The 72,089-nt window shown below is 39.1% G+C and overlaps 1 protein-coding gene across 1 annotated transcript; it reads left to right on the top strand.

Moving 5' to 3' along the window:
• The first annotated feature begins 19,337 nt into the window (after positions 1 to 19,337).
• Positions 19,338 to 50,545, top strand: LOC146002564 (testis-specific serine/threonine-protein kinase 3-like). The gene is given in 5 exon segments (XM_083140536.1): positions 19,338 to 19,469; positions 49,624 to 49,832; positions 49,834 to 49,996; positions 49,998 to 50,151; positions 50,154 to 50,545. Coding segments are annotated over 5 exon segments (1,050 nt in total).
• The last annotated feature ends 21,544 nt before the right edge of the window (positions 50,546 to 72,089 follow it).

Genomic DNA, 72,089 nt, shown 5'->3' with positions numbered 1-72,089 from the left:
ACGGAAATCAATGCTAATTCAAGAACGGCCACGGCCTGTTTGATTTGGCTCGTTTTTCCGAGAAACCGTCGCTCGAGTGTCCGTGGCGAGGGATCAGGAAGAGATTGGGGCCAGCCACGTGGAAGCGGGAGTCACGCGAAATAGATGACCTCCTCCCCGTGTCACGAGACTCTCCCCGCTACGATGGTGAGCCTAATTAGACGCGGAATTTAATAAAGACGCTTTGCTTTTGTTATTCGGTAATCTGCCCGACCCTGTGGCCGAGTGGTTAGCACATCGCGCTGCGACGCCAAGGGTCCCGGGTTCGAATCCCGGTCGGGTATGGTTGTTTGTGAATGTCCATTTTCATCCATTTCATCATTTCATCACTCATCCCCATCTTCGCAAATTAGCCAAGAGGCACAAAACGCGAAGTAAAATAAACTAAATCAATCAATCAATCAATTATTCGGTAATCTGCGTGGCTTCCGCGTTACGGGAAATACTTGGCCATGCCTGGTAATTCGGAGGAATAGGGCTTCGAATCCCCGACCTCCGCATGAGGGGCTTCTCTTCTCTTTAATTACAGTACGTGGACGTCCACAGATTTTTTACCAGCAGGGAGGACAAATAAGGCATATTACCCACCACCCCCCACAATAGCGTTGCCCCCTCAAAAACAATCCAGTTGGAAGTTCGCAACACATTATTTGATATTAGAAATCATTAATATAACGGATACGTAATAGTAAATAATAATTTCGTGCAAGTGTGCTTTCATTTTCATACTTGTAATTATTTACTAATTTCTTTTACACATAACACTTTTCGACATGGTTGCTGTGTTATACGTGTACGTACAATTATCGAGATGAATAGTTATGAAAAATATATGTTTCATATCTCTCAATGTCTAGAGCGTTGTGCTGTAACAAGAAAAAAGTACAAGGGGAAATTGTTTGCTAAAACATGTAAACAACTCAATCGTGCTACAGTGTAAAGTTTAAGGCAACCAAATGACGGACGGAATTCTCTAAGCGTACAACTACGTTGGCACCGCCACCGGGAATACTGTATTTAGCATTGAACAGCCCCATTTAACAAACGGCTAAGGACAACTATACTCTGTCCCGGGAATGTCTGGAGCGAACGGACGAAAACAGGTATCTGCGCAAGTAGTGACTCGAGAGAGGGCTCGACAAATGAACACGTGTGAGAAACGGGATTCCGTGGAGTAGGGGAGGGCGGCTGCAGCTACAAGCTTTTGTAGTAGCGTGCACTCCTTCGCTGAGCCCACTCGCTTCCTCCCCTTCTCTACCGTAATGCGTGGCCTTGCTCCACCGATTCCCGGGATCAAGTACATAGCAACTTGAAGATATGTGTAAATTGCATCAAACCTGACATGACTAACCTTCTCACGTATGCAACTAATAGCAGAAATAACAACCTGATAGGTAGGTTAGTTCTGTTAGAATATTTTTCACATCAGACAACAAATACATGACGTCACAATCACTGCCAACAGTATATCTCCAAGATGCTCGTCCCCATTTACAAGATCTTTTGAGAGAAAATAATGTTAATTCTCACCTGGCTTTTGCGCATGCGTAACGCGCAGGACGTAATACATGTTGCTGAGCGAAGAAAAAGCGTGCTCAACACGCCGGGGTAATGGTGATTTGCTTATGACGTCACGCGGCATCGACAAAAACTGTGCAAACGACGAGGAAAAATGTAACCGTCCACAGCTAGATGGCGCCGCGACACCTGTTGATCACGTAGCAATCGAAAACTCCAGGTCTATTTTTTGGGCTGGCGACGGTGTGGTGTACTGACAGTTGCGCCTTTTGCATGCGCTCTATCTCAGATCTGGGTCACACAATCTTCTTGCTAGGAAGATACCGATTGCATGAATGTATCGTAAAAAGCAGTAAACTTTCGGTTGGAGTTTTCAGTGAATCAGGCTTCAAATTTCAATCATTCTTAGATGTGAAGAAAATCTCTCAATTCAGATTGCACGTATTTCAACCTCTTATTATGTACCCTGTACTCAAAGCGTTCCAGTTTCGATTCGCGACCAACCATCTAAATTGCATTTCAACACTACCCAGTAAAGATTACCTTCGGCATGTAAAGCGTACAGGGTGATTCAAAAGTCCCTTAACGACCCCTATAAAATGGAAAGGAGTTAGGCTGGGTACAAATTGTCATGATAGAAACAGGTTAGCCCTAGAGGGAACCATATTAATGTGTTTCAAGCGGACATCCGCCATATTGGTGGTCGACATATTGAATTCAACTCTTAAATTTTAAAATGGGAAGGGGGTGTAATGTATATGAAATCAGGCTAGAATTTCACGAGAAATACAATCGTGAAGGTTTTTTCGACGGATCTTTAACCAGTAAAAGTTATTAATGAACGCATGTACCCTACGTTATGAACATGTTTACTAAGCATTCATGCTTTCTCATCCGCCCCCTATTCTAACCACCTGTCATGAAACTGTATTAACACTTCAAATTTTGTATATCAGCATATTTATCCGTCATTTTAGGCGAAACGGGAAAATATTTAAAAATTTGGACAATTTTGTAAACGGCAGGAGAATATGACAGACGCACATATTGAAAACGTGCGTTGCCATGTGGTGTTTACGAGTCTGACAGAAAGAAAGAGAAACGAAGAAGCGATAGAGGAAGACAGAAAAGGAACATAAATAAACCAACGAGAGAGAGATATGACTTTGGCAACTCGTTCTACCTGCCAATCGTCTTCAAGAGTGTGTGCGGTGTAGTAGGTAGCAATCTCAGTTGGAAAGTGGACGTTCTGGTCCTGTGTCAACGTTGATAAACGCAATCTTCTCCTTCCTTGTTGCCAAAATCCTTAGACCGCCATTTTCTCATGCGCTCATGACGATTCACTCAGTAACAGGGCTGTTCAGTAATCCTCGTAATTACAATTACGTGAGGGAGAAAATTATGAGTTTACGATAGGTTCAACAAGGCGTATATCCAACTCGAGCTTGTTTTAGAACCGCAAGCGGCGTTCGGCACTTTGGGACACGAAAGTAAACTATGTCAGCCGAACACAATGGAACCAAAAGCTGGTTCGGTTCAGAAGACGCCTGTTATTAAATTTGCATCAAGAGAGGCAAAAGCTTGATACAAGTCCACTATATGTTTGCATAGGCTAATTACGAAACCTACTGTTTTAAGATACATCGACCTACGTGGTGGAGTGATTAGTGCAGTGTGCTACGACGCCACTTCGAATCCTATCCTAGGCATAGGTGATCTTTGTAAGTGTCCCTTCGTCAATTGCATCATATCAACACTCATCCTCGTCTTCGCGATTAGCCAAAAGTGGAAGAAAAGCGAAGTAAAATTCACCAAATCAAGAAACTAAAGTCAGATACATGCGCCATGTGCCTTCGACGGTAATCGAACTTGAATCTCCTTGATTACAAGGCAACTATTGGCGGGGAAGCCTGCAGCCACGCAGAGGGAGATTCCCCGGTCACTCCTTGTAAACGTTACTCTATCGGCCAGACATTGTGCACTTAGTGTTGGTTCCAAAATGGAAGGACATTCTTAACAACCTCTCCTCTTGGACAAATTGGCGTTATAAAAGTCAAAGACCGTGCGATGCAGGAGGCATACTCATTACGATGCAGAAAATGGCATCTCTTGCAAACAAGCTCATTTGCGAAGGGAAGGCAAAAAAGCATGTAATTAACTCATTGGAAACTATTTGCGCATCGTCTCTGTGCACAAGTCGGGCATGCATCACGTGTGGAAGGATAGGGATTTTTTTTCCACGTATCCTTCGCGTGATGCGTGCAAGTACACGTCAGGATGCACACATCTCGAAGTGCAAGGACTGCTAAGAGTGCTAACAAGATCATTGACAGGCGAATACATACGTAATGACGGGAATTTCCAAGGTTTACCTCCATATATATAACGACAGTTACGACTCACTTCCAGAGATGTGGCAAAAGGTTAAAATAGGAATAATAGGACTCTAATAAAAGAAAAAATCGTAACATTGAAACATCTACTAACGGAAAGTTGGCGCCAGTATGAAGAGTAACCGAGAAAAGTTTCAAAAACAAAACAATGCGCTGTGGCACGGTGCACGTGCGCAAGAGCGTTACTTATAATATAATCATCATGTGCAGCGTGTTACTGCACGAACTTTCACTGCTCACACAAAGAAATTAAGCTTAATTTACTCACTTCAAATGTATCAATTGATTATATTTTTGCTATTTCGAGTCGCTTTTCTGCCATTCTAGCTAATCGTGACGATAAGGATGATATGATTAAATTGAAGAAGGGACACTCCCAAAGAACACCCATTTCCATGCCAGGATTCGAACCCGGATGTTTATCAATCAAACTGCGAACTCACATTCTGGTAGAAAAGCATCAAACTTCAGCGTGTTCCTTTTTTTTCTTACTGAACATTCTTTGCAAGAAAATTTATGCAACGCTAGTCAAAAATCCATACTCGCCTTCCAAATAAAATTCGTTAAAACTTAGGCCAACCTAACCATCGACGTAACTGCATCGACGCACACACACAACGCATTAATTGACCAAAAGCAAAATTCATTTTCACACCCCCACTTCAATAAGGCTACCAAGAGCGTTGAACACCGGATCTATTTTTATGCACGCAGGGTTTGTTTCGTTACACGCTTGCTTTTGTTTGGCGGACCTTCTGTTGTTCCGCCCATTTCCCCATAATGCCCCATAGCGCCGCTGACGTTAAATTCAATATCATCCATTGACACCACTGTATGAGAATCGCATCTGTTGGATTCAAATCCAGTCCAGACTAGGGATGGCCAAATTCGGATATCGGATATCTATCCAGATTTTAAATATCCATATGTCGGATATGAGGATGGACGAATTATTCAGATATTCGGATTATCCATATATCCTATCCGAATACGTGCAATAGCCAGACAATTTTATCATTTATCCGTTTCACGGGCTATCCACATATTATTTTTATTCGTCATTTTTGTATTTCACTGTATGGATTTTTCACAAATCATTCATCAAATCTGTTCTATCCGGATAATGCGTTGCATCCAAAACGGATATCGGATAATGTGAAATCCGGATATCCGTTATCCGGATCTTGTGGCAATCCCCAGTCCATACTCCCTGAGCCAATGGCATCTATCAAAGACTGCCGGTGCGTTCCGCTCCCACCGAGAGACCGAACCCTCGAATCAGTTCTCTTTCTCGCCCAGGAGCTTTAATTGCTCGAGTCATTAGGGAGCAAGCAATCGCTAATTTCTGCGCCGCATGTGATCAGCACCAACTGGCGATGCACGGAAGCCTAATTAAGTTACTGCATGTTCCTCTTTTTTTTTTCTTTTTTTTTGGACGACCGTGGTTGGCTGCTTTCAATTTGCATTCGGACACCGGCTCGCCGATTGTGGCAGCATAATTACATAATTGCAATATTCTGGCATAAGCATGTCGAGGTGGGGAGATGGGATGGACGTTCTGCGCTAGGAAGGTGAGATTGGATCAGTACGAAATATCTTCAGTTCGGCTCCGCTTCTAGGGATTGTACCGGGACGAGAACGCAGAAGCCGTCTGAAAAATCTGACTTCTAGTCCCAAACTAATGGAGTGCATGACCCAGAAGAAAGCCTTCACGTAGTAACTGCAATGTAGCAGGACAACGAGGTCCCAATGTCTGGAGCCACAGATCCTCTGTGGGGTTGTGCTGCACATACGTATGTGTATGTCGTTGCCCCGTCATCCATTTCGTCTCCATCGTAGCGATTAGCCAACAGTGCAGAAAAGCGACTTGAAATCAATCAACAACAACAAAAGAAGACTTTTCACAATCAGAATTGCTTTAATACGTGACTTGCACAGACACATCAAACTGATATCTGCCTCTCTTCTTTCTAGTATCTTGGTTATGGTAATGTGCGCGTGGTTGCATACGTTCCGGATAAAATTAAGATTTTCCGAGGGTGAAAAAGTGTTATCAAGAACGGTCGTTTCCCTAAATGATCTCTATAGACCGAGACGATTGATTGAGTTGGAGTTTTAAGTCCACTTATGCAGAGGAAGGACCTACAGTTTAAAGTGAGATCCGAACCACTATGTATCTCCACCGGGAATCGAACCCGGGACCCTTTGATTACAAGGCGACGACGCAACCACCTCGCCATCTGGAAGGCCCCTAGACCGAGACGAGATTGTGAATAAGGTTCGTATCTACATATCGAGGCGAGACCGAAAACGGGAGAGGAGATGAAATCTTCCGTGTCTCGTCTGGTCTCCACACGATGTCCAGATGCTTAGACAGATTGAAAATCCATTCGGAGACTGGCCTCTTTACTTAGGCCTGTGTCGGAAACATAGTTCTATTTTTGTTATATCTTTCACTTTGAAGAATCCGGCAACTATTTCCAATCCTCATAAACTACATCTGTTTTGAATTTCTTGCATGGAAGTGAGAAAAATTGTGTTGTGTGTGGTGTTGTTGCTTGTAAAATGGGCATTGATTTATCAAACGTTTAACAATACCCATAATTGATTGAAACACAACGATAACGAACCGCCTCGGTGGCTTAGCCCGTTGATTGGTCGAGTCATAAGCTTGCCAAAAAAAAAGGTTCCGGGTTCGACTCCCAGACACGTCTCTTCATTAGTGTCTTTATCAAGCTCATCTAATTATAATTTATGTCCATGGCCGCGATCAAGCCAAAGTGTCAGAAAAGCGAAGAAAATATGAGTTCGAGTTAGTATTTAAGTATATTTTATGCACAGAGAGGCTAATCGGGACTGGAACTACAGTTTAAAAGCCGAACCACTATGTAGTACAGTCACCGGCAATAAAAATGGGGCAGCTTCATCATGAAACAGTCGCTTCCCTGCAAGGCGTTGTAAGGGCTTCCTAAGTCAACAGCTATGAGTGGATTTTAATAGCAAATTTTCAATGGCAACTTCTATCACCGCCATAGAGTTAGGCAACACACATGACGCATTGCGGGGAAGCCAGTATTTCAGGATTAAGCTGTCCAATTTTTATTGCCGGTGACTGTACCTCTACCGGGTATCAAATCCGTGACCCCTTGATTTCAAGGCGACGTCGCTACTACTACGCCAACGATAGGGTCTGAAGCACAATAACAAAAGCACAACTCGAACCTGGAACCTTTGGTCCTTTTTGCCAGACGATACCGAGACAGCGTTTAGTTTAACTTCCCCCTCCCCTCTCCCCATCCCGCTGTTCCGGAACTGCCAGTTGAATTGCACTCCACGACAGGCTATAAAACAATTAGAGGTAGAACAAATGACTGTAGTCGTTTTTTTTCGTATGGTACACGTTTCCCCCCACTCGTTCAGCTGCACTCCTGCATCGCGTGAGTTCTCCATAAACCCTTTAACCTCAAAATTCTTGTTTCCCGGCGAAAGAGCAGGAAACCGTTGACCGCTAAACACAGCGTAGGTTCCCGCTGCTCGAACACAACCTAGTGTAATTTCTTTATTGAAGAGTTTTTGCACTAATGGCTTGTTCTGGATGTTTGGATTTGCGGTCTGTGGGTTCGGGACTTGTTGCGCGCGAGAGTTCCCTGCTTTGGAACATCGGGGCGGTCCGCTCTATCAATAAGCTAATGGTTGGTCGTCTGAAATCAGTAAAACTGTTTGAATCGGTCACCTGGTCATATAGGTTCGGGTTTTGCGTCTCTGATTCCTGCACAGAAGCGTCACCAGTAATATATTGTAGCGATATGGTGATTCAACCAATATATATCCTTCCGCTGTAAATTAGTCATAAAGGCCTAAGTTTTGGTTATTCTTGGTCAAAATTAACATTCATACCCCCTAAATATGAATTCACACACGCCGGATGGAAAATTATGGATAAAACTCTGTATGAAATATGGGCGCTACTTCAGTTGTCATTCCTACCAAGTATCTCTTTCTCTCTTTCTTTGTCTCTCTCTCTCTCTCTCTCTCTCTCTGTTACACACACAGACACATACTCTCACACCCTCTCTCTCTTTCTATTACACCCATCCCTTCCTCGATCTTCATCCGTTTATCTTTCAATTTCTTTCTTTCTATCTATTTCTTAATTTCTCTCACACTCTCTCTCCCTCATTATCTGTTTCTCTCTTCTTTTCGTTCTTTCTTAATTTCCTTCCCTCTCTACTTTTCCCCATACCGTTCTCTTTTTCATTTTATTCCTCTTTTTCCTTTCTCTTAATATTTCTCTGTCTTTCTTTAGTACACTCAATCTCTCTTTTGTCCATTCATCCGTTTATCTTTCTTTCTCTTTCTTCCTTAATTTCTTTCTCTCCTTATTTATCTGAATATCCCTTCCATTCGTTCTTTCTTATCAGTTTCTCTATTCTCCACCTGTTTCCTTATCTCTCTGAATTTCTTCCTTGGCTCGTAACTTTTCTCTCTACATGCGTATTTCTTCCTCAAAATTTCTACTGTTTTGTCTATTCTTGTCTGTCTTCCCGTTTATCAATCTCTCTCATTCTCCCATCTGTTTGCTAAGGACACCCTTAGCAAAATACATAAAAAATCATAGAAATAATAATGGGAGATCTTAATGCTAAGGTAGGCGACGATAATTCAGGATTGGAAAATGTAATGGGAAGACATGGATTAGGTAAAATGAATGAGAAAGGGAAATTACTAGCAGATTTTTGTGAAAACCACGACTTAATAATTGGTGGAACAATCTTCCCACATAAGAATTGTCATAAGGTTATGTGGCTTTCTCCAGATTCAAAAACAGAAAATTAAATAGATCATATCATAATAAGTAGAAGATGGCAAAGAAGTCTACAAGACGTAAGAAATAAGCGGAGCGCTGATATTTACAGTGACCATCACATGCTAATAGGACAAGCAAAACTCAAAATAAAAGCAGAACGTAATAAAATTCAGCACAAAACACGGAAATATGATATAGATAAACTTAAAATACCACAAGTAAAACAACAGTTTACAATAGAACTCAGAAACCGATATGAATTACTACAAGCAGATCAAATTCAAGGCCCAGAGGATCCTTGGAAGAAAACTATTAAAAACAACAACTGAAGAACTAATTGGTTACAAAAATCCTCAAAGGAAGGAATGGATTTCAGCCAATACATGGAAGAAAATAGAAGAAAGAAGAGGATTTAAACAAGGACTTAACAACGCCAGAACAAGATAACAAAAACAAGAAATAGCAAACTTATACCAACAAAAAGATCAAGATATTAAAAGAAGTGTTCGACAGGATAAAAGGAAATGGGTAGATGAACTAGCAGATCAAGCAGAAGAGGCTGGAAACAGAAATAACTTAAAAGATAAGATACGATACGATATAACAAGACAATTAGCAGAACAAACCAATTAAAGATCTTAATGGAAAGTTACTTACATCAGACAAAGATCAAATTGAAAGATGGAAACATTACTTCCAAGAATTATTAAACAGAGAGCATCAAGAAGGAATTCAAAATGTAAAAGCATCAGCAACTGGTGAGAAGTATGATATTAAAGGCTTGAAGAAAGTAAACACAAATACTCCTAACTTAGATGAGATTAAACTAGCATTTAAACAATTGAAGAAAGGTAAAGCTGCAGGTAAAGATGGAATACCACCGGATATTTTGTTGGCGGATATAGAAACTTCAGCAGCACTCTTATATCCCTTAATATCCCAAATTTGGACAACAGAGAGGTATCGAGAAGAATTGAAAACAGGATTGATTATGAAATTGCCAAAGAAAGGAGATCTTACAAAATGCAGTAACTGGAGAGGAATAACATTGTTATCAATACCAAGTAAAGTTGCAAGAATATTATTAAATAGAATAAAGAAACCAATAGAAGCATCTATAAGGAAGGAACAGGCAGGATTTCGTTCCAATAGATCATGTGTGGATCATATAAATACTCTCCGAGTTATACTAGAACAGTCAACAGAATGGAGAACAACACTATATACAGTCTTCATCGACTACGAAAAAGCTTTTGATTCAGTAAATAGGAGCAAAATGTGGAAGATTCGTAACGAAACAGATATGCCTAGTAAAATACTAAATCTGATAAGAAACATGTATGAAGGAAGCAAATGTCAAGTTATACACAACAACCAGCTATCGGAACCAACAACAAATAAAACTGGAGTAAGACAAGGATGTATGTTAGCACCAACTTTGTTCCTATTAGTGTTGGACCATATAATGAGGAGAGCTTTGGACAAAAATAGAAGAGGGATACTGGAAAATGATGGATAGACTCGAAGACATCGAATTTGCCGATGATGTTTGCCTCCTTTCGCAGTCCTTCAAGGATATAGAAAACAAATTGAAAGACATTGAAACTGAATCAAAAGTAGTCGGATTAAAAATAAATGGAGAAGAAACAAAAGAAATGAGAACAAATGCCACAAAAAAGCAGAAATTGGAAATAGGTAACACAATTGTCGAAGAAGTGGAAAAATTTCAATATGTTGGAGCAATAATAACCAAAAATGGAGGAGCAGAAGAAGATGTCAAAAACAGAATAAGCAAAACCAATATAGCTTTCATTCAACTGTATCCAATATGGAAAAGTAAACAAATTGGATTAAGAACAAAGCTCAGGATATTTCAAATAAAGGTTAAGTCAGTTTTACTATATGGCTGTGAAACTTGGAAACAAACAAATAAAATAAGACACAAACTACAAACATTTGTGAATAGGTGTTTGAGGAGGATCGTGAATATAGAGTGACCTGATAGAATTACATATGAGAAACTTTGGGGTATCACAATCAGAAACCAATCATACAACAAATAAAGAAGAGGAAGTGACAATGGATCGGGTACACCCTGAGAAAACCGGATGGCTCAATAGAAAAGGATGCTTTGGATTGGAACCCCCAGGAAGCACGAAGAAGAGGACGTCCCAGATGTACATGAAGAAAGACAATCGAGCAGGAACTACTGCAACAAGAGCAGACGTGGTTGGAGGTCAAGAGTTTGGTGAAGAATCGGAAAATATGGAAATGCTTCACGGAGGCCCTATGCTCCATTAGGAGCGACAGAAAATAAGTCAAGTAAGTCAAGTCCTTTTTACTTATTCCCTTCATTATTTTCTCTCAATCTCTCTCTATGCGTCTGTTTGTGTGTGATTCCTTGCTCAACTAAAATTAAGCTGCATTTGTGCTTTTCTATCACTCTTCTCTAATTGCGACGATGATGATGAGTGGTGGTAGGATGGAACTGATGACGGGGCACTGACAAAACACCCATGTCCAGGCTGAGACTCGAACCGGGCAACTTGGGTGGCGAGAAAATGTGATTGTGAAAATTTACTTGTGTTTGCAGAGATTATTTCACGGTGGGCTTGACACCTCCGCCCCTCAGTATCAACACTTATTATTAATTGAACCTAAGTTCTATACTTAAGTTTTGTGGCTTTCCTTCTTCAGTTCGACTGTTCCAGATAGCGGAAATAATTATTCAGCCTAACGGTTTTCATTTAAGAGGGGGAGTTTTGTGAAAGAACGGAACGACAGATGTTTCCAAAATGACATCCCGTCAGCGTCAGTCAAAAGTTTGTCTCCACTTTCTCATTTAATAAGCCAATTGGGACTGGACGGACTCCGAATCCCTGTACAATGTGGCTCAGCCGGAGATCAAACCCTGGACTCCTGGATTACAATACGACAGCTTGCCTCCGTGTGACGGAGTGGTTAGAGCAGATCGTCAAGAGGTCAGCAGTAGAGTAAAGCTCGCTCCGTACAAGTGAGAACATATTTTAAGTTTAGAGGACAGCTAATTGCGTGGTCAGAGATACACGCCCGAAACAGATAGAGGCAGAGAGAGACAGAGAGAGATGAAGATAGAAGGATAGAAATAGGAAGAGAGAGAGAAAGGGGAAGATAAAGAGGAAAACAGAGAGACAAAGGACAAGAGAGAGACAAAGAGGAAAAGAGTGAAAATATGAAAATAAAGAAAGTGGAAGTGAGTGAAAATAAAGTGGAAGAGAGTGAAAATAAAGTGGAAGAGAGTGAAAATAAAGTGGAAGAAAGAGACAAAGATAAAAAGAGAGAGAAAGGAAAAGGGAGAGAGAGAAAGGGGAAAGAGAGAGATAAAGAGGAAAAGAGACACAGTGGAAAGGAGAGGGGAGAGACAATGTACTCGTAGAAGAAAGAGACAAAGAGTAAGGGGAAGCGAGACAAATATGTAATGAAAGAGACAATGAGATAGAGAGAGGGACAAAGAGGAAGAGAAACCGAGAAGGAGACAGAGAGATAAAGATTTGGTTTCTATTTTTTTGTTATTTATCGTCGCTCTTCTGCCACGTTTGGTTAATCGTGGTTATAATTAAACTGATTCCGGGATTCAAACCTGGAACCCCCACCCTAACGTCGTTGAGCGCTGTGCTAACCACTTCGCCCGCCGCGTAGGCAAAAGAAAGAGAGAGAGAGAGAAAGAGAGAGAGAGAGAGGGGGGCAAATACCTCTATAGGAAGAGAGAGGAGAAGGATGGGAGTAAAATACATTTCTGATTCGCACGTTTACATTTCTTACAATTCGATCACTGTTTGTTTCATTTCAGTTACTTAAAAATTCAGCCACGACTATCGACGACATTACACAATGTCCGCTAGCTATTAACACGGGTTGAAAAATCAATCCATAGGGAAAAGGATAGAAACCTGTTTACGGCTTGGGTATCTGTCGGATCATCCATCTCCTTCAATTGACGTTAAAATGTCTGAGACGTGCTATTAGAAAGACAAGCCCAGCGCTGGGGCAGAGCGTGGAATTATTTATGCGACGACTCCTACGGGCATTTATTTTTTTCTTTATATTCGGACACCACCTGTTTTCGGTTCATTCCTTCTTTCCTTTAAGTTTTCTCTCTCTCTCTCTCTCTTTCTATCGTTCCCTCTCACATTCACCCTCTCATCCCCCTATCTTTCACTCTTAATCTTTCTTGCACATTCTCCCCTTTCTCCCTCTCCCATTTATATCAATATTTCTCTCTCCATGTCACTCGCTTTCTCTCACCATCTCAATCTCTTCGTGCTTTTTTTCCCTTTCTCTTTCTCTCTCTCTCTCTCTGTGTCTTGCTTCACCTTTCTTTCTTTCTTTCTCTCTCTCTCTCTCTCTCTCTCTCTCTCTCTCTCGCATTAACACTCCCCTTCCCCTCTTTCCCCCTCTCTCCCTGTATCTTAAATTCTTTATTATTCTCTCTCCTTCTCTCTCAATTTTTCTCTCTTCCTACCCATGTTCCTTCATCTCACTCTTTTTGCCTTTTCCTCTCCATATCTATATTTTATTTATTTATCTCCCTTTCTATTTCTCTATTTCTCTCACTCCCTTTCTCTTCCCCCTCTCTCCATTTAACATCCTCTCTATCTCTGTCTCTCTCTTCTTATCTCTTTCATTCGCTTTCTTTCTTCTCTCTCTTATCCCCTTCTCTATCTCTGTTTCTCTTTCCTTATCTCTCTCTCTTTCAATCTCTCTCTCCCTCTCTAACTCTCTTTCTATTACGCTTTCTCTCTCACTTGCATTTTCTTTCCCCTTTTCTCCGCCTATATTTCGTTCTTTATTTAAATCTTTATCTTCGTTTCCAGCAGAAACTAACTGTAAAAGTAACTTACACTTACTTTTCAAATAGAAGTAACTGTAACCGAGTTACTTTTCAAATAGAAGTAACTATAACCGAGTTACTTTTCAAATAGAAGTAACTGTAACCGAGTTACTTTTCAAATAGAAGTAACTGTAACCGAGTTACTTTTCAAATAGAAGTAACTATAACCGAGTTACTTTTCAAATAGAAGTAACTGTAACCGAGTTACTTTTCAAATAGAAGTAACTGTAACCGAGTAACTTTTTTAAATCACAGTTACTTTTAAAAGACTGCCCCCGTGGCGGAGTGGTTAGCACAGCGCGCTACGACGCCAGGGGTTCCGGGTTCGAATCCCGGCCTGGGCGTGGATGTTTGTGAGTGTCCATTCATCAATTTCATCATGTCATCACTCATCTCCATTTCTGCAAATTATCAAATTAAAATAAAAAATGAAAAGTTACTTTTAAAAGATAGACTAACTTTCCGAACGCTGATTTTAGCTACTAAAAAGGAAAAGACGGAATAACTCCTTTGTGAAAATCTGAACATGCTCCAAATGTTTCAGTTGATGTACTGTAGAGCGGAATTAAGAAACTATCTTTCTTCAACACGAATTCAACACCTCCGAAAAGTCCCTCGCACGCAAGAAAGGAATCCTCACTTTGCTGCGACAAGGATTTCACTTTTGAAACAAAAGAAACCTGTCGACGCTAATCCGACCGTCTTACGCTTGATTAGTGACAATTTTTTGTAACGTTACATTCCTCTCCCCACTTCACTCTGACTTTAAAGTTTCCGCTAATCAATTTAAGTCCTCGGCTAATCCACGCACTCGTCTTGATCACCGAAAAAACCTTTACGCGATGCTTGTAAAACACGCATAATTACAATTGTAAATCCCACAAAGGGGCTTGGAGGATAGGTGTGTATTCGTGGCATCTGACTTGAGTACGTTGCTTTTTTCTTCTTCTTCGTTTCTTTTTGGAGAACCCATCGAATTCCACCTGTCCCAACCGAGTAACAAATGATCACGGCGGTGGCCACTGGCTACAAAATCATTACGGCTTCAGAAGGCGATCACACAGGAATTTGCATGTCTGTGAGCACGGAGTTAGCGATTATTATCTACACTTGCAAACTGCCACAAAAAATATATATATTTCAAGCTATGGACGCGCCTCGCGACGAGAATGAGGCGTTTCCTCTTTCATCTTTTTTGGCGAACGATTTAATTTAATAAAATATGGCACATATGTACATGTTATAATTTATGTGGACGTTTACTGTTGCATGTAATTTACTTCGGTGTCCGTTACGGTGAATTTAGAGCGATTGTTCTTCTCTGTTTGTTTGTCGTTAAATTCCTTTCATGCTGATCTTTGTTCATTAGCACATCTTTCACATCTTTCTATCAGATTTCTGGAAGTAATGAGTTCCAAGTAAGTAACAGTTACTTGGAGGTAATTAGTTGCAAGTAACAGTTGCTTCGAAGTAATGGGTCAAGAGTAACAGTTACTTGAAGGAAATGAGTAACAAGTAACAGTTACTTGGAAGTAATAGGGCCTCCACGAGGTGCAGTGGTAGCGTCGTCGCCTTGTAATAAAGGGGTCCCGGGTTCGATACCCGGTGGAGGCACATAGCGGTTCGGATCCCACTTTAAACTGTAGGTCCAGTTCCAATTAGCCTTTCTGTGCATAAAGTGGACTTAAAACACCAACTCAACTCAATTGGAAGCAGAGGCCTGCACAAGACCCGGAGAAAACCCGTCTGCGAGGAGGCGCGCCTGCAATAATATGCAACACGCACATCAAGCCCAGGTGTTCGACATCGCGCAAGCGAGCTTCACGTCACAATGTTACACAGGCTTCGATGCCTGCCAGGTTTTTCTATTACCCGGGTCTTAAGAAGACCCGTGAGACTCGATGTAGTTCTTGCAGGTAGACGGCGAGCACTACTGTCAGTGTTGCCAACGGCCATTATATTTCACTACGCATGGAAATATTTGAATTTCTGCTAGGCGCAGGTGCCTTGAGGTTGTAGAATCATTGGCGTAGCAAGGGGTGAGCGAAGTGGGCGACCAACCTGGGCCTCGCGCATATAGGGGCCTCGCGTCCTATGAGGTTGATACGAAAAACGTAATAAATGGAAGTGAGAAAGATAGAAAAGGCTAATTTTTGTGGGCAATAAAATTAAGACATTTTTAACTGGCTTTATATTCTAGTTTAACGTTATAATTTGAATGAATACGTTAAATCAGAGGCGGGCGGGAGCTCTAAGCCTAAGGGGCCCCGAAAAAGTCAAAATAATTCTAATTTCTCATGTGAAACATCAACGCAAAAATTGCTTGGACAATTTTATCCATTTTTCTTCTGTGTCGTGACCTTGCATAGCCTACCCGATTTTAATATGTTAATGGTAAAGCACCTCAAACTGCCACGGAGCAAAGTATGGGGCATTTAAATGCTTCTGGTATTTTAAACTCAAGAAAGGTATGGATAATATTAGCAGTTCTTCCTTCGTTCCTACAACTTCCTGTAACGGGCACGAAGATGATTTATCTTCCGAATTTCCTGATCAAGTTCTATGTTTCAGGAATGTGCTTAAATCTGAAATCAAGTGATTTAGGAAAGTTTCTTCTCCTTGATACCTCTACACTAACTTCCAGTGTTCTCTGTATCCTGTACCGCCTTCTGTTTGGGGGAAGGGATAAGTAAGTATTTGTATTTTCTTCTTTTGAATACATAAATGTCAAAGAAAGATATGTTGTAATATGTGAAAATTCAGAGTTAGAGCATCGATTTGTATAGTTATTAATGTAAGTGCAGCCACAACCAGCCATTCTAAGTAATTACGTAAATTTCCTGGAAGAAGCTGACTGTACTTGAGGGACCCAAGTTTATTTCTTGCGGACGCGTACTTTACGATTTTATTACGCCACTGCGTCAAATATTTAATATTACAAGAACATTAAGACGTAACAACAAAATGAGATTCACAGTTATTATTATCATCTAAGTCCTAAAATTCAAAGTTAACTGGTACAATTTATGTGCAACAAAGTCAAAATTGCTAATTAAAAAAAGTCAAAATTGCTAATTTAAAAAAAGTCAAATTAGCTGTATCAGTTGATTACACCAAACATTTCACATTTATTGTGCAAATGACTATCGTTTTAAGATTTGCTGATGTTGAAACCGATTGTGTAGAAGAGCTTGTAGGTAGATACATTGGGCCCCTAGACAGGATTGTGATTTAGCGCACTCCCTTCCCCCCGCTCTATCAAGCACTGACATTTTATGTGCGTCCTTCCATATTTTCTACTTAAGCCATGGTTTGTGACATTTACATCCTACAAACTTCGAAATGAGGAAACAAAGAACGACTCATTAAATAATATATAGGTTATATTTCAAGATTCTTACTTTGTATTTCTGATTTTTTTTAAAAAAAGTTTAGCACACTTAAGGATATTTCAGTTATCTTACTGCCTAAAGAACATCTTAAAAAACGTACTATTACTACTACTTTGGTTAATGAAAATTCCAGCAGCGTGTTACTGTAGCTTTGCCAAGTGTAAATTTCTCTGTCGCGTACTATTAAATATAATTTTCGTCAGAAATTAATTATTATTGTAGGCTATTATATAAATATGATAATTTGCTGACGTTTCCTTGATACTGTGTATCGATTTACATTGATATTTCAAACTTAAAGAACGATGGAGCCTTGCATTCAAATCTCGCCCAGGACCTCGCGATATGTTGCTAAGCCACTGCACCTAAGATTTTGTAACTTCTCAAATTAGTGTCATTATTATGTCAAACCAACTACCACATATTTTCTAAATTTGTTTCGATGGTCTTGAAATAGCTTTGTGTGTCTTGTTCATTTTATGTCACCTTTCTGGTCTTGAAATCGTAAATCTTCTGTCGGTTTCATTTTTACGTTGTTTGTTTGTTGAAATGTGTAAATAGCATTGCCTGTTATTTGCACCCGTGTGAAAATACAAGCTAACAATTATATTTTGTATCGTATTACTATCAATGCGATCTGAGAACAAGATAACTAGCAACAACACTAGCGAACGACGATTTGTTGAAAGAGATGACAATATTCAAAAACCTTTTATAATGCAAATTCTGATTTCATGTTCCATTTTATGGACCATCGTGCCTTAGTGTTCAGGGGGGGATCTTGAGCAACTAATTCGGATATTGAATTGGCAAAATTACACCAGAGAGAAAATCTGTTTGATTGATTGATTCATTTATTTGGTCAATTTATGCACAATAAGGCTAATCGGGACTGGACCTATAGTTTAAAGTGGGATCTGAACCATCATGTGCTTCCACCGGGTATCGAACCTGGTACCCTTTGATTACAAGGCGACGACACTACCACTGCGCCATAGGGGAGCACCCCGAAAAAAGTATAATGTAGAACAACCACCAGTCACACAAAGTTCCAAAGTATTTACGATGGCACTTTTTGCGAAACTTGGTTCGTACTCCTGTACAGGTGTCAGAAGTGGCAGCAATTAGGGGCGGGGCCGAGAGAGTGCAGTTGCCCCCCCCCCCACTTTTTGCTACTTTTGCACCACGCTAACCTCATGTACCAAGGGAAATTAATTATCCTTGCCCCCCCCGTACATTTGCACTTTGGCCCTCTAGTTTTGGAACCCAATCGCCGCCACTGGGTGTGAGCGATACAAATGTTTTCTAGCAAGGAATAAATGTCTGCAATTTCAAATTGATAAAAGTGATGAACATTTTAAGTGCTCCTAGAACAGTTTAGAATCTAAAAGTTGGCAACGGTGACTGCGTGACTCATGTATGCAAAACCGGAATCAGCGTTCGCTGAAGATAAGCGAGCTTCGTCTTGCAAGGCCTTCCAGTTACCCGTGGGCTTTCGATGCTTGACGGGTCAAAACCCAGGTATATAGTTTTACTCGCCCGCCCGACCAACCAGGCGGGCCTAGTAAGCGATTCTGGCCGTTGTGCAGCCCTCTGATTGGAAGTAATAGGTTTGGCTTGGAAGCATTCCGTTAAAAGTAACAGTTACCTCGAAGTAACGAGTTACGAGTAACAGATACTTGTGGTTTTAATCGCAACAAAATTATAATTTGACGCACGCAAAACACACAACTATACTGGGTGGACCAAAAGTCGCAATACATAGGAAACATAAATATGTTGTGACAAGAAACAATGTATTCATGTAACATGCTCTACGTGGTTACCATTGGTTTGCAATACGTTTCTCCCACTCCTGATGAACACGCATTAGCACATCTGGAGATATGTGTGCAATAGCGTTGGTGATGCGGTGTATACATTTTCCTATGTATTGCGACTTTTGGTCCACCCTGTATTTTCAGATGCTGAGTGACCACTGTATCGTGCAAGGTCCACTCTGGAAGGTAAATTACTTATGCAGATAATTTGTGTGGTGTATTTTATGTAAAAAATTTTAAAACAAACATTAAACTTAATTGCTTCGGTAGTTTAAACCAATAAGCAACGAGTTTTATCGAAAAAATGCATTCCTCTCTTGTAATTTAATGAAAAACCAAGCGAAAAATATTATTAGGTCATTTTGTAAATCATTTTAAGGTCATTCTACAGGTCATTTTTAAAGATTTTCTGGCTCATCTACTTCCAAACCATAATTATTTTTATTATTTCGACTATGAATGGTCTAACACTCCTTACAAAACTTCTTGTATACGCCCATGAAACGAGAAGTTTCCCAACAAGGCATCTCAAGAGAACAAGATCCCAACATCTGGCTACGACCTAATCCCTCAGCCTCCGCCAAAGTTATGGGGAAGAGCCCCAACATCGGCACCTCGAAGAAGAGTATGGTAATTATCACGATAATAAAAGATGATAATAATTCTTTCCAGATAATACCAATAATCGACAGGATGGAAAAACAAGTTGGTATTTACATCAAAGCACCGAAAATTGACTGGAGAAAAGAAGTCCGGTGAGTTTAGAGCGGCCCCGGGGAGAAGTCAGGTTCTCAAGATGGCTGCCAGAGATAAAAGAGGCCAAGTGACGTGGATTGATCTCTGAGCCGTTGGGGGTTGGGGGATTCTAATGACTCACATCGCCAATTCCTCCTTCCCTCTCTTTTGTTCCTTTCTTCTTCTTTTTTTATTATTCCTTTTCTTCCATTCGCCATGTCTGCTGCCTCTTCAAGCAAGAGCCCTGAAAGTTGGGATAATTATAGGGTACGTGTAGGATTACTCTGAGACGCCAGAAATTATTAATCGACAACGCTTCTACCCCCATCCCCCTCTGTCTTACCATCCTTCTCTCTTGATCTCTGAACATCCAAATTCCTTTTGTAACAATATCGCTGCTTAGGTTCGTTTCTGGACTGTTTCCTCGTCGCGATTGTCCCAAAAGGACGAATAACCGCGAATGCTAAGAAACAAGGTCAATTGTTTACGAAGAACTATTGGTAGGTCGTGCACTGGTGCGCTGGTAGGAAAAATGGTGTTACAGCGACACAGGCAGTGATTCAAGGAAGTCCACACTACAGGGTGTGCGATAAGTAACTAGGCATTGAAAATTCGCTGGGCTTCGAGTGTATACCGCTCGTTTTGCCTGTTCCAGCGAAGAAGCTCTAAATTCCGTACGCTATCTAGCGCCGCCTGTGCGAAATCCTCTCACTGCAGCATTCTAGTCTACGCACAGAAAACTTGCGAAACAAACGCGTCGATTGATGCACTAAGGGTGTTTCTTACCCTTTGCCAAGAATCAGCTTTACAGTTTCATGCATTTTGTACATCCTTTGTAAAGGTAACAAGTGATGCAAGTATTCTCTTTACGTCAATCTGCATTTTAATGCATCAATTGCAACTCTATACATTTGGTCTGAGATGCAGACATTATGCATTCTTTATTTCAATTGATGTATTTTCTTTTCTCCATGTATTTTGGTAAACGTTTAACTTAAGATAATACAGATACATTATTGTACAACGCGACCCACCCCCATTTATTAGAGACACCCCGTCAAACGTGCAAACCAAAGTGGACAGTCATTTGTTTCCTCTTTCGTTTCCCCTTCGCTTGTGTCTTATAATATTTCAAGATTCGATACTTGACCGAGACAGGACTGAGGAAACAGATTAGATATCGATAAAATGATAGACACGCAGTTGCAACTTGAGACCAAGAACGAATCATGATTGCCTCATTAACGAGACTGTGCCAGGTTAATATTGTCCCGTCTCGGTACTTCCTAGGAAAAGCATAAAGGAAAATAAAGACAGATAAAAAAAATAGAAAAATGAAAGAAATTAGAGATAAAATATGACGAAAGAAGACAAAATTTGAAGTATGCAGAGATGAACATCATACAGAAATAAAAGCACTTCGATTTTCCTTCTTTCGACCAAGCTTAATCAAGTGGCCCATTGGTGTAACTATCGGGTGGGCAACCGTGAATTGTAGTCCTCCCGTCTATCCACATAGCCCACATGAGAAACTTTCAAAATCATTAATAATAGAACAACACTTACACAGAAAGAGAGATGGCGAGATAAAGAAAGGAAGAAAGAAATCGAAAGATATTGGAGAAATGAGAAGAGTGAAAGAATGAGATAAAAAGAGAGGAATCGACAGGATGAGACAAAAGAAAAAGAGAACGAGTAAGACAAGAAAGAAATAAAAGTAAAAAACGCATAGCAATAAGGAGAAAGAGATAAAAATGAATGAAACAGAAAAAGAGAAAGAAAGAGGGAAAATGTGACATACAGGAGGAGAAGAATAAGACCAGAAAGACAATAGATAGAGAGAGAGAGAGACAAAAATAAAGAGAAAGAGATAGAAAGAATGAGAATGAAACATGGATAAGGAGAAAGGATAAAACCGAAAATGAAAGAAGAAGATATAGGAAAAAAGGAAGAGGTAGAAAGAATGATATAAAAAAGATAAAGAAGGAGAGAAAGAAAGAATGAAGAGAAATGAGAAGGAGGTAGAAAGATTGAGAAACAAACAAGGAGTAAGATATGCCACATAAAATATATAATTATATATTTCAAGCTATGGACGCGCCTCGCGACGAGAATGTGGCGTTTCCTCTTTCATGTTATTTGGCGAACGATTTAATTTAATAAAATATGGCACATATGTACATGTTATAATTTATGTGGACAAGATAGAAAAAGATAGGGAGAAAGAATTTGATGCTATATATGAAACAGAAAGAGAGAGATGCGAATGACAGAAACAAGATGAAGGAGAAAGAACGAGAAAGAAGAAAGGAAATAGAGACAAATAGAAGGAGGATTGAGACAGAAACAAAGATATAGGGAAACAAGGAAACATATCGAAAAGCAGAACAAAGAGAGAATCAATATAGAAAAAGAAAGGAAGAGAAAGGGAAGTGTAGAAAGAAGGATAGTTGCACTGAAGTGGATCCCATTTGGAAACATTCCACCCATCTTGCTCTCCCGATGCGAAAAATTTCAAATTCTTCAAAGAAACTGGTCCTACGGCCGTTTGGACACCGACACAAACTTCCTGACTCAGTAGGAAAAGCAAAACAAGGCGGCAGAAAGGACCTTTGAAATGCAAAAGCAGTCAACAGGTGTTCAAATTTTGATGCAATTTTCAGCACAACGAACCAAGAAATCGTTACAGGACGAACGAACAAGGTTCATCAAACAATTCCAAACACCATGTACTTATAGGACAGTCATTAAAAAAACATTAGGATAACTTGGAAATATTTTGTCTTCGACGCGCTGACCCCACGTTGCATGTCTTCCTATTTCCTTGTCGGTAAGGCGCTAACGGTATTTCAACAGAGTAAAAACCCGCCCTAAATGTAAAAGGTTTGAATTTTTTGATGGGGAGATAATATAGACAAAATTAAGTTACTGAGTCTGTCTATTTGAAGGATCAAACAATTTACAGGTCATTTAAAAAATTTGCGGAGTAGAATGTAACCGTGTATACCCCCCCCCCCTCCCTGTTCCTGCACCACTGGACACTATATTGGGTACACTATCGTAGTGTTTGTAGTAGGAATGGCTACAAAATTGGGGAAAACAAATAACCGGATTTCAAATCATCCCAATATACCGTTTGGGATGCAACTAAAATTCCGGATACCCGGATAATTCGAACAATTCGGATAGAACAGATTTGAAAAAGTATTTGTAGAAAATCCGTACAGTGAAATACGAAAATGACGAATAAAAGAATATGTGGACAGCCCGTGAAATGGATATACGATTTTTCCATCCTTAGTTTGTAGCGTGCTGCACTAATCGCTTCGCTACAGAGACTGTTGCGATAGATTCCAACCTGGGACCTCTGACGTCGCGAACCGATACACTTGTCACTAGAGCTCTGTGTGTGTGGGGAAGGAGGATTGTATTTTTAGACTAGAGTCGAAACCGAGAACGAGACAGGCACTTACAACTCGATACGAGACCGAGACATTGCCAAGTCTCGTCTCGTCTCATCTCGAAACCATCCCCAACGTACTACACCATAAAAAAAACATATTTCTTTTTCAAATCTGTAATAATACCAATAAACAGGCCAATTTTTACGAGTGCAGATATAAGTGCTTCAAAAAAGCATGTTAAAAAAAATTACCACAGTAATTGTTCAACATATTATGAAGTAAATAATTAATGCAAATATAATTCCTCTATAGCAAATTCAACACTTCGCAACAAAACACTGTTGTTTTGGGAAGAATATCGCCTTTTAATATTCCTTTGTTTCGTTCTTGAAATGTGGGAATAAAGTATGCTTTTGCCGACATCAAACATTCCCCCACGCGATTGGATTGGATTGATTTGGTGTTTAAAGTCCTCTTCTTGCACAATAAGGCTAATCGGGACTGGACCTACAGTTTAAAGTGGGATCCGAACCACTATGGACCTCCACCGGGTATCGAACCCGGGACCATTACCCACGCGAAAACAACAGTACCTGCTCTAATATTTACACTTGATTCATCTTTATGAAAACATGAAGCATTGTTACAACACTCATTATTTTGAAGCAGCATACATTCTGCAAGAATAAAAAGAAAAAAATCAAAATTTCCACAGTTCTGAATAACGGATTCGGCACATCACAAGAAAAAAATATGACAATGCAAATCTGAAGGAAAATAAAGGAAACATTGCTCATAACGGGTTTTCAGTCACTTTTGCAATCACTACATTAGATTCTGACCAGGCGCGGATCCAAGGGCAGGGCGAAAGGGGCGATCGCCCCTCCCAACTGCCATGTTTTTGGATATGCCAAATAATATTCAAGACTCATTCGTTCTGCATTTCTATTACCACGTTTAACAGGCTCGAGAAATCCACTGTATGCTCATGATAGGCTAATCGTATCTGGACCTACAGTTTAAATTTGGATCAGAACACTCTTCATAATTGAGCTTCAGTTTACAGTGCCAATGGGAAAAATTATGATAACAACAGGAACGTCCCACGGGCTTATTATTTTTTTTTAAAAAAATGTATAAATAGAAATGAGAAAAATACAGGGAGGTTATTGCAGCATGCCACCGCTTCAGCATCGGCCGCTTGCCGGTCCAGTCATGCAACAGGTGCCGGCAAATTGCGTAACAGATAGCCCGTAACAGAAACCGCTTGTTTTGTAATGTTTCCACTTTTCACAATTACAGTTACAATTACAATTGAAATAAGCACGTACCTTGTCGCACGGATGCAGGAAAAGGTGTCCTCCCAAATACAAATATTTCTGGCACCTTATTTCTGACGTCTAATCTTAGATTAGTCATCGCTACTTTATTCTCAGTTGTCGCGACAGCGCCTGCAGCTTATCGGGGGTTGGGTGAGTTGTCAGCCGCGAGATGGCGCTTCATACTGCACGTGTCGGCAGTGATGCCAACCGTAGGGACATGTCCCTACGCATAGGGACTTTTCACTAAATTTCGCCCGCGTAGGAACGTAGGGACAGATTTTGCCAAATGAGGGAAAACGTAGGTACTTTTTTCAATCTTGGTAAATTACATTTTATGAATTAGTTTATCTGGATACTTTAGCGAGGAGGAGAAAAAAGAACTAACTAACAGATCTCCATCAGAATTTTGGAACATGTTATCGGTTACCAAAAACTTTCAAGGCAAGTTGCTTTTTGAAAACATTTCCACTCTCGCGAAAATAGTGCTAACATTGCCGCATTCTAACGCGGAAACGGAAAGAATATTTTCAATGTTAAGTGATACAAAAACAAAAAAGGGAAATAAAATGGGACCAAAATTGTTAAAGAATGCAGGAAATACAGCATCACCAACCAACATCTATCTCTTCACAGCAGCAGCATGTATGACTTCAAATAACATAATCAACAGTAAACGACTCAACGTTATTCATTAGGGGTGTGCTGGATTCTTTACTTTAAAAAGTCGTTAATTCTCGACGTTTTCTGCCTTGTAAGTTTCTGGAACTTATCGAAAGTTGTAAGTTTTTATTCTAGAAATGCAAAAACAATCACTTAAAGTGAAAATGACTTGTAAAATTCGAGATTTCCAGTGCTTCGGGAAATTTCGAACATTTCCCGTCCAGAAAATTTTCCGACTTGGTCGGGAAATTGCAAATTTTTCAGTCCCGAATGTCGGGATTTAAAAAAATTACCGTCCCGATCCCGTCCCGACCCAAAAAATTCTGTCCAGCACACCCCTATTATTCATTAAGGCAAGAATTTACAATACCGGACCCTTCTGTAATTTCTATGCTACGTCTTATACTCACGAAATAATTATTCGTGATTATTTATCTCAAGTTAACATGTTGGGGTGAGGGGGAAAAAATGTTCATTAACGTGTAGAAGTTGTAAAATAAGCTTTTCAATTCTCGCAATGATTCTCCGTATACAAGTATGGTAGCCATATTTGTTGATATGAACAAATTAAAATTAGTTACGCTGTCTACAGCGTTGCCACACTGTTGATTTCATACTTGGAGAGCATGGATCGTGTAAGAATGGCGGAAGAGAACAGTAAAAAAGTTGTTAATGTTGTACAGATTGTTAGGTGGAGTGTGCAGGAGGATGGCTGTGGGCTAATTAATAAACTTATGGATTTCAGTATATTGCCCAAAGAACGTGCTTACATGTGACAGCGACAATCACGATGTAGAAGAACTGATTTGATTACAGGTAAATTTGGCAACAGTACATCAATCATAAAATTGCAGGATACGAAAATGGCCTTCGATGATGAACGTTTGCCGTTAAAGTGCTACGAAAATAATATTTTTTATCGGTTCGTAATCACAATTACCGCAAAACCATTCAGGAATAGCCCCACTGACCATTCTCGGTAAGTTTAGGTTAAGTTAGGTTAGGCAAACATAGTTAAAATTTGGGCTCGAAAAAAACATGCACGGGTAGCCCATCAAACCATTGACGGATAGCCCCACGAACCATTCAGGTACGGTTAGGTTAGGTTAGGATAGGCAAACATAGTTAAAATTTGGGGTCGTAGTAATATCAGGAATGTATATTTCGTTTTTTAAGTATTGGAAACACAAAATCTTCCGGTAAATAATAAGCAATCGTGCCGATCGCGGACCACTCAATGTCACTTATTTTGCAATTTCTACACGTGACCCCCCAAATTTTAACTTCAAATTCGTGATTAGGAGGCCTCAATTAGTGAGTATGCGAAATATTACAAAAAATCGGGGAGAGGTCCTGTATTGTAAATTCGCTCCTTCATTAATTGTGGAAGCACCGAGCAGAAAGATTTGGTAAGTAAATGTGTATATTTTATCTTCTGTTTGCATGCTCATGAGGTGTTTTTTTTTTAGTCACTTTACTTGGCGTAGGGACATTTGGTCAGTTGTAGGGACATTTTGACTACGTCTGTAGGGACATTGCCGAAAAATGGTTAGCAACACTGTCGGCTACCAGACAGTGAGTCTACGCTCATTCATGTTCACTTCTGTTCGCGTTTATCAGTACGCGTTTTGTTTATACTGTGTTATTGAGTTGGTGTGCTAGTGCTTTATTGTGTGTTAATTGTTATTCATTCATTACTTATGTCGTTAAACAAATATAGTCTTGAACATAGAGTTTTTATGTACGATAATTACGTGAAAACGAATTCTTGCAGAAAAGTGGTCAGGGATTACGATAGACAGGATCTCTTGAACCTAAGAAACGTGTTGTATTGCTGTTGAAGGAAGTCATTTTCAACATCTCTTATAACACAGGAGGTTAGTGATCATCATTATTATTACTTTTAAATATCATTTTACGCTTTCGGTTTGCTTTATGCGCCGGGATGCTGTCTTCCCTTTCTGTCAACTGAGGATAAAGTAGCGATGTCTAATCTAAGATTAGATGTCAGAAATAAGGTGCCGGAAATATTTGTATTTGGGAGGACACCTTTTCCTGCATCCGTGCGACAAGGTACGTGCTTATTTCAATTGTAATTGTAACTGTAATTGTGAAAAGTGGAAACATTACAAAACAAGCGGTTTCTGTTACGGGCTATCTGTTACGCAATTTGCCGGCACCTGTTGCATGACTGGGCCGGCAAGCGGCCGATGCTGAAGCGGTGGCATGCTGCAATAACCTCCCTGTAGATGGAAAGGGCTTATTTTTGTGGGCGATAAAACTACAACATTATGTTTAACCTGTTTTAAATTCTAGTGAAACATTACAATTTGAATGAGTAGGTCAACTATTTAGTATTTTAAATAAACCGGGGGCCTCGTCGGTAGCGTCGTCGCCTTGTAATCAAGGGGTCCCGGGATCTATACCCGGTGGAGGCGCAGTGGTTCGGATCCCACTTTAAACTGTAGGTCCAATCCCGATTAGCCTTACTGTGCATAAAGTGGACTTAAAACAACAAATCAAACCAAACCAAATAAACCGTGTGGTAGCCAGTGCCGGATCTACAAACCGGGGGGCCCTCAGCCATTGAAACAGTAGAGGGTTTGCGTATGTAAAAAATAAACGTACTTACTCAGGGGTACAGAAACGAATACAACATATACAGGTAAAGATAAAGTTAGAGTTCCCTACACATAGCACCATGCCATGAAGGCACATTTAGGGTATGTGGGGGTAGGACCCCACATATTTTCAATGTAGGACATCTTGGAGGTTATGTGATCAGCACCACGCTCCGGCCGCCTTTATTCCCCACTGGGTACCATTTGATTTGAGGCTGGGTAGGCCCTGGAGCCGCTTTATACGGAAACAAAGCCGGAAAAATTCCGACCATAGATCACCCTCCCCGGGTCTCCCGCGTGACAGTCAGACTAGAATCAAATCAGTGTAGAATTTCACGAGAAATGCAGTGGTGAAGGTTTCTTCAACCTATCTTTAATCAGGAAAAAGTTATGACTGCATGATTGTAACAAATGTATAAATTTCCAGGTGTGAGAAAACAGTGTCATATATATATCACATCACTACGGGCGCCGAAACCGGGGGGAGGCAGACCCCTCCAGTTCTCGTTTGCCCCCCCCCCCCATAGGGGGTCCAATGTATAATTTTCAACATATTATACAACTTCTGCACACAGAAACTTCGCAGACAACACACGCAGGATACTGCTCTGAAATGTTCAGAATCAATAATGTGGAAATATCGTTTGAGTGTCTTTCTTGTGCTTGTGCGTTTACTATTTCAGTATTTCCTTTTTCAAACCGACAATAAATGAAGGAGAACGAATGGTATATTATGGTCGAATATGTGCAAGTATAGAGGAAGAATACTGTCGTCTTCATGTTCTTGAATGAGCCAGTCCATTGCAAAATATACACCTTTGTTTCCCTTCGCAAAAGTCAAGCAGAAGTTGAAAATATTCTGTTTTCAATATGCCACTGTTTTATGTACGAGGGTCACTATTTATATTTTGAGCCTTGTCAACACTGATTGAAGTTAGGCGCGATTTGACGTTTGCACGGAATCGTCTGGCATTATTGACCATAACGTACTTCAAATGTTTTGTCAATAGCTTCATTTGTGTTGTTTATGTTGCCTTGGAGATTGCGCGACAACAATAAAATGGAATTAAGTCGTGAACATTTTCGTGCGATGATTTTTTTATAACGAATTTAATCGTGGCCGCCATTCGCTCACCGACGAGATTCGCGAAGGTCGTCCAAAATCAGTTGTTGTTCAAGAAAACATTGATGCTGTGCAAAACCTAATACTGCAAGATCGTCATGTGACATACTGTGAGATTGAGGCAACCATAGGCATTAGTTCCACCAGCATATATAAAATATTACATGATCATTTAGCTGTGAGAAAGGTATGTTCTCGTTGGATCCCACACAATTTGACAAAAACTCAAAAAGACGCTCGCGTCAATTGGTGCACACAGATGCTCAATAAATACAATCGTGGTGCTTCAAAAGACGTATATAAGATTGTAACAGGTGACGAATCATGGATATATGCATATGAGCCGGAACGTAAACAGCAGTCGACTGTATGGGTGTTTCAAGATGAACCCAATCCAACAAAAGTTGTTCGTGCTCGAAGCACATCGAAACAAATGGTCGCCTGTTTTTTTTTAGCGAAAACTGGTCATGTGGCAACTGTGCCTTTAGAGGAACGTAGAACGGTCAACTCTGAATGGTACACAACAATTTGTTTGCCAGAGGTCTTCGGTCAAATACGGAAAACAAACAAACGCCGTCGGATCATTCTTCATCAAGACAATGCCAGCTTTCACACATCTCGTCTAACAACCGACTTTATGAACAGTCAAAAAATCGAATTGATGGGTCATCCGCCGTACAGTCCTGATTTGGCACCCAATGACTTCTTCTTGTTCCCGAATGTCAAGAATAAATTGCGTGGACAACGATTTTCGTCGGCGGAAGACGCCGTTGATGCGTTCAAAAACCATATTATGGAGGTGTCTCAAGAAGATTGGAAAAACTGCTTTGACAAATGGTTCGAACGAATGCAAAAGTGTATTGACCATAAAGGAGAATACTTCGAAAAACAATAAAGCAGTTTTCAATGCCAAATTCCTGTTTTTTCATTGTTAGGCTCAAAATATAAATAGTGACCCTCGTAATCAGGATTAGTATGTGTGTGCTAGTTCATACCGCATTTACGTAGCTGAAAGTTGCACTGTTACATATTTGTACCAATGCTTAACCAACGTTCAAAACAATACGTGTATGTGTGTCTGTGGGCGGCTTAAGAGCCGAGCAATCCAAGCTTCTCTCTCTCTTTATTTCTGTCTATGTCTGTCTCCCTTACTTATGTCTCTTCCTCCTTCGTCTTTCTATATTTCTCTTCATCCCCAGTACTATCTCTTTCCCTCTCGCTTAATGACTTCCTTCTGTATTCTCTTGCATTCTCTATCTCTGCCCATAGATTGTCTTATGTCTCATCTCTCTCTCTCTCTCTCTCTCTCTCTCTCTCTCTCTCTCTCTCTCTCTCTCTCTCTCTCTCTCTATCTTCATCTCTATCCCTTGCTTCTCTATTTCTCATTTCCCTCTTTCTCTCTGCTTCTTGTTTGTAATTTCTCTTCCTATTACCCTCTATCGCTTCAATCATGTCTCTCCTTAAAACATTTCTTCCTTCTGATGACGTCAATGTATCACCTTTCGATTTTAATCTCTCTTGGAAAATATGCGGGCGCTCAAGTGCACACCCTGGATTGAATTTTTGCAAGCTAACGTGCCTCCGGTGTCTGGACTCAGTGGGGTTTTTGTTGTGTTGTCCATACATGTTTGTTACTGTCCCTTCATCCATCCCCATCGTCGCGATTAGCAAAAAGTGGAAGAAAATCGACGTAAAATAAATTAAATCAATTGCTCAAGCTAGTAAAGTAATATGAGTGAGTTTTAAGCGTAACACTGTCAAACTGTTTTCGGAATTTTTAATTGCATGAAGACACTGGGAAAGAACACAACACGGGGATTCAAAACAAAAGAAAACTGTGTAACAAAATGTGGTTCTTTGTATTATTTCCATGGTCTTGGAATGACATGATAAACTAATTTCCACCATGCACAGAAACAGGTGCAATGGAAGAACGGAAGAGTTGCTGTGGTGGGGTTTCAGCACTTCAACGTTGCCATGGAATGTGACGTGACCTGCAAGTATTAGGAAACTTCCCACTGCTTTTTTTTCTTTCTTTTTCAAATTCTCGGTCTCTTTTTATGATGTAAACGCACTTCAATGCACGTAAAAGGAAGAGCTTTTATGGGAATGAACACGTGTAGACAATTTGCAAGCAATACGTTGCGACAGCGGTACAACATAAAGACATTTTGAAGGCGCACATCAATGATTCAGTTTCCCAATCATAGATGGCACTGCAAATCTATTTATTATAAGTTTGGAACAAATTGTTTGCTTCTTACCGAATGTGTAATAAATAGGATCATAAAATTAGAGCCCATTTTATTGTAATAAAAAATAAGTGTGAATTTGTAGATGAGCAGTTCTGAATTTCTTGTAGGTATTAAGTAGTTAACAGTACCACGATTTATTTTTTACTTAACAATCAGATATATAAGCAAATTAAAAATTGCTGTACGATAAATTTTAATCTTTTTCCTTTTAAGGGGGTTCTAAAGCCATGCTAAAGCATAGGCCCAAATTTCTAAGGGTAACCGTACAACTAATATAAATTCGGTAAGGAAGAAATTTTCCGATATAAAAGATTGTTTTATTCACTAGGACATGTGAACCTTATAATTCTGTTACGATTGAAGGGATTTAAGTAAATAACAGAAAATATAAGGTCTCCGTCATGTTCAAACTGCTCCGTACAGATAGCGCTGAAGTGGTAGTTTTGTTAATACCGGTGCATTTTCTTTCTTTTATGACTAGTATGGAAGATTTCGTGGTGAAACAAAGATCACATGTTCTTCCCGCAAGCATCTGAAATACTATGTGAAGAAATGAAAACATTTCGTACCTTCAGAGAGTAGTGCCTATCATTAAAACTTTTGAAGTGGCGTTTCGTCGCAATATACTTCGTGGTGCAGATTTTAGCCAACACTGTTGCCGATATTTCACGCCGTGTTTTCTAACGATATGATCAATATAAGTGCGTCGAAATCGTGAACGTTAAACCAAGTTACCAGAGAATAACGAATCCCAGTAAATGTTGGAAGAAGGAAACATCGGAAAAAACTGAAAGGTAAGTCTTATATTTAAATGCTTGTTGCTTAATCCATCAAAAGTAAAACGTTTGCAATATACAAGAGTGATGCAGAATGTATGATTTATTTATATGTTGAGGAAATACCTTCCGATATAATTTCTGTGAGAATATCGCTTCAACGTCTCAACCTTTACAACACAGCACGCATTTTCCCTTACAAACGAAGTTCGTAATTCTTTGCAATTGTAAAATCAGAAGAGAATGTTATATTAAATTAGGCATAATGCAGATATTACAGTTTTGTGAATATTACCAGAGCATGAAATACCTTGATATAGATTATATTTTGGCATTAAATAGATATTGCACAAAATGCTCTACTATCGTTCCTCGGAGATTATTTTCGTATTTCACTAGTGCTATTCAAATGTACGTACATCGGAATTTGTATTACAAATCAGTCGTTCATTATAGTTTCACTTTGCCCTTGTACAAGGTTGGAACGAGTTGTTTCTGACCTGTTTTGAACAAGATTTTTCTCTTTTATGTTTTTGAATCTTGAACACAGTTCATAAAGCTTGCAAATGTTAAATACAATAAGTAGGTTAAGCTGTTAGGTTGGATTGGAATAGATTTATTGTGAGATCCCCGAATTTTGTGCAAGTTCTGGACAACGTTCTGTTATCTTCTTTCACAGAATCAGGTCAGAAAACCGGTTTTGTAAGCTGTATGAAACATTTGGTTTTCTCGTTCTTTCATAATTTTGAACGCCTTGTAATGGTAGCGCAACATTTCCAATAAGTTCAAGCTTTATGTATTTAAAGTGTAAAAGTACACCCTAACAGCTAAAAGAGTAAAGTCCTAACAGTCTACCAAACAATAGTTTTCGTGTTTACTGAGAATTTACAAATTAGTATAGATTAGTAAATATTAGAAGTTCACATATCTTACAAGTGCAAGGCCAATTATTTATTTGTGGGTAAGATTGAGTGATTTTCAGAGAAACCATAATTTGTCCAGATTATGTTACGAATATTTGATTCAATAACCTACTGAAGTCAAAGTCCTATTCATAGGCGTGCGCACGGGGGGGGGGGGGGCAAGGGGGCTCACGGACGTTCGCAGATTTTTTCCACATAGGGACAAGCAAGATATTTTTTCGTGGGGCATATTACCCCGATAATAGTGCTGCCCCCTCAAAAACACCACTTGAATTTGAAATTATCACATACTTGCGTCCCTCCATTACATACGTAATAATTAATGTAAATTACTATGACTGAAATCAAATTATACGTGTGGAATATGCGCTTTTAGGTAGATATTCGTTTTCGAAGAGGGAGGTGTGGAAATCCTTCCCCCCCTTCTAGACGTTCCATGCCCCTACATTATTATACTTCCAACTAGAAATTTAGTGTAGAGGAATCTTATGACTTATCGATATTGGTTGCAGTGGCGCAACCACAAGGGGGCAGAGGGGCATTGCCTTATCACAACCTTGGACGGAAATCAAACATTGAATTAAGAGAAAGTAAAACTAGCAGAAATTAAGAGTAGCAGGACAATAGGATACTCAAAATGGAATTAGTTTTCACGTCTTTCTATCATCATTTTTTCCAGACGGCCAGGAGCACTTGTAGGGTGGCACAGAGGGACAATTGCTCCCTCGACTTCAAATTTTATATACATACAAAAATACATTTCGTAAAATTGTCTTGCTCGATTCGCTAGCAATATCTGCTTTTCTTACAGTCTTGTCAAGTTCATAGTCATAGCTAGGGGACGGCGGGAGTTGTCCCTGGACGCTGAACAATCTGAATGAGAAAAATTGTAAAAGAGAACGCCATGGCGTCCCGTGATTTTTTTTGCGCCATATTAAATCAATACAGTTTTCACTTTGCAAAAATTTGGATCGTGAAATCTTCTTGCTTCGCTCGCAATTTATTTTCTGTAGTGCATTGTAAATTACCAGACACAGTGTAAGAACAATTAAGTACTTCAGACAGTAGCTCCTGTAATAGCTTGGTTTGGAGGAAAAGGAGCGCGCATATTTCAGAGACAATTTATAACATTTTTGTTATTGGTTTGTTATGGGGCGGATGAATTGATTGTGTAATGTATATAAATAATATGTCATACACACATATACCCATCAATGCAATAGAACTAAAACAGTGAGATAAAGTGAAGTTTTTCTTTCCCGACTAAACTTTCAAGGCTTTTGCCCCCCCCCTCCTAATCAGAGGGTCTGCGCACGCCTATGGTACCGTGAATCAAACCTTTTATAATTCTGTTATAAAAGGACCACTTCGATAACCATTATGGTGCAGTTTAGATCCATTATATTCACATCCACTTACACAACATCTCTAAGTTGTTTTTATTTTATTATTAACTCAACTTGTCTGTGGTTGTAACAATGTAATGAAAATTATTTTTTTCATCTTTGTTAAGTTCATAGTCTCATACACCATATTAACAATATTTTTTTTGCTCCTTTTGCAGATGAACATTTGAGAATCTATTTGATGTGTCTTCTAAGAATTCCTTGAAATTTGTAAAAGGTCAACAGATTTGACTAACAATGGCAACCCAATACCGTGGAAGTTTGTGGATATGCTTCTATGGAATCAAAATCGTCTGTGTGGATTGTTTGAACTGTACACAATTTGCACATACATGGTTGGATGGTGATGGTTTACAAGATATCAAGAGTCCAAAATATACTCAAGAAATGATGTTGCAAGACTTCTTAATATCTGGTTGCAAGTAGTCAGCAATTGGGAACGGTATATTTGAGAAACTGAAAATAATGGGAATGGTATAACATGTTTGTCTTGTCTGTCAAGTTATAGCACACATTCCTTGAAATTTTTGCTAGTTCCAATTTTGAAGGGTATTTGCCCACAATCTTAGGATATTCATTGCTTTCTGAATGGAATGATGATTTCAAGACAGCAAGAAGCATACGCATCTATGAGAGAACCACATAATGTTGCAGGATGGGCAAGAAGGAGAATGAAGTTACATTGAAAGAAAAATGTTAATGTGAATTTATACGTATATCCCGAATATATCATGCAATGATTTCTGAATGATTTGAATTTTATTCTAATGGTAATTATTACCATATTGTATCTTAGAAAACTTCTCTCACAATTCTTATCTGAGTATCTTATCTAAGATATCGACAGTGTGTGGAAAGTTACTTTTCAAAAGTAATTCAAAGTTAATCACTTGAGAAATTAATTCAGTTATAATTACTGTAGCTTTAAAACGTATATAATTTAGTTACTATTACAATTACTTTATTCTAGATTAGTTATATCTTGTAAGACATGGTTCAGAACATGAAATGCAAGTGCATTATTCATTTCACAACAACTTAGCATTAAGTTCATATATAATTGAGGACTAAAAGTGGTAAACGTTGTAAGTGCCAAAAGCGAAAGTGTTGGGGATATCGCATCGTTCCGCACATCAGCCCGTAAGAACGTGCACACTAGTGACCTCTTTACACGCCCTTTGAGGGCTACCAGCCACATTTTACATTTACCAGATTATAAAGCATGGCGCATTTCACAGTTTAACGTGGAAAACGGTGTTTGAATTATTGTGGCACTTACAGCGTTTACCAATTTTAGTCTTCAATTATAACTGCTGGTGTCCGTGTTGGAGTGGTTAGAACAGCGCGTTACGACGCTAGGAGTCTCTGCTTCGAATCCCGGCATGGGTATGCTTTGTATGTGATCCTTCATAAGTTTCATCATTTATCACTCGTTCTCATCATTGTAATTAGACAAAAATGGCAGAAAAGCGTAGTAAAATAAACTAAATCAATCAACCACATAATTATAACTAAGTTAATATATTTTAGATGTAAATGCAGAGGTAATAATCCACATCTTTTACTTAAAGATGAAAAAATAATATTTTGTTGTATTTTTGTTGAGCAAACAATATATTATTCAGAATTACTGTTGAACTGTGGTATACCAATGAGGATTGTTGGAGATTATATAGCCTTATGTCGAAATTATTCTAATTAAAATACACTAACTAACTAACTAACTAACTCTCTAGCCTTCTTAAACCCGAAGGTTCATGGCTGCAGCAACACAGGCCTTCCATCTGTCCCTATCTTGAGCAAGATCTATATACTCTTTCCCATCCTTACCGATTTCCTTTAGGTCCATCTCAACGTTGTCCCTCCATCTTCGTCTTGGCCTTCCTACAGGTCTCTTACCATCTGGTTTCCCAACAAGAATCCTGTACACTCCTCTTTCCTCTCCCATTCGTGCCACATGACCTGCCCACCTAAGTCTTCTTGATTTAATTATTCTAATAATATCTGGACATGAATACAAATTATGTAGTTCTAAATTATGTAACCTTCTCCACTCAACTGTCTCCTCATCCCTTTCAGGTCCAAAGATTTTCCTAAGGATCTTATTTTCAAATACTCTCAATTTATGTTCCTCTTTCAATGTAAGGGACCAAGTTTCACATCCATATAATACTACAGGCAAAATTACGGTTTTGTATATTTTAACTTTTAATTTCTTAGATATTAAACGAGAAGACAAAAGTTTATGAAGAGAGAAGTAACATGCATTTCCTGAATTAAGCCTACTTTTTATTTCCTCTTTAATATAATTTTCATTTGTTAATATTACTCCTAAGTATTTGAATTTGGAAACTGGTTCAAACGAGTTGTTATCAATAATTAGATTTTGATTATTACCTAACACTTGGTTTCGGCCTGTAAGCATATATTTAGTTTTCTCTTTGTTAACTTCCAAACCTATCTCTCTAGCAGTTTTGAAAAATATTTTAGCATTATTCTTAATTGTATTCACATCATCCCCCAGTAAGTCTACATCATCTGCATATGCTAACAACTGAGTCACACCATTTAATTTTAGTCCTTCGTTAGTTTCTTTTACCTTCCTAACAGCATATTCTAAGGCAAAATTAAAGAGCAATGGAGATAATGCATCTCCTTGTTTTAACCCATCATGAATTGTAAATTTGTCAGACATATTAATACCCACACGAATTTTACTTTCTGTTTCACTGGTGCATATTTTTATCATACTAACAAGCTTCTTAGGTATTCCAAACTCTACTAATATATTATATAATTTATCTCTTTTGACCGAATCATATGCTTTTTTGAAATCAATGAATAGCTGATGGACATTTTGATTATATTCCCACTTTTTCTCAAGTGTCTGTCTGATGTGAAAAATTTGATCTGTAGTTGATCTGTTACGTTTAAATCCACATTGATAATCATCTATAATTTCATTAGCATATGGGGATAGTCTTGTTAAAATAATGTTTGATAATATTTTATATGTTGTTGAGAGTAGAGAAATTCCACGGTAATTATTGCAGTTCATTTTATCACCTTTTTTAAACACAGGAACAATTATGGATTCTTTCCACTGTTGAGGGATTTCTTCTTTATTCCATATTAAACAAATTAATTTATGAATTTGACATATTAATGAATTTCCACCATATTTAATTAACTCAGCTGGTATTAAATCAATGCCAGGTGCTTTGTTATTCTTTAGCCTTTTAATAGCATCTTTAACTTCAATCAAGTTAGGTTCTGGAACTAAAGGTTCTGCTGTGTGGACTTCATTTACTTCTGATTTATCTCCTACATGGACATTTAAAAGGTCATTAAAGTAGTTCTTCCATCTATTTAGAATTTTGTTTGGGTCAGCTAGAAAATCACCGTCTTTATCTTTTATTAAGTTTACTTTAGGTTGCCACCCCTTTCTAAACTCATTTACACCTTTATATAAATCTCTGATATTTTTATTTTTGCTGTTTGTTTCAATTTCGTTAATTTTGCTTTTCAAGTATTCTCTTTTTTTACTTCTAAACGTGCGGTTAACTTCTCGCTTTATTCTATTATAATTGTTTAGATTTGTATCATCACAGTTATTTAACCACCTAAGTCTAGCCTGATTTCTTATTTCTATTAGATTATGACATTCATTATCAAACCATGGCTTACTTTTTCTCGGTTTATGATATCCTATACTTTCTTTAGCTGCTGATTCTATTGCATTACGTATGTGCTCCCATTTCTTATTTACGTCTGTTTCATTTATATTTTCATCATAATTTAAATCCTGTAAAACATCAAATCTATTTGACAGTTTAATTTGGTAATCTTTCTTAATTCTTTCATCAGTAAACTTTCCTGTATCAAATTTTATAACTTTTAGATTTTGTTGCTTATGATTTATCACTGAGAGTCTTTCTCTTAATTTAGCAATTACTAAATAATGGTCACTGGCACAGTCGGCACCTCTATGCGTACGAACGTCAATTATACTAGTATGCCTTCTCTTATCAATGAGAATATGATCTATCTGATTATGAGTTTTACCATCTGGAGAAGACCAGGTATATTTATGGATATCTTTATGTTTAAAAGTGGTACTTTTCACAATTAAATTCTTTGAGGTTGCAAAAGTAATCAGTCTTATACCATTATCATTACTTAATTCATGAAGACTTTCTTTACCAATCGTGGGTTTAAATGTCTCTTCTTTGCCAATCTGTGCATTACAGTCACCTAACAGAATTTTCATATCATACTGAGAAAATTTATCAAAGACCTGTTCTAACTCTGTATAAAAACCATCTTTAGTATTATCATCTTTATCTTCCGTTGGTGCATGTATGTTTATTAAAATAATTTTACACCACCTACCCTGTAAAACTGCATATGATATCCTATCATTAATAAATTCTACTGTTTTAAGAGCCGAGAATTCTATTATTTATGAAAAAGCCTGTTCCAAAATTATGATTTTCAGTACCACCATAGAAAAAAGTATAATTTTTAGTTTTACAATTCCCTTCTCCTGGCCACCTAACTTCCTGGACAGCTACTACATCTAATAGTAGTACTAACGTACAAGTGATATTAAACAAATTAATTTATGAATTTGACATATTAATGAATTTCCACCAATACACTTGGAATAGATATATTCTGGTTCTTGTCAATAAATAAGATTGTTCTCATGGTCTCACTATTTCAATAATCACTAATTCATCCATTCTTTCAGGCGAGGATATGATTAAACAAATTAAAATGGAACAGAAGAAAATTCCTTTCTATACAAAAAAAATAGTAATTGTACACTTCTGTTCACATCAATTGGTACATACTTCAACTGTTCGACCCTATAAAGAGTGACACTTTATGTGAACAGGAGTGTACAACTAACTTCGAAGTTAGTTACTAGTTCGGTGGAAAAATAAATGAATTTCAGGTACTAATTTCATAAAGTAAGTAGTTTACAGTTAATGTTACTCGAAAATGTTACTGTTACTTCCAAAGACAGCTGCAGAACAAACCAGTATAATTCGTGATGAACTGTGAAACAGGACTTTGGACATTGTGCGGAGGCAACATGTGTAAAATTGGACTTAAGTATTTTGAAACGAACAAATAATCACTCTGCTGCTCGTTTACCTTTATTCCCGATTTTCAAATAAAGGCCTCCCCAATGGTGTAGTGGTAAAGTCGTCGCCTTGTAGCTACTCAAGAGGTTCGATACATAGTGGAGGCGCATTGCACAGTGGTTCGGATCCCACTTTAAACGGTAGGTCCAGTCCTGATAACACCCCCACCCCCATCCCTTCGAAAATACTGGGTATGCCAGTAGAGCAACCGCACGACATGCCAGAGACCCTGGTTCGGGTCCTGGCAGAACCTGAAAATTCCGCTAAAATATCTACATATCCAACATCTTCTTGCTTTCTCTTCTCGACATTCATATAATTTTCGGCTGTCCCATTGTAGTGGTTAAGTTTTTGAGTGTGGGTCGAACCCAGTTGGCTTAAATAAAAGTCATTTTTATCCCATGAAAGTCTCGGACTGCAAACACGAAATTTGGCCCGGGCACAAATAAAATCACAGTTGCTCTGTGAAACTTATTTATGTCTTAATAAACCGCCCCAATATCCGGAACTCCTGAAATATTCACTTTAGACCTTCGATTACTTCGGCTCATGCCCCGAACTAGCACTACACTGAGACTCCTAGAGTTCCACAGACGTCAATATTTTCAACTTTGGACACGAACTAGAAGTAGACTTCGGTAGTTTACGGGAAATTGTCTCACTAGTCCTCTTCATTTTCGAATTACTAACAGATTCTGTTGTACTGATCAATCGGGAAATTGAAGCCGGGTATTTACGTCTTCATTATATTCTAGAATGTTCCGCAGGTAAAACGTATCGTTAATATTACCAGTGATTCGACTCCACCTCTTTCCCGCTTTTCAAAGAATAAATAATACAAAGAATCGTCTTACTCGTGGCACGCTTTGTTGTGCAGCTTCGAAGTGATGATAAATCTTTACACAATGATCGCGCTCGCTGGGACAACAACAATGAAAACGCAAGAAAAGTTTACGTGCAATATTGTCAATAAAAGGGTTATAAAACATTCTCCTTCTTGCCTCGATAATTACTCTCCTTAAATTATCGTCACATTATAAAGAAGCCAAAAAACGTCCTGAGGGGGCTCGGCCTCTTGATCCCCAACTTGGATACGTGCTATGATCAATAATATGGTTATGGAACATTCTCTACCTTGCCCCGATAATTATTTCTCTCCTTAAATTATCGTCGCATCTTTCAAGAAACCAAAAACCTAATTTTATGTAGTGTAAACTGAAAGATTTCCCTTGGAAGGGGCTCGACCCCCCCCCCCCCCGATCCCCATCTTGGATACATGGTATTATCAATAACAGGGTTATAGAACATTTTCTGTCTTGAATATATAATTATTACTCTCCTTAAATTATCGTCACATTATTCAAGAAGCCAAAAACCTACTTTATCTAGTGTAAACTGAAACATTTCCTGGGGGATCGACTCCCCTTATCCCCACATTGGACACGTGCTATTATCAATTACATGGTTGTAGAAAAATTTACCTTGCCTCGATAATTATTTCTCTTCTTAAATTTTCGTCACATTATTTTATTTCACACACACACAGAAACCAAAAAGCCTCATTTTATCTAGTGTAAACCGAAAACTTTCGGAGGGCTCTAGCCCCCTGAGCCCCCCTTGGATACGTGCCTAAGTGAACGCAGCATTTGCTTCAAACTTATTCACAAAATTTTTCAATTATTTCAATTACTGTCCTCACTTGGTCAGTTTCGTGTTTGAATTAACTACACTTATTATTGTATTTTCTTCTCTGCGTTCTGAATATTAAAATAAATACTGAACATAAAGCAACGAATTTTATATTAATATTTAACTACACTCATTATTGCATTTTCTTCTCTGCGTTCTAATTATTAAAACAAATACTTAATATAAAACAACGGATTTTATTTTAATATTTCGACTATTACTACCCTCCACTGATGATATATTGCTTATTTCTGTAAGAAGAACATATAACTAAAAATTTCATGATTTATCAATTTCCCTGATTTACTACTTTTTTTTAATTCACTAACTCACCTCTAACGAATATGGCGTCATCTCACATCGAGTACCCTAATCGACCTACCTGTATGTTAGAGGTCTGCACGGGCTCGGGCCATCAATAACCAGAACTTCTCGGGCTCGGGTCGGGCCCGGCCCTCGTGGCTATTTTGTTAGCGAATATTGTCATCGAAAAATAATTTTTAATTATTGAAATTATGGTTTACTTCGAGAATGAGAATACATTTTTTTATAACAGCTAGTTAACGAAGTACAACAGTGCCCATTTTTTTTTCAAATGCTGAATTGGAAAGTAATTTTAATTATGTTTTCGGGCTCGGGCCGGGCTCATGTTTACTTATTATCGGACTCGGGTCGGGTTCGGGTTTGTTTTCCTCGGGCCGGGCCGGACTCGGGCCTTACAATTTAGGCCCGTGCAGACCTCTACTGTATGTATGTACCTTGGTTATATTTACGCGGAGATCTGGCAACATGGCTCTCGGTTGCCATGACAAACGGTGCTGCCATCTGTTATCGAAAAATTACCACAAAATTGCCTTTAGTACGGCCTTAACCCGGTTTCTGATTAAATAACATAGCCAGCTATTGGACACACTTAGTACTGTCCTCTGACATGACCAATGTTGCCAGTACATCTCGTAATTTCGAAAAAAAACATTCTTTATGAATATGTTATTAATATAATTAATCCCATATAACCTTCTGTAATGCATAAAATGCGTAAAAATTTGTCGTTTTTATCAGTTCAATAAATACCCACACACACACACCATCGATACAAATCGAAAATTTTCGCAACTTACTCCACAGTTTTACCAATATTTTACTTAACTTCGTGCAAACACTTTCTTACACCTTCGTTACTTTTTCCGCATGATGAACGCTCATGTAGAGCATGATTTTCTTGTTTAATGTTTCTATAATATTCACATAAAGTTAACACCCAGGGTAAGTTTAATGTGTCCATCGCTTTTTATACAAAAGTTGTGTAAGTTCAAGGTCTCGGTTGCGTAACTTTTCAGACACCCTGTACAATGAATATAATAACTTGTGCAATGAAATGTAAGTACAGTAAAACCTCGTTAATCCGGACCCCGATAAGCCGGACTTCGCTTAATCCGGACAGGCAAAAGGCCAAAAGAAAAAAAAAAGCAGAATGCAAGGTTTTAAATATGGGTAGAAGTCGAAGAGAACTTCCCAAAGCAAAGGCAGTCAACCACTGATGGAATTCTCTTTCCCGCAGACTTTGTACTGTACTTACTGTATAGTATATTTAGGCCTATGCCCTTTAAATACACCATAATAAACGTGTTTTATTGCTATAAACGGAGTTGTAATGCACTTTCTACTGTTCTTTTAGGTTATTTCAGTTAATTCGGACTTTCGTTAAACCAGTCAACTTATCCCCCCATTAGTCTGGATTAACGAGGCTTTACTGTAATAGGTCTGGTGAGAGGCACATGCAGCTGCTAACACATCGCGAAATATGGGTTGCTAATCCCTAAACCTGGCATCTTAACCTAACAACGTAGGCATTATTCGAATTCTAACTGCGAAAGTAATGATGTAAGTTGGTTAAGAGGGTTAACTCTTGTGCTATCAGAATATCTGAGAAACCGATTTTCGCTCAGTGTTAGCAAGTGGGTGTGCCCCGCACCAAAACCCCTTCTGATACAACTATGCTGAATATGACCGGAAATGGTTCAACTATGCTCAGCCGCATAGAAATTATCAAAGATGCATACATGTGTCCTAACAAAGCACATTAATTGAATTAGTATTTTCATAACATGAATTTAATTGACAAGAAGTCATCCATTGCAAGAAAGAATTGAATGTAAATAAAAGCACGTGACCTATGAGAAATAATTCATTTTCTATGTGATTCTTCTGGTGGTATTTTGCCCATGAGTATATTGGTCGCAGATGTACAGCTCATAATGTAACGTCCTACAACTTCAATATAGCACGTGGCTCTTATCACGTGCCGAATCAGTTTCGCCGAATCCCCTTTCGCCAAATAGCCCAGAGGCGCATTATATCGGATTTACAACCTGAGTAAAATTTTCGGCGAAAGGGGAATTCCCGTTTCGCCTAATCTCCTTTCGCCGAATATTTTGAAGGGAGGAGATTTTCCCTCCGCTGGGAAATTTCAGCTGTTCGCGACCAAAGTACACTTCATTATTTTAAACAAACAGGAAATTTATTTAGGAAGATAAATGGCGAACGAAATACTATTTATAGTACTTCCGGATCTGAAGAAAGCATGATGGACTGAAGTGGATGAAACTGATAGAGATGCTGAATAAGATCGGTGCAGGTACGGAAGAGTGGAGATTCATCATATTAAGCAATCTGTCTCATGAATAGACCTTGAATTTTAGGTTTTTAACCTATTTTTTTCCTTTCCAGGTATGTAAGAAATAATAAGTTATGTCAGCGTTTCGTTAAAAAACGCAACAACTGGTGAAGTTTTATAGTACCTAAAAAAACCTACTTTGCTTGTTAGAACCTATTTAAGGTTTATGCGCCTAAATCAAGCCTTTTCTTAGGTTTTTATATATTTTTAAACGTTTTACAGAATTTTTATGTCACACAGAGACATTTGCTTTGTTTGGTCACGAAAAATTTCAATGACAGACGTGTCGATTTCCCTTCCTCCAAGTCCAATATTTTTCAAAGCTCTAAACAAAACAAAATGTCTGGTGTCACTGTTACCTGTCCAACCAAAGTGGTCTGATCTGTCTGGTCTTGCTCACTTTCGCGTCACTTCGGTGCTTTGTGGCATTCACGCCTGCAAACTAACATTTCAGCATTGAAGTTTGCACCAATGACTATGTTTTTGTTGAAAGATTATTTTCAGCATATAAGATGATCCTCACAAAGTTGCGGAGTTTGACTGTGGATAACATGAAAAATATTTTTGCCTAACTATACGGCGAAGAGTGGATTTTAATAGCAAATTTCCAATGATAAGTTCTGCCATTACCGTAGGATTAGGCAACACACATAACATTTAAGGATATAGGTGTCCCATTTTCATTGCCGGTGACTATACCTAATCAGCATTTTTCAGGAATTTTGAACTATTTTAATTTTTTTAACTTCAAGATTTTTCGAACCTATTTTAGGATTTTTAGAGCCTATTTCAGGATTTTTAAAGCCTATTTTAGGATTTTTAGAGCCTATTTTAGGGTTCTTAGAGCCTATTTTAGGATTTTTAGAGCCTATTTTAGGGTTCTTAGAGCCTATTTTAGGATTTTTAGAGCCTATTTTAGGATTCTTAGAGCCTATTTTAGGATTTTTAGAGCCTATTTTAGGATTCTTAGAGCCTATTTTAGGATTTATAGAGCCTATTTTAGGATTCTTAGAGCCTATTTTAGGATTTTTAGAGCCTATTTTAGGAACCTAAAACCACACTTTTTAGAACCTAAAAATCCGAGGTCTACTCATTAAACGCTGAATTAAACTGAGAGTAGGAAAAGAAATAGAACAGGGAAGTGAAATTCGGAGAGAAGCACGGCAAGGATGCTGACATCATTAAACATCTACTTAGAAGAATTGAAGACTAAAATTGGTAAACACTGTAAGTGCCACAATAATTCAAACACCGTTTTCCACGTTAAGCTGTGACATGTACCATGCTTTATAATGTGGTAAACGTGAAATGTGGCTGGTAGCCTTCTAAGTAGTTCAAAGGGCGTGTAAAGAGGTCACTAGTGTGAACGTTCTTACGGGCGATGTACTGAACGATGCGATTTCCCAACACTTTCGCTTTTGGCACTTACAACGTTTACCACTTTTAGTCCTCAATTAGTAAAGAACTGTTTCCATAATAGGGAGTGGTAATAATGGGAGGAAGACGAACACAATGCATAAGATTTGCGGACAACATGACTTTGTTAGCAAAATACGAGAGGACGGTGAAAACTTAAGTGCCCACTGTAAGCATTCGGGATGAAAATAAATGTGAACGAAACAAAGGCTATGGTTATTGGACGAAACCTAGGAAAATTAACTTCGAGGCCAAAGTATAGGCGAGGCCAAAGTGTGGAGGCACATAGTGGTTCGGATCCCACTTTAAAACTGTAGGTCCAATCTCGATTAGCCTTACTGTGCATAAAGTGGACTTACAACACCAAATCAATCCAATCCAATGTGAACAGAAATATACACTGAGTTTCTGACTTCCATGAAATTATATTTCACACAAATCCCTGATATTTGCCCCATTCAAAACATTCGGCGAAATGGAAATTCTCGAAATGGAAATATTTGTCTCTGGGACATTCGGCGAAACGGGAGTAAACCACGTGCACTATATTCCTACGCGCAGGATTCCTACGCTGCTGTCATTCTCCTAACAACCAATAGGATATCCCAGAAGCCACGTTAATTGTGGACAAAAATAGTTATCACATACTTAGGATTATTTCATTATGTAACGAATGCGAATTCAGTGTATGGTAGTAAGTGAATATACGTATATGCGATAAATATGAAACTTCAAGAATCACATGTCAACATTCATGATAACGGCGCTTGAAAGTATCACCAAGCAAGGCAAGCAAGTCCTGGCAGTATGAAGAAATCGTGGCTTATCTCCTTCCTCCTAAGCAACAAGCTTTATTCTGTTTATCCTTTTGTCAACTATGCCAAGAAACAAACTAGACATTGTTGCTTTCATCGATGGCGCCTCGGTAAATGTTTATCGCGATAACAGACACGAAAGCTCATCAGCACCAACTTGACTGAACGGAACCAGTACGCTTAAAAAGAAATATGTAAACAAAGAATGCACACTAAAGTCAAAATACATCAAATCAAGGTTGATGCATCAACTGACACATTTATACGTGTAATTTTGGTTTCTTTGAAATTATCGTGTCTGAACTTTGTAAATGATGCAGTGTTAATGCATCAAGCAAAGTACCCCTTGATGCACTTTCTGTGCATTTTGATGCACCAAAAAATGCACCTTTAACCAGACATTTTTGTAAGGGAGACCATTGATAAAATTTGGACAGCAGACATAATAACAGTAATAAAAAATAATATACCTAATCATAGTTATTATGATTAATTATTGAATGATATTATTATAAATTGACAAATATTCTAAATATATTTTTATTGTTATTATTGTATATCCTTGGAAAGACTCATAGCTCAACTGGCTTTCATTATTTTTTGTACAAGTCTGTAAAAATATAAGGCATCAATACGTTCAAAGAGGTCTTCGAAAGTCTACAATTGGGTGGCTTGAAGATGTTTTAAGCCGATCTCTTTTCCGGGTTGATTAGCATAGCGCGCTACGACGCCAGGATTACCAGGTTCGAACCCAGCCTGGGTGCGGGTGTTCTTTGTAAAGTCTCTTCATCAATTTCATCATATCATCACTCATCCTAATCTTCGCGATTAGCCAAAAGTGGTAGAAAAGCAAAGTAAAATCTGAAAATGTGGTTACATAACATGCTCCTTTTCACGTGTTTGCCTCTAGCCAGATGTGCAACATATTTTATTTCAAAATCGTTTACCTATGAAATAATTGCCAAGTCAACTTTAGTAACAAATACAGTGCATATAAAAGTTGGTAACATTTCTACAAGTTTACACGGGACATCTGGGGGTCCTCGAACCACAGGTAAAAAACCGCTGGTCTAGTTTCCAACAACTCACAACTAGGGATGTGCGATATCGGAAATTTGATATCGCGATATATCGTCAAGATAATATCGTATTTTATCATTTTTTGTTGTTGTTGTTGTTTTTACGAAGAGCTGGTCTCTTCCACCGCGTGTGAGGAAGCTTTTATATTTTTCTGACCTTTTAATGTGTTGTTTTTATCTGTGCAGGTCTTTTTACAATGTTGCAATTTTAATTTTTCCCAAGAGGCTCTTTACACCCCTTGTTTTAATCTCTTAAGTCATAATTTAGGTAAGGGGATATTTCCCCGAATATATTGAAGGGTGCAGAATGGCCTGAAATTTTAATTCATTCATTCAATATCGTCACAGACCATATATATCGAACAAATATCGTGACGATATATCGCAAAGATATCTTGACGATATATCGCCAAAATATCGTGACGATGTATGGTCTAGTTGATATCGCCTGGACGATATTTCTTCAATATCACGATAAGATATCGTCTGGACGATATATCACCCAACACTAGTCACAACTAGTATCGAACCAGGGACCCACTGATTACAAGGGGACCGAGTAACTGTTATCGCGTCACCCAATGTTTACGCCGTACGATACGTTGAACTCCCGTGCGATAATGAAGACTTCACATAACGCTGGACAGGCGACACCAGGTCGGCATCGCAGCTTTGACGAGCTGACCGGGGCTTTGGCCCCGGCATGCAATGAAAGAACTTGTTAATATCCCCATTCCTGACTTAAACCGTCGTGGATATGTGTGGGTGCTGTGTGTGTGTGAGAGAGAGAGACGGGAGAGGCATCGGTCCGTAAAGTTATCGTGTGGCGCCACAATGCCACGCGGGAGGGGAGGGGACGTCTGCGGGCGATGAAAGGTACTCGTCACCGATGACAGCGCCACAGACGTTCAACCGGCGAATTAGTTCCAGCAACTTCGCTCGTATCAGAAGCTCCGGTTGCGAAGGACAAGGGTTTTTTAATCGAGGTCTTTCTGTGACGATTTTCTGTCGTGTCGATTCCGTGTGCATTACTTCATGAGGCATTAAATGTGTAGTGGAAAGGGTTACATTGTCAATGGTGTGTAGCGGTTAAAGCTCTTGCCCTGTAATAGTGGCGTCCTGGTTTCGATTCCCGGCGGGAGCATAGCGCATTGGTTCAAAATTCAAATTTTTATTCGAAATGAGACAAGGAGGTCAGCATAGATGTAACGTCTCGTAAAACAATAATTGAATCGGTCATACGGCTGGAGCATGTAATTTGGTTTGCTAAGGTTGAATTTTCTATCTTTATCTTAAGTTGTGTAACAATTTGTGTAAAAAAGAAGTAAGTAAAGTGCTCCCTTGTGCTTTGCACCACGCTATGAAGGTGTATAGGGGGGAGTGGAGTTATGGCCCCACACTTTCTTGACCTCGGCCGAAGCTGGGGGTGATGTGATCAGCACCACGCCCTTGGCAGCCTTTACCCCCCCCCCCCAGAGTTTCCTCCAGGTACCCACTTTATACGACGCTGGGTGGGCGCCGGAGCCTCCTGAACAGGTGGGAAAAGACCCGGTTCTCCCCCCCGGCGGGGATCGAACCCGGGCCTCTCGCATGGCAGTCAGACGCCTTAACGACTGAATACTCAAATTGTGAGTTTTGTAAACCCACTCAGAAACACTATTTATATGCATATTTACATAATGTAATTTACTGCATTTAATCAATCAATGTGCTAGCTTTAAGTTTAAATCGAACAATTAAAAAATATGGACATGGAATTTTATTCAAATAGACAATTATTCGTCCAAACTATTTTGGGGGGATTATGATGAACGATTTTAGGGGCGGTCCTGAGTGATGACACCCCTGTTTAAGGAGGAGGGGAAGAAAGAAGTTACTTTCTGTGAACACGCTGTCGTAATTAAATACTTTGTGGCGATTACGATATGGTTTGAGGGCGCGTATGGAGGGGAATGCGCCATTCGCCTTGGGAGGGATGGGCACTCCTGCTTGATACGCTTTCTTTCTTCAGGTCATTTCCATCATATAGTATTCCAAACCTCCGTGTTGAAACCAGTTGGCAATGAATTTCTATCCAGTGTAGTGTGCTGCAGAGTGCGATGGAGCTTCTGAAAGCGAGTGGCTGGCTCAGGTGGATCACGGGCGTCCAACCTGCGTTCACGAAGAGTCAACTGGGACCAGTGATGTGCCGTAGACTATAAATTTACGTCTACATGCGTTGTCTACACGTAATCTACGCGTAGATTAAATTGGGTTGTAGTTTACATAGACTACGTAGACAATCTCAAGTGCATTAACATTAATTTTCAAGGGTTTGATGGAAAGAAAGTGACATTTTCAACTATATTGGTTCCTAACGAAATGAAAAGAATCCTATTTACAACAAAATTTCTCTTCTCTTCTATCATCAAAAAACAACAACAGATGGCAGTCGTGAGGCAAGAGTGGTGTTTTCCCCATAAAGCACTAGAATATTTCCTATATTAGGTTTCTTCGTAGGTGAGAAATTGTTCGAATTCGAAAGAGAGAGTGTGAAAAGTTTCCCACACACATCAGCAACTGATACGCAGTATAATTTTCTTTTAATTCCATGGCGCCCTTCGCTAAGTTATCACCTTTCGCCATGTTGTTTACATAGATTACGTAATCTACGTGTATAAAATAGTCTACGTGTAGAATGTAGACTATCATTGTTTACGCGTAGACGCACATCACTGACTGGGACCCAAGAACTCAGAGACGAATGCCTTTGAGCAGAAGGGCTACGTCACAGGCAAGAAATTTGGGCAAGGGTCGTACGGCACGTTTCACTTCGCAGAATACACACGTGCCATCACACAACAGAAAAAGCACATGGCTTGCAAAATCTACAAGGAAAAGATCCCCAAGGACTTCCTGGACAAATTCGATCGTCGGGTATTGGATATTCTGACGAAGATATAACCCGCACATAGTGGACGTGCACGCCATATTACAGCGTGGGCCGCGAGTGTTCATATTCATTCATTTCCAAGAAAACGGCGACCTGAGTGACTTCATCAGGAAGAACGGCGACGTCCCCGAGCACCAGGCTAAACTGTGGTTCAGGCAGATGGTGGCAGGTTTTGAAGTTCCTTCACGACAAGAACATCGCGCACAGGAATCTGAAATGCGAAATCATTTTGCTCTCGAGGAGGTTCAACGCTAAGCTCGCAGGTTTCGGGTCCGCCCGCTTCTGCGTCGACAATGAAGGGAGGATGGTGTTGAACCAAACGTATACTACGCCTACGCCGCTCCCGAAGTGGTCAGCAGAACACCGTACCATAAGAAACTGGCGGACGTTTGGTTGCTGGGGATCGTCCTCTTCGTCATGCTGAACGCGACCATGCCCTTCAACGACTCCAACCTCTGGAAGCTGCTCAGGGACCAGATGAACCGAAACTGGATCTTCCAGCCGCACGTCGAAGACCGCATCTCGAAGTCCGCCAAAATTTTGGTCACCCACATCATCGAGCCGGACATAACGCAGAGACTGAACCTGAAGTTGGTGGTAAGTCGCGAGTGGGTGAAATTGCATCTCCTTTCCCACAGAAGTAGTGCCTCACCTTTGATACAGGTTAAAAAGGAACAAAACACAACTCATCTCCACTTTCTTTCAAATAGCAAGAGATAAAGCTGGAGTAGTGGGAACCAAATGTCTTTATCATTCAGTTGGATTTCCGCTTCATAACTTATTTGTTACTCTTTATTTTAAGCATATGTACAAGTAAAGAATTCTCCATTTCGCCTCAAAACAGACATACTGAAGTTTTAATATCCGCAAAATAAAATTCATGTTTCATTGATCATACTGCGATTATATTTTTTGTTGACTTTTGTGGTTTGTTTACAAAACTTTTGGCGACAATCGCGTGCTCTTAAGTGATTGTTGGTTTCGCCTGATGACGTAGTGATAACGTCTTCAACTTGTAATCAAAGTGTTCCAGGATGGATACCCGGTAGGGGCACATAGTGATTCGAATCCCACTTTAAACTGCAGGCCCAGTTTCGATTAGCCTATCCGTAAATGAAGTGAACCTAAAGCAAAACTCAAACGTTGCATTGCCACTGTTTACAGTTTATTCCTCTTCTTAAATTCTCCACTCTGTGTTCTATTCAACGATATCTTTGTCATTCTTCATCCATGGGTCTTAAACTTCATGGAATAAATAATACGAAAATAGTTGTAATATATGGAAGTGAAAGACACAATTTAGCAACTTAGTTGCACTAAAACAAACCAGCTGGCTTTGAAATTACCTACATCTGTTGATACACTGTTCATCTCGCCCGCCAAACAAAGGAATTATTCTTGTATTCACATAGTCGTTGGAAAATACTGACCTTTCCGATGACGTACTAGTTAGTGCTGTTGTCTTGGAATCTACCCCCAATAAACAAATGACACACTTATTTATACATAGCAGAGCATTTTTTTAAAATATGGCTAGTGAGTGCTCCACTTCACGCGGCTCACACTCGCACTGCTTCACACAAGCCTGCGACGAGAGTGCCATCTAACGGGCGACAACGGAACTCAGTTCCAGTGGCAGGAGTTTCGTGGAGACGTGGCATCTACGCGTCGAGATATACGAGGTGACCTGTTTATTTACTGACTGACAGATTTGAAAGCCTTTTAGGAAGGATGTTTCAAAACCTAAAGCAGGAAGAATAGAGAGGTATAAGAAGCTAACGGAAGAGGCTAGGAAATGTTTTCTTTTATTATTATTATTATTATTATTATTATTATTATTACTGCTGATGTTAAGGAAGAACTGAGGAAAGATCTGCAGGAAGGGTTTTAAAAAATACAAAATTTCATGAAAACATGGCCAATAAAAGCTCTGCATATGTGAGGAATATCTAGGTGGGTTTCATGTGACGTCAGAATTCGCACAGCCGCCATGTTTGCGACCAACTTTGTTAGTCGTCTGCAAGGAAATGCCCACCAAGTAACGTTCGTTACAACTGCGCCAATTGTAGAGGAGAAGGTCTAAATATGGGCGAAGGTTTAAATATGGGTGTTGGAGTTTTCAGCGCTCCCGGGTGCTGTAGCCTGTCAGAGGGTATGGGAACTGGTTATCTGTCAAGGACAAAGGTTGCGGCGCCAATTCGCAAGAGAAAGTGGTGGTTAGTTTCGGCCTTGGGCTCTGTTATAGAATTGCGACCTCCGAAAACTTTTTGCAGGTATGTTTTAACTCAGCGTTTTCTGAATTGTCATCTGCTTTGTATAAGTTATGATATTAGCGGTACATAAAACAAATGTGGGCTTTTATAATGCCATGATTTGTTTGTGAAATATGTACCACAGAGAGCGAAAATAAATTGAAGAAGAAAAATAGCGTGATGGTCTAAATATGGGCTATGACATGAGGTCTAATGTTGAGATCACATTTCCAACAAATATTTGGATGTTTTTCTAAATTTCGATTTTTCCCATTCCGCGTGATTTTCAAAACAACAGATTATTCATAAATATAAATTTTATAATGTTTTAGCGATAATTTACTGCTTTTTTTAAAAAAATTAATTGCTTTCTGTGATATTGCCACTATTTAGACCACAATTTTGAAATACATCGTTTTACAATTTTTTGGAAATTGCTTTTTTTTAAAAAAATAATAATGGAGACCTCTATACTTTAGCATGCTATTACATTTAAGTATATATTTCATAGATATGCATTTAAAGGCAGGTGCTTGATACATTAATTTTTTCCTCCGAAAATGTCAAAATAAAAAGGGGTTCCATATTTAGACCTTTTCCTCTACATTTTGTGCCATGTGGAAAAAGCAGCAATTTTTCATATGTTCAAACTCCTTGCGCAGTCGACAGAGAAAGATATGAAGTTCGTTTCCGGTGCAGATCCATATGAACTGTCCGATAACGAAATGAAAAGGGACGTAAACCTTTGGCCAACTGTAGTTCACGTGTGTTTATTTACTTGCGCCAGCAAACCTGGAATCAATTTATTTTCGTTAGTGGTAAGGATTCTGCTTGAAATATTTACATACAGTACAGATTAACTGTAAATTCCAAGGCTCTGCCATTATTGTCAGTGTTCCCTTTTGACGTTTGTTCAATCGCTGTAATTTACAATGTTGAGTTGCTCCAAAACAACAATTTCACTCCTTGTTTTAACAATTTGGTATATGCCGGCCGATTTTAATAGTTTATCATGCATAAATGTAGATAATGACTTGCATCATTTATAAAGAGCAATTAACAAAGATTTTTCAATACCACATGCCGGTCGCAGCGATATAATGCAGCATGCTCGGGGGAATGGTACACAAGATTTAGATCAGTTCTGAAGACGAAAAGGTGAGTATAAATATTTATTAAGGCTGCATACTGTGTTTTTGCAATTTTGTCCCTTATTTTCAACTTGTGGTTGCGATTTTGTCTCGTATTTTCGATTATGTTCCGTATATTGTATTTAGTCCCGTATTTTCTATTTCGTCCCGTATTTTCTATTTGGTCTAGTATTTTCTATTTGGGTCCCTATTTTCTATTTCATCCCATATTTTCTATTTGGTCCTGTATTGATTTTGTTCCATATTTTCTATTTTGTTCCGTATGTTCTATTTGGTCCCGTATTTTCGATTTTGTCACCTGGCAACCCTGACTATCATTGCATAGTCCGAAGTATTTCGACGTAGAAACCTGAAACTGAAAATATGAAACTACTTCAAAGCTCCGAAAACCAACAAAAACATATTTTAAGTTGCCTTTCCTGTCTCGCTTCATCTTAACGATCTCTGCCGTCTATGAGTCAGCTAATAGCATTTCCAATTCGATTCCCGAATGACAAAAAAGTAGGTTAGGAAGCAAAGCTGCTTCGCATATGGCATAACATCGCTTTGTTAATATCGTACGATGTAAGTGTCACTGTTGGAGGGTGTGACATATGCCACTGTTCCGGCCCAACGCTTGATATATCGCCGACATCAACCCGCCCATAACGAGGAAAATTGACATTGACGTTAAGCGAGGGATGGGGGGAATTGTTGACTGTGCAGCAAGGGGGGAGGGAGCACCACTTATATAGTCTGCTTCCGGACTCTTTCAGCACCACCTCCATTGTGAGCCGCCACACCCATGCCCACCCTGGTTGATGCTTACAGAAACATTAAAGCGATTATTTGATATGATTCCTCCATGGACAACAACAGTATCGAAGTTCGATAGCGCTTAAATATCGATTTATCTATATATCGTACAGAGTTTTGTCGCGTACTTCTTAACTAGGGCCCGTTTAGCTATGTAGCTAAAATACCTAAAATATGCACTAAAAAAAGTGCAAAATATGCAAATAAATATGCATTTTGCAAATACATTTTACCTTTTTTAAACATTTTCTTGTAGTTACAGCAAACATTCTACACGTAAACAGATATTTTTCTCTTTTTTTCCAGCTCATACGATTTAACATATAATACAATATAAAACTTGCAATTTTGAATTCTTCCACACATTCTTGTTTACTTGAGACTGCTGTTTTATAAATTAAATAAAAATTACACTACTTTCAGACTTGATTACAACACGATTTCTCAAATTTCAAACCTGTTTCTAGCAAGAGTATTTTTATACTCACAGAAAAACTACTCGCTCTGTTTCACAAGATACAATTGGAGAATATCTTAAGGCAACAGTATCTGACACAAGTTTAAGAGTATGTTCTACCACATGGTTGTCGTTTTTCTTTTAAGAAGTATGTATCACTCTTACCGTCGCTGACTGACAGACTGCTATTCTAAATCAATCTTATGTATTTCTACACTTAAAAATGGCCGGGAATTTACATAGAAATCACTTTCAGCTATGGTTTTAGTGACGTCACTGTAAAATTACAGTTGTTTTACAGTGTAAAAACACTAAATGCAGAAATAACAAACAACACCATAAACACTGGGAAAGTAATGCCTCAGCGTTCTTCATGTTTCATTTGCTTGCATGTGGTGCCCTCCAGTGGCAGTACTGTAAACTCATACTTCAACATCAACTTTTATATACGTTTAAGTAAATTACCTTGCATTTTAGTATTATTGGTTTATCCGGTTCATTGGTTGTTGATTTATAACGAATTGGTAACCAAAATAATTTCTAACACAACTAATTAACACTTGAATCCGAATTCACTATAAAAAATGTCATCTTTGATTGAGGTCATTTTTCACCCTTCAGTGTATACGGGGAAATATTCCCTTATCTAAACTTCTTACTTGAAGATTAAAAGAAGGGGTGTAAGAAGCCCTCAATGGACAATGGACAATGGAAAAGACCAGCTCTTCGTAAAAAGCTAAAAACATTTGATAAAATACTGTTATCATCGCCTAACAGGGATGACAAACAGTTGGGATGATGAAAAGTTTGCCTGAGGAAAGTGAAATCAGCACATTCAACAAAAATATGCCGACCATTTAAAACAACATTACAGACACGACACACAGGAGGGTTCAGCCCTTGCAGCAAGTGACAAAATTTCATCTTTGTAGCACAAATTTTTATCTTGTTGACAGCTTACCCACAAAATATACGTCTACTTTTATTAGTTATGGAAACGTCTTTATAATGTCCATTGTTGTCAATTTGTTACTAACATTAACAGACTAACGGACAGATGGATAGTACTAACAAATATTCCACTATACTGGCATTCTTTCAGTGCACGAAATTTTATATTTCTATCTGCAGTAGTTTCCGAGAAACTAACAGACATTCGATTGTTGACATGAACAGACAAAGGGACGGACCAATCTGGAAAAGTTTCTAGAAATTAGTTGATTAGGCATACATAATTACATACACCAAATTAGGCATCCATTTTGCTAGCTTTATATCATTATGAGATATCGAAGGTTAAACATACATCGATTGCTGATTTCTATTGTCTGACTATCATAGACAGACAGACAATCAGATCAAGACCTTTCAGAGTACGTTACATTAGTCACCGAATTTTATATTTCTAGCTCTAGTAGTTCCTGAGATATGAATTACGATTGCTGACGAAAGAAAGCGATTGGACAGGTTCCTTCTTACTCTGTATTTCGAATGGTTTAGGAAATATTGAGGCATTTTGCGGGAACCTTTGTAGTTTCCGGCGTGACTCCTCTCCTTTCACCTACGTCACTGAAGGAAGTAGGCGACGTGATTATAGTGCGCGTCAAATCTCCTGCATATGGCGATAGCCAATAGCAGCGCACTGCAGCGGTGCCATGTCGAAATCTCACACGGAAAAGAGACAGCGTGGTTGAGCGAAACGCCTTGTCACGGAGAGCACGGAACATTAGATAATATAACATATAATAAACTTAATGGAAGAATAGAACATACCTGATTGTGCCAGAGGGACTGCATAATTGTTTCAATATTCTCAAAGTGGAAGTTGTACAGCCTTTGTAAGATATTTTGCCCCGTAAAGAGTACGTTATCCTTTTGGCAGTAGAAAATTCGCCACAATCGTAAATTTCAAAGACGGTTCTACGAACTACGTCTTTTTCAAAGTTATCTAAGTTTGTCGTTCTTTTTTGGTACGTTAATGTGCTTTCTAGGTGATTGAAACATTTGAGCAGGCCCCGATCCACATTGTTTTGCCCCCGAACATATCCGAGAACCGGTAGCTTGATTCACACCACACGCTTGAGCTGTTAGAGCCTGGCACTTCTTAAAGTCAATTTTCCTTCTCTCTTCTTCACTCGAACATTTTTTTTAAAAAAAATTGTACACCTGAAAAATCACCCGTCGTGCCTGGCTTCGTACAACACTGTATTGTTCTCTCTTCTCTCGCTATCACTACCACTTGGTTTACTCAACGACATGCTGCACACACACACACACACACACACTAAAAACGTGGGAAAAACGAACAGTGACGGTATCCTCTTCGTCAATTTCTCCTTCTACCATCACTGGGAACGAACCTGCCCTGTTCCCTTCGCTAATCGGAAAGTTTCGGAATGCAACAGGAACGAAGAGAGAACAAAAACGATACAATGCAAATACGTTTATAATGACATTGCTTCTACAGAGGGAACGGTATAAGCTACAATCACGCTTGTTTTTCGTACATACTCGCAAATTCATTATCTTTCCATCTGTTGAACTACTGACACTTGAAATAATCTATTTATATCCGAGCGCCAGGTACACGATTTAGTAGCGAGGTGAAACAGGTTCTGAACTAGGCAACGCCGCACGTCTGTGATTCGCTGGTGCTGTTCAGCAGTTCAAGGCCATATGCAGGAGATTTGACGCGCACTCTAGTCACTTGCAGGGTTGCCTTTCCTACGCGTCAGAAGAGGCACTCGAAACAGCAAATCAGACGAGCGTGTTCTAGAAATCAGCCCACGCTCTTATGCTATTGCAAGCCCGGGAAAGCGCCAGGCTCTCGAAAGAGCCAATCAGACAGAACGTTCTTGAAATCTGCCCACGGAAGCCGAAAATAATGTTGGCCGTACTTTAAAAATGTGTCAATTGTTTTCCAATTGTTTCACCAGCACAAGCACACACAAACTGAGATACGTGCCAATCAAAATAAACTAGTATTAACTTACTATATATTTTTTTGATCTTCACACTTGCTATATCGACAGGTCAATGTTGATCGATTGCTGTTTCCCACGACCAGACGGATCGACCGATGGAGTTGATTTTTGCGATCAGCTATTATTTGCTAGATCTATCAGTAGGTCAAATGTTGTTTTTATTGCTATTGCAATTTCTGATATATTGATAGTTCGGACGAACAGGCAGACAGTTTTTGCTCATTATTACCCTAAAATTGAAAGAAACATTGGGTTTTCCTCTTGGATTAATCAAAACAGTGAACTGACAAAATGGATGAACGCTTTGACATAACCACAGAAGACACCTGTGTTTGTAGCGCGTTACACTAACCATTCCACCACGGAGGTCGGTTCCAAATTCAACTGGAAGGATATTAGGAGAGACTATTGGCGTTTGTCCAAGGCGTCATGCTTTGAGCTCAGTTTCAAGTCTCCTGGAGGAAGCGTAAACTTTTCTCCTGAGATTTCGGCCTATGTTCTGGACAAGTGGCCGCCCACCATCGTGAAGAAATTGGGGAGCTACGAATAAGTAGTGTAACCCGGTCATGGAAACCTGGAACAATGACTGGGGGGTTCGTCGCGCTGACCACATGTCATCCCGTAACTGGTTGGATGATTTCCCATCTCTGTGGGAGTGAGGCCGGCAGGCGGTAGGTATGCCCTTGCCCTCACGGGCTGTTGTATATTTATTTATTTATTTATTACAGGAGTTTACAATGCTGAAAACAATATAAAGCATTATTACAGCAGTTGTGCAGAGTAAACAATTAGTGCTACTAGATGGCAGAGTTACTACAAATTTAGATAAGCTATTCGATGAAAATATGTAATAAAGAGAGGCATCGAAACATTAACGCTAACATAAAACGTAATAAAAATGAGTAAGATAAACATTAGATATAGGCTATACAACAAAATTTAATTACCCAGAATCCATTAAGCATTAGAATGTTGTGATTGAAGAAAAATGAAAATATCATATCATTAAACAGTTGATTAGGCATAAACATATTTCTTGCTTAAGATCAGATTGATTCACATTCAAACATATTGATGATAGTTAGGTACTTGCAGTCTGTGTTCCAAAATATTCTCAAAGTAAGATACAGTACATTCTTCTCTTCTTGCTTCAAGGCTGTCTAATTTGGAAACTTTCAATGCGTTACATAGGCCCAGAAGGTCGCAGAAAAAGATGAGCACTAAATAAGTATATGTAACCCCCTTTTCGAAAATCCTTGGCACGCCACTTGTTTAGAGTGAGAGCCACAGACGAGGACGGCAGACAGGAGAGCGGAGTGACTAAACTAATTTTTATCTAAAAGATGTATTTTACCAGTGGCGTGCCCAAGGGGGGATTGGTGGGGGTTATAACCCCTCCCTTTCGAAAACCTTGGGCACGCCACTGTATTTTACCCGTGATATTTGCAGATATAATAAACTAGTTTTCGCAAACTATTGTCTTCCAACACATTTCGCCTCCTCATAGACTTGGTGCAGTCGCTTTAGAAAATTCCTATCCTTTCGAAAGATCGCCATGATATTCCAAATCCTGAAATCTGCGTAGAATTTCTTCTAGAGCAGTCACGTGAATCATCGTATGATTTGCTTTCTCTGTTCGCGCCGGCCACCGTAGCACATCGCGCTACGACGCAAGGGCTCCCAAGTTCGAATCCTTGCCTAGGCATGGATGTTTGTGAGTGTCCATTCATCAATTTCATCATATCATCACTCATCCTCATCTTTGCAACTTAGCCAAAAGTGGCACAAAAAGCGAAGTAAAATAAAGAAAGTCAATCAATCAATTCTCTGTTCGCAATAGTTTCGTGGCTACGTAGGCCACCGCAGATATCTAGATAACAGAGAAAGCAAACCACACTAAGATTCGCTAGAATGCTCTAGAAGGAATACTAAGGCGATGTAATGTTTCAGCATTAGGAATATCATGGTGATTTTTCGAAAGGACAGGAATTTTCGAACACAACTTTACCATAGGTAAAAATTGTATCGAGACGAGGCGGGAATTGGAGGTTTCGATCACGTCTTGACACGTAAATGCCAGTCTCGTTCTCGTCTCGATCTTGACGATCATATTTCGGTGTCGTCTCGAGTCTCGAGTATGAACATTTACACCACTGGCATATGCAGAAGGAGCTGATTGGATTTCCTCTCGGAAATCTTGAGAAATCAGCATTTTCAATCAAAGCACAGAATAATTCGGGAAAAATCAAAGTGGTAAATTCAAACTCCACTTAAAATAACCCTCGATTATCATCTTTTAGAGTGCAAAGGACTGAATGTACGAAAAAATCCTGCGTACGCCAGTTTAACGTACACAGGTCATCAACGTAATTTTTTTTTCTTATAAAGTTTTTCCTGCTTGACGTCCGTGCTACACAAAGAAAACATAAATACATCAATTGCAACAAAAAATGCGTAAAGTCTCTACAAACGATTCGCCGAGAAAAATGCAGGAGAGTGCATCAAAAATGCACCAACTGATACAATAAAGTACAACTCGCAGTAGAAAGAAATACTCACTTGCATCACATGATGCACCTTCATAAATAACATACAAAAATGCATCAAACTGTAAACTTGATTCTTGGCGAAAGCCAAAAAACACATTTTAGTGCATCAATCGATGCGTGCAAAAATAAATTTGATGGATTTAGTTTTCTGTGTATCCGAGTCATAAATTCAAAGGAATGAAAGCTAAGCCATCCTCTGTATCTAAAATATCAGATTTTGAAAGTCCAATTGTACAGGATGTTTCAGTAAAAGCGTCTAAAAAACGAAATTTTATCCTGAATACATACCAAACATTTATCATTTACCACAATGGATCGGCTCTGCAATTTCTATAAACAAAACGTATAATATCTGTGAATAATCATTTAGATCTCCGTTTAATATGTCTAAAGAAGTCTCACAGTAAAGTTATTTCGGTTTAGGAAAATATTACAAATCTCATAACAAAATCTCGAATAAGAATGAGAATCTCAGGAGTAAATGAAACGTACAAAATGTTACAGCACAATGGAGTATTTTAATAGATACACAGAGGCCTCTATATTCATTAAATTAATCTCGATTCATCTTTGGTATATCAACTGACACAGTCAAATGTATTATTTTTTTGTTGTTGTTGTTCTTTCTTTTACTTTGAAATATTCCAATTTGCACAACTGATGATGCCTTGTTACAGAATCAACCGCATTTCTGTGTAGAGTTTCTCTTGTGAACTAATTTTGACAAGCCTGCACAGAGCGAAAAAAATGATATCGTTTGGAATAACCGAACAATAGTTTCTGGTGACCAAATATTTGTTTAAACACGAGACAAACAAATTATTGTTCACCAGAACCAAATTCTTCTAGTTATCTTGCGGGTTTGTTTCGTTAAATACCAAATTTATTAAGTGCTACTCAATTTTATGTTTACAGCTCCCAAAATGCTTGACGAAACGTTTTGTTAATCCAAAAGAAATCAGTTTTTGTTCATAAGCACGTCATCACAATTTTATGCCTTTTTAATACGTTTGCTGGAGTACAAAAAAAGTGTGATATTTTGTGTTAATTGACGAACTCTTAGCTCTGTATGTAGATATTTTAACATTTATTATATACTGTATATTGTTCTCCTCGCATAAGGATCTTTACGGTTCAAATCCACCATATGTCTCATGAATTTGATTTAATCTCGGAATATATTTTCGAGTATGAACCTTTACAGCTGTATACGTCATTCAAGGGAGAAGAAATTTAATTATATATATATTTATTATAATATATATTTAATATATATATTATTTTAATATTAAATAGTATTAGTTGTAATACAGCGCTTCATTTCGTTAGTCGTTATCACGTTGCTCCCCTCTCAGAAATGCCTCAGAGAGCCAACGCCATCTTAACGAAAAAAAAAGCGTTTCGTTTAGTGAAATTTTCCATTTCGAGCCCTGTTGCGCATCTTTCCCCATCGGCCTGTCCCTCCTAACAACGGTTGTCATTATTTTCTCTACTTTATATTAATTTATTGCCCTAATACATTTTTGTGTTGCCTCCCGTTTCTTTACACTGGGGAGGATGTGAAATTTCCCCTCCTCTTCCCCGCATATCGGGCATTCTGCGGTTCCGTCCTCCTGCTTGAGTTTAACTTGTGTCCAGCCCCTCAGCCTGAACCAAGCCAATCTTGACTTTTCTTTTGCCCCACATAAATCCACGTAGTTCCTGCTTCCCCATTTTGGGTCCATTATTGTTGAAGTTAAAGATATTCTTTCGACGCATTCAGCGAACATTTTGTGTTTGGTAATGTCTTCCAGTCTGTCGCGTATGGCCCATAACGTCTGCCTAACAATTGTCCCCTCCACTCTCTCTTCCCAAATCCAACACAACCCTATTCTGTACAATTCCTTATTTACCCTTGCTGCACATTGCCTCCCATTACCCTCACTTAACTCTGATTGTACACCAAGTTTCTCGAGATTTACCCTCTCCATAGTCATCAGATTTGCCCAATAGGAGACAAGCTAGAAGCTGCTATGTATATGGATTGCTGGGTCTCCCCGATGGCGCAGTGGTAACGTCGTCGCTTTGTAATCAAGGGGTCCCGGACTCGATGCCCGGTAGAGGCACATAGTGGTTCGGATTCCATTTTAAAATATAAGTCCAGTCCCGATTAGCCTGTCTGTGCATAAAGTTGACTTCTAAAAGTACGAGGGTTAAGTCATAAGTCATGGAAACTATTTTTTTTTCTCGCGAACAGGGGACAACATCAAAAATCTAAGATGTACGTTTGAAAGTGTATGGAATGTACCTTCGAATGAAGCCACCAAATGAAGTCTGGATGCAGGAGACTGTCGTAGGGAAGAGGCAGAACACAGGATATTGCAGTGTTTTATTATGAGGCAGATCGGCAGTTGACACTCTGCCCCGTGTGAGGGCCTCCACCCACCTCGCCACTGTTCGATAGGGCATGGCATGCACACCCAGAGCTTTCCGTGCATTTCTGCCGCGGAGAACTGCTATTTTAACGTACGAACGTTGCTCCTGCTTCATGGCCTCCATTTTCGAACGCTGTCACTCACCGACTGAACTTGGGTGCGTGCTTACTATCCCACCGTTGTTCACATACACCATCTGGTGGCTTCTTTTGAAAGTACATTCCATACACTTTCAAACGTATTTCCTAGATTTTTCGTATTGTCCCCTGTTCGCGAGAAAAAAAAATAGTTGCCATGACTTATGACTTAACCCACGTATATATAGGGTCTATGTGCATTGCTAGTGCGGTTTGCTGTGTTTTATTATTGTTTGGTGCGGCAAATTGCCTCACAGTTCCCCCCTTAAGAACGCCACTGTGTACAGGTAGTTGAACATAAAATATCTCTAAATAGGATAAGTACAGAGGGTAGTAACTCCAGGTACGGAATATGCATTAAAATGCATCCCTTTTAACAATATTATTAATAAATTTACACTACCCGCTAATTGCATAAAATAATTTATAAACTTACACTTACAAACAAAACTGTGTTATTTTAAATTATTAAAATAGACTTAGTCTGTCCTGATGTTTAGAATAATATTCTCTCATTATTTTATAATGCCGCAAATATGGTTACATATTACATAATGTATTAAGTGCTTTAATCTTTTCAAATTTGCTGCGTGAGAGATCATTTCTCATATAACTAGCAACAAATTAACAAGATAAATATTTATAAGAATAACAGGAGAATACTACGAAAGTAAATAGTCTAAGTTTTTTGAACCGATGGGGGTAATGAAATGCATGAAAAATGCATCAGATCAGATGATTAGAACGTAAAACCAACTGATTACACGCACTATCAGTTGATGCATTTCAAGTGTATACATTAAATTTGATGCAATTTCTTTTCTGTGCGAAAGAATTTGAGCTCACGCTGCCATCAGCATGGAAACCAGGTTCTTGTTGTTGTTATAATTATAAACAATGCTTGGATACGTTGTGTCCCTTCTCCCAGGCGCCGACTTCGAGAGGGTAGGACACTTGCTGCCCCCCCCCAAATAATTCACGTAAAAGGACAAATATTATATCCTATTTACATAGCCTATATAAAGTATTGTTTATGCCAAGCTTGCCTCCCCCCCAAAAAAAATTAAGTTGCCGCCTCTGCCATCCCCCCCAATCTCAAGAGGAGGTAGAGAATTGTATTTCCTCTCCGAATACAAATTCTCAATTAATAAACTTCTAATTTTGAAATGTTGTGAAGTTGTCGTTTTAAATGCACCAATTCGTTTAGCAGACATTTTCAATGAGGTTGCACCTCCAGAATTACAAAAGAGGAAGAAGAGTACCGAATACATCTCAGCAAGAGAAAAAACTTATTTTTTAAACCAAGTTATATTCTTTTGCGCTCGCTTTTATATTATTAGCATTCTAGTGAGCGTGTGTGTATCATTTTTGTTATGGGTTCGAAATCTCCCTGCCACTCTGGCTAATCGCAACGATGAGGATGAGTGATTAGTTTAAGCTGATAGGACACTCACACCCGTACCAACACCTGGACTCGAACCCGGAAACGTCGGGATGACAAAATCGAAAGTTGAACGCTTAACATGCTCGGCCTCGGAGCCGACTGATATGTCTAATGTGCGGCAACTTTGGAGCTTATGTGGACAATGAGTGTGCACAATGTATTTTAATAGCGCCCAGTTTAAATTAGTTTAAATTTAAAATTTGATTTTTGGTTGACAGTTTAACTGTCCGCAACGGAATTTCACCATTGTGGTTTACGCTAAAAATAATTTTTACCTGCGTGGATGATACTGTCAAATGTTACACTAGATATCTTTGACTTAAAGAAAGACGGTGAAAGTACCGCAAAAATGTAATACAGCGTATTAATGCATAATTTGTCTTTATAAAAATGTTATTCAACAAGCAGTGATGAATAAATGACAAAATAATGGCAACACTTGAAGTGAAAATAGCAAATTGCGTATTAAATTATTATTTAGTTATGCTAAAAATATAAGAATTGTGAAGTCATTCTTGAGAATCGACTAAATTATTCAGTCTAATAATAGTTTTTCTTCTTAAGAAATTATAGCAATTGCTATTTGAAACACTGTCGAGAATGATGTAATATATAACCATATTTAGGGCGTTAGAAAATAATGAGGGAATATTGGATGGCCGATCGTAAAATATTATTAACCATTTTTTTATTTAAAGTGAAAAAGTATCTCTGCTGGAAATGACTACATTTTAAAATACACTTTGAAATGTTGTTTTGCAGTTCATAAGCTACTTACAAAATTATATTGAGTGTAAATATTGTATTTTCTTTCGCGAAAAAATGTGTAAGTTTTTCCTTCAAATGTTAATGCACTGCAGAAGAAATGTTGACGGCTACGTATTCTCCATCTATCCGTGTTCGGCGCAACCTGATTTCGCCCGCCAATCCAATGCCACTCTAACCTCATAGAGACAGCACGCAGGCCGTCGGCTTACAAACCAAACCAAATAACCGCATTACAACTAAGAACAGTGTAAGCTTGTCAAATAGAATGAAATATTTAAAGCACGGGTGGGGGAGAAAACACGAGCATGTTCGCGTGTCGCCCGGCACGAAACGGAACACCGACGGTGAAGGTGAACGTTTTACGGGAAACGCACGAGCGTTCGCCGACATAGATTTCCACCAAGAAGGCGCTACGGAAGATAAATCATTTCTGCATTGTACAAACTGAATAGCGATTATAAGTATTAAAATTATCGCCGCTTTTCCGTGCGTCCGAAGTGGGGCTTGCCTGAAAATTGCGCATCGAGGGAAACCGATGAAGACAGAGAGAGGGTTGGGGGGGGGGGGACATGTCACAACTTGGTGGCGGAGTCACCAAAGCGTCGCCGTCTACCCTAGCGCTCTCTCGAATGTTGTTGCGCTTTGATTGAGCATAATGCGACTCGGCTTGGGCGTCCATATGGATGAGCTATTAGCATAAACCCCTCGTTCCTTGAAGGGACCCTAGGCTCGGTGTTTCTAGGTTGTGGAACCCTGGCGAAATAAATTGCCCATAAAATGGAGTCGGAATGAACTGGCGGTGTTTGGGGAGAGGAGAGGCACCACCAAATTGAGTCTGTGTCCCTGGAACTCATAAAACGCCCCCATGCCCCCGCCCTTTCGCCCCTGACGACGTTCTTATTGCAACTGTCTTTTCGTTCCCGGGACGTCTTTTCCTTTGCGAAAATCGCTGAGTCGAGGGAGACGGTATGTTGTTATTGCAGCGTCTTTGACACTTTCCGTAACCTTCGGCAATATCGTACCCCCTTCCGTGTGACGTCTCTCCTAAAAGCTGACGCGGAGCTTTTCCGTGAGACGTACTTTGAATACGTCCCCTCTCACTTCTACCCTTGTGTTTATTTTATGCGATCTCTCGGACGTCATTTACCGCGTTTCAAATAAAAGTTACAAAAATTAAGGACAGATGGGGCTGCTTACTAAATCTTACAAATAAATTAAAAGTTTCCACTGCATAAAACAATCAGCATAGCAAGACAAACGTCAAAAAGAGGTAAGAGGACATAACCTTGTATGACAGTGGAAATTTTATGAACATATATTCATTACCACACTCTCTTGCCGTCAAGTACGAAACCACGTGATCAGAAAGTAAACAATTAACATTATCTACTTGTTTTGTGAAAACGCGTGCAGTTTCAGGATAAAGTGGGCTTTAGGAACGTTACTGCTTACTTATTCTAAAACTAAGGTGTATCTGTACATTGTGCTGTAAATCTGTACTAACGTTGCAAATGCACCGACCCTATTATAACAGAAAAGTCAAGTCCTGTTTAACAACTTATGCATTAATTAGTACCGTACTATTAATCATAATGTGCCATTACTTATGTTCATTTCGACTTGTGTGAGTTCATTATTTTTTTTGGAAGACTTACATTCATGTTGGGCGGAGTTTGTAGCTCCGGACGTCTTTCTCCAGAAGCCAGTTTGACCGTACCTGTAGATCAATCAGCACAAACAAAAAAAAATATATTTTTTTTTGAAGCTGTGGGCGTCTCGAGGAAGAAGAAGAAGAAGAAAGGGGGTTCTCGATAAAGGACCCCACTCGAAAAAAAGCCACAATCCACTTTCGACGCAGAACCAATTCCCGCGAAACTCACACTCACAAAAATAGCAAAATCACTCGCCACAAAGTCAAAAGAGACTCCGCACACACTGCTACATCTGGTGACAGAACTGCACAATAGAAGGGGGAACGGGTACCGCCTCGGCGGCAAACTTCCTCGATTTTTACCTTTTTTTTTACATTTTCTCCCCCCCCCCCCCTCTCGCTCACTTTATTTTCCACCAGCCATGAAACCCGTAGAGACCTCCCATTTAATCGGTACGTGCTACGTGAGTGCCATCTCTTGTCTATGTGCGGAACTGCATGGCACAAGCGTGAATTCAAACGTTTCCCCCATCGAACTGCGCAAGGCTGCGAATTTGCTTTCGCCGATTCCCGTCAGGTGGCAGCACGCGCCAATCTAAGGCATTATCATGTGAATAACTCTTCACGTTACCCGCTGTGCCTGCGTAACAATTCGTCTCACGCCTGAGTGAAATATTGTGACACTTGTTTTGAAAGCAAAAGAGTGGCTGGTTAATTTCATTCAAATATCTTCCACCATCTTATCATATGGGATTTCTTCTTTTTTTTAATGCTTAATCAGTGCCTACCTACTATGTAAATTAATTTCAGAATAATTTTATACTGTAACAAGATATTTGTGCGCATTATTTTTGTAAGTTTTATTCACCATGCTCCATTATCGACTTCTTACAGATCTAAACTACACATGCGCGAAGTCATGAATTTTTGTGCAGGCAAGTGGGGTGCAAGCTATTGATTTAAAACTAATTTTGCCAAACTCTGTGTGCGACATAAGTTGTTTTCGATAGCTTTGTAAACTTTTCTAAGGAGAATTCTTTTCATGTTATCCCCTTGTCGGATAGTTTGAGTTGGTGTTTTAAGTCCAGTTTATGCACAGTAAGGCTAATCAGGACTGGACCTACAGTTTAAAGTGGGATCCGAACCACTTGTGCCTCCACCGGGTATCGAACCCGGGGCCCCTCGATTACAAGGCAATGACGCTACCACTGCGCCATGAGGGAGGCCCATACCCTTGTCGGAACTCGAACCCAGAACATTCTCCGAGGAGGCCGCCGAAGCAGCTTACATTGCTTGTGAGTGTTCCTTCAATTTCATATCACTTATCCTCATCGTCGCGTTTTGGCAAAAGTGGCAGAAAAGTGACGCTAAATAACAAAGAAACAAATAAAATGAAACGTAATATCGATGTATCTGTACATTGACGTAATTATCGGGAAAGAGAGCGGGCGATCCGAACGCCTAAAATTACGCTGAGCTCCAAAAATGTTTTATTGGACGTGATTTCTAATTTCACGATACACAGAGGACATATTGACACAAATAATGTTCCCTCCAGTAACACAAAAAATGTATAAACCGCTAATGACGCGCTTTCTGTACATCAAAATTCACAGAGAAATGCATGGAAGAGTACTTTTATCAGGTGCTGAAGCATCTGATGCACTAAAAAATGCATCAGATCAGACTCGACCATTAGAAAAAAAATACACATTTAGCCGGCAAATGATATACAAAAAGTGCATCAAATTTGATTTTAATGCATTTTTGATTTCTGTGCGTACGTAAATAATTTGTACAGTTACCGGCAATACAAATTGGAAACCTAAATCCTGAAATACTTGCTTGCCTGAAAGGCATTATGTGTGTTGCCTAACTTCTACCAACGCCTTCGAGTTAGGCAACGCACATAACGCTTTGCAGGGAAGCGAGTATTTCAGGATCAAGATGTCCCATTTTTTGCCGCTGACTGTACATAAGAATCAATCGATTTGGATCCATGAAAATTACACACATGCGACACGGTCACATGTGTAGGTGAACGTGGAGGTTCTAGGAACTGGTCATAGAAAAGATAATTAACGGATATTTGGAAATAGGAAAAGAACGAAATGACATATTAGCGGCAAGGTTGTAAACAAAAGGATGGGTCATAGCTAAAGAAATGTACATCATAGGCATAGGGACCTTGATCTTTCGGTGTTATTTTTCTCAAAATTTGGGTTTTAATTATAGCTGACTCTTCTGCAAAATATACTTAGAATGATACCTTCATTACGCTTTTAAACTAGCATTTTGATATGTAGGTCACGTGGTCTACGACTGTTAGTGAGGGCATCATATTTTTGAGGAATTCCATTACTTCTCACGCAAGAAATACCGATTTTACGGATCCTGTGTGACGGAAGGTGTGTACTCGATGTCCGCCAAAACCGGGAAACTTCGTTCGGTAACACAAAATTGTTTCGTGCATGTTATACGCATATACAGTAGATGTGGTACATTTTATCTTTTAGCTTAAAAACACAAAAAAACATTAAAGTTTCGCTGTATTTTTCGAATTTTAGGCACGAAGATATTCTGATATTCTCGAAAAATGTCACAATTAGCATCTTATAGAAAATTCGTGTTATTTCGCAATTTCGAACGCACAAGAAATGTGTTCAGAACATGTCACTACACAAACATAAAAACTTTTTTTTCTTTGCGACAATCAACATTTTTCGGAGTTATCGCCTTTGCGAAAAATCAAGGATCCGTTGCTACACGCCGGCCTCCGTAGCGGAGTGGTCCCGGGTTCGAATCCCGGCCTGGGCATGGGTGTTCTTTGTGCGTGTGGCCCTTCATTAATTTCATCATATCATTGTCCGTACATCTCTTTCTTGAGTGCAGCGCGTGCGTGCGTGCGTCAACCAGTCACGGTAATCATACTTATTTTTTTATTTTTTGTTTCGAGGATGTCAAGCCTGATAGGCGCTTCCCCTTAAATACGGCACTGCAGATATTTATCCAAGCAACCCATAACATCTCCCAAAATTGTTTGCAACAGCCGTTTTTTTGCAATACATTTTCCAGCCATAAAAACAACCTTACTCACCAAAATAAATAATTTCGGATAAACCCCTGTCTCCGATGTCGCTGATGTTTCGCTTCAGACGATTGGTTCATGGTCATGTTCCATTTTGTTATCTTGCCCCTGTAATAATAATAATAATAATAATAATAATAATAATAATAATAACAATAATAACAACAAACGTATCTAGTGTGATATTTTAAAATTTTCTACACGTTTCGCCAAGCATCGCGATTTCATTTAATTAATATACGTGTGTGTCCACAAAAACATTCCGTGATTATAAACGACTCCAAATTTTAATTATGTATATTACAAAATTTCTACCGATACAATTAGAAAGAACAGCTCAAAGAATTTTAATTTATGATGTGTAATTGTTGGCGTTAACTACAACAATATATGGCATAACAATAAAAGAATGAAAAAAAAAAGAAAAATAGCCAAAAGTAGCAGAAAAAGACATTTTAGGATGTAAGAGAAAATTAATGAAATGGACAATTTGCACGGTAATACACATGGATCCCACTGTAGAAACCTAAACAGCCAGTAAACATCAACAGTAACACAATTTGCTTCTAATAACAATGCCATTTACAATAACACATTAACAATCGAAAGATATTTTGGTCTGTTTTTCTTGTCCACCATTAAGTTTCTTCGTCTTATTATTATTTGAAGTTTCTTTGCAACACTCATTCATACAGCATTGTACAGTGGGATCCATGAGTATTACCTGCACTGCAGGGTAATATTTTTTCTCTTACTTCCTAAAATGTGTTTTTCTGCTACTTTTGGCTATCTTTTTCCTCTTATTGTTATGCCATCTATTGTTGTAGTTAACAATTACACATCCGCTAAAATTCTTTGAGCTGATCTTTCGTAATATACCATAATTCAAATTTTTTGGTCGTTTATAATCACGGAATGTTTTTGTGGACATTCTGTATGTTTTATGCCATCCCTATAGGGCCAAAAGTTTGAAACCAAAGAGGGGGAATTCACGTTCCTCCCCCTAGAAATTCCAACCTGATCCTACCATGGTAGCCGGCTGGGCCTTTCGGCTGTGCCTTTCGGCTGTGCCACGAAAGTCATTTTGGAAAATATATCTCCTTTCGAGAAACAACTGTGATATTCCAAATTATAAAAAAATGAATTTCTGGAAAGGGGACGAATTTTCGAAAACGACCTTGCTTCCTCTGTAAGGCACACTGGATCCGACACAGGTTGAATCGATTTCCAACAAAAACAACGAAGGTCCGTGGAATTTGGTCTCGCGTGGAGCAACTTGCGATAAAACAATCTGCGCATGCGCCAATCCATTCACTTTAGGCGGGCAACTTGAAGCCAGCAATTAAATGTAGTCGTTGAATCTAGCATTACATGCTTAAGGTGAGGTGTGACAATTTCGTACCAGGCATGTATTTATTTCAATATCGTCGGAATGGCCTACTGCTTGCTACTAAAGAAAACCCACGCATAATTTGAGAGTATAAATTTCTCCTCATGTTGCAAGTGGAAGCTGTTTTTAAAGTTGATTATTAAGCTACAGTGTTTGAGAAATAGGATGAAAAAGTATTTACAGAATCCCATGTATTCCTTTGTCACGGTATCTTGTGACATGCTAAACGCAGTTCGATATAAATTATTTTTTGTTTATTGATTCATTTTATGCACAAACAAGAAAGTGTGAGGTTTGATTTTATTTTTGTGAATAAACTTGTATCCGAGCCAGACGTCGGGAGTTGGGAGATGGGGTTTTTCTTGAGTGACAGCCGCCGCCTAGAACATGACATATTTGCACCAACGCGGAGATAAGGAAAGATTATTTTCGCCGCTACCGGGCTCGAGTCGCAGCAGGCGTTCGAACCCATGTTCACGGATGACCAGGAGAACCAGCTGGAGCCCAACTCTGCAAGGATCCAGGACGCGTCGCTGACCGCGCCTTTCAAGACAATGGACAGAGGTCATTTCCATCCCCTGAGAAAGCGAAGCCAAGCCACTAGAGCGTCCTGTTCAACGGAAGAATTCGAATCTCTTATATATAGGCAGTACTATGATTCCAGACACAGTTTTTACCCGGATTTCATAGAGAGAGCATCTCCGCGCTACACTGTCGCGTGATTATTGTTTTGTGTCCGTGAACTTTGTTTCCTTACGTACCGTGAGGGAATTGCGGATAGAGAGTTACCAGTGTGCGCCTTATTTTGGTGAAGATTACGCGGTGATTTGTTTTTGCCAAGCGTGGACTACATAAGGATGGAGGGCTAAAGAAGATAGAGAAGGGAGGCCGTCGCTTCCCTGACACCTGCAACGACGCCGAAGCCAGTCAGACGACGCCAAAACCAAACACTGCCCAAAGCCCGAAGGACCCTTTCAGATCGACGTCCCAACCAAAGCCCGAAGGACGCTTTCAGATCGACGTCCCAACCAAAGCCCGAAGGACGTTTCCAGGTCGACGTTCCAACCGAAGCTCGTTACCAGAGAGAGAGAGGGAAGGACGATTCCAGAACGACGCCCGTCACCAGAGAGAGATGATTGCTGATCGACGTCCAATTGATGCCCGACACTGGAGAGATTCCTGAC

The sequence above is a fragment of the Lepisma saccharinum genome, chromosome 1 (assembly GCF_977018435.1).
Source record: "Lepisma saccharinum chromosome 1, izLepSacc3.1, whole genome shotgun sequence".
Taxonomy (NCBI): Eukaryota; Metazoa; Arthropoda; class Insecta; order Zygentoma; family Lepismatidae; genus Lepisma; species Lepisma saccharinum.
This window is presented reverse-complemented; position numbering and strand designations above follow the sequence as displayed.